This window comes from Topomyia yanbarensis, chromosome 3, assembly GCF_030247195.1.
Source record: "Topomyia yanbarensis strain Yona2022 chromosome 3, ASM3024719v1, whole genome shotgun sequence".
In the NCBI taxonomy this organism is placed as follows: Eukaryota; Metazoa; Arthropoda; class Insecta; order Diptera; family Culicidae; genus Topomyia; species Topomyia yanbarensis.
In genome coordinates, this window is record NC_080672.1 from 214,082,994 (window position 1) to 214,155,082 (window position 72,089).

At 34.2% G+C, this 72,089-nt stretch overlaps 5 protein-coding genes across 10 annotated transcripts; 3 read left to right on the forward strand and 2 right to left on the reverse strand.

The window, feature by feature from the left end:
* Positions 1 to 22,284: 22,284 nt before the first annotated feature.
* Positions 22,285 to 24,043, reverse strand: LOC131692831 (uncharacterized). 2 transcript variants are annotated; one of them, XM_058980143.1, is made up of 3 exons: positions 22,569 to 24,043; positions 22,433 to 22,498; positions 22,285 to 22,378 (listed from the first exon to the last, which is right to left on the reverse strand). In XM_058980143.1, exon 1 carries the CDS (start codon positions 23,929 to 23,931, stop codon positions 22,765 to 22,767), a length of 1,167 nt encoding a protein of 388 aa, XP_058836126.1. In that variant the 5' UTR covers positions 23,932 to 24,043; the 3' UTR covers positions 22,285 to 22,378; positions 22,433 to 22,498; positions 22,569 to 22,764. The 2 variants fall into 2 exon arrangements, with proteins under 2 accessions (XP_058836126.1, XP_058836125.1); XM_058980142.1 differs by having other exon boundaries at positions 22,433 to 24,043.
* A 422-nt stretch (positions 24,044 to 24,465) lies between these two features.
* Positions 24,466 to 27,592, reverse strand: LOC131690858 (uncharacterized). 3 transcript variants are annotated; one of them, XM_058976928.1, is made up of 3 exons: positions 25,702 to 27,592; positions 25,566 to 25,631; positions 24,466 to 25,511 (listed from the first exon to the last, which is right to left on the reverse strand). In XM_058976928.1, the coding sequence occupies exon 1, from the start codon at positions 27,491 to 27,493 to the stop codon at positions 25,898 to 25,900; it is 1,596 nt and encodes a 531-aa protein (XP_058832911.1). In that variant the 5' UTR covers positions 27,494 to 27,592; the 3' UTR covers positions 24,466 to 25,511; positions 25,566 to 25,631; positions 25,702 to 25,897. The 3 variants fall into 3 exon arrangements, with proteins under 3 accessions (XP_058832911.1, XP_058832910.1, XP_058832909.1); XM_058976927.1 differs by having other exon boundaries at positions 24,466 to 25,631; XM_058976926.1 differs by having other exon boundaries at positions 25,566 to 27,592.
* A 114-nt stretch (positions 27,593 to 27,706) lies between these two features.
* LOC131687636 (uncharacterized) lies at positions 27,707 to 29,611 on the forward strand. The gene is made up of 4 exons (XM_058971723.1): positions 27,707 to 28,299; positions 28,370 to 28,435; positions 28,490 to 29,563; positions 29,607 to 29,611. Exons 3-4 carry the CDS (start codon positions 28,630 to 28,632, stop codon positions 29,609 to 29,611), a joined length of 939 nt encoding a protein of 312 aa, XP_058827706.1. The 5' UTR covers positions 27,707 to 28,299; positions 28,370 to 28,435; positions 28,490 to 28,629.
* LOC131690857 (uncharacterized) lies at positions 29,556 to 32,663 on the forward strand. Of its 2 annotated transcripts, XM_058976925.1 has the most exons (3): positions 29,556 to 31,432; positions 31,503 to 31,568; positions 31,623 to 32,663. In XM_058976925.1, the coding sequence occupies exon 1, from the start codon at positions 29,641 to 29,643 to the stop codon at positions 31,234 to 31,236; it is 1,596 nt and encodes a 531-aa protein (XP_058832908.1). In that variant the 5' UTR covers positions 29,556 to 29,640; the 3' UTR covers positions 31,237 to 31,432; positions 31,503 to 31,568; positions 31,623 to 32,663. The 2 variants fall into 2 exon arrangements, with proteins under 2 accessions (XP_058832908.1, XP_058832907.1); XM_058976924.1 differs by having other exon boundaries at positions 29,556 to 31,568.
* A 25-nt stretch (positions 32,664 to 32,688) lies between these two features.
* LOC131690856 (uncharacterized) lies at positions 32,689 to 35,752 on the forward strand. 2 transcript variants are annotated; one of them, XM_058976922.1, is made up of 3 exons: positions 32,689 to 34,567; positions 34,638 to 34,703; positions 34,758 to 35,752. In XM_058976922.1, the coding sequence occupies exon 1, from the start codon at positions 32,774 to 32,776 to the stop codon at positions 34,367 to 34,369; it is 1,596 nt and encodes a 531-aa protein (XP_058832905.1). In that variant the 5' UTR covers positions 32,689 to 32,773; the 3' UTR covers positions 34,370 to 34,567; positions 34,638 to 34,703; positions 34,758 to 35,752. The 2 variants fall into 2 exon arrangements, with proteins under 2 accessions (XP_058832905.1, XP_058832904.1); XM_058976921.1 differs by having other exon boundaries at positions 32,689 to 34,703.
* The last annotated feature ends 36,337 nt before the right edge of the window (positions 35,753 to 72,089 follow it).

Here is a 72,089-nt window from a genome sequence, read left to right on the forward strand (position 1 = left end):
TGGAAGAGTTGGCAAACCTCAGTTGAAGCTGACTAATTGTTCCATTCTGCATGTTATTATTATTAAATTAAAAGCCCTTTTAAGGGCTATAACAATAACAAACAATAAAGAACAATTTGGAATATTTCCAATCATTGACAGCGATAATCCAATTGCGCAGTATATATTAGTTATTTGTTGCTTGCGCGTATATTGACAATCTGAAATTTGCAACAATCTGTTATTTGTTTAAATTTATCCTTCCGAAACTATACAAAAATGTGCAGCTACTTAAAGTACATTTCCAGGAAAACCTGTGATTTATTAAAAAGAATCTTTCGGAAACATAATTAAAATTCTGCAATGTTTCAGAAAATTGGAGGATGTGGCAACACTGCCAGCTAGCGAAAGCCGCACCAAAAAGAATACGCAAATATTTTTTCGTTATTCTGCATGAAGGCAGTCCTTCCATCATCAGTGCGAAAGTGATAAAAGCCGATGTCACGTTTCAAGCTATCAGTATTTCATATTAGATGCTGAAGAGAAAGGTTGTTTCTTTTCATTTCGAAATATTTATCTGATGTTAGTAACGTGCGGCTGGAAGAGATGGCAAACCTTTTTTGCAGCTGACTAATTGTTCCATTCTGCATGTTATTTTTGTTAAACCAAAAGCCCTGAGTTAGTTGAGTATTTCAATTCCATAGCACGCGTGTTTGTGTATCCCACAAATAGTCCTTTTCAGGATTCCACCAATGGTCCTTTTCAGGACCCCACATACAAAACAGTTAATTTGAATGATTCCCTTAAAATCGTTCTTTTTAGGACCCCAAATATAGAACATTTCAGAGTTCGTGTTAATTAAACCACCGAATATTTAAAGATACATATGTTATACTTTCTTCGTTTACGAATAATTTGATTTATGACCAGTTGTTTTTCTATCGTACTTGCAAACATTTAATTTGATAACAAGTATTTAAAGATAGATGTAAGGTTTTGTTTGTGAGCATCATTAATTTATGTCCCCATTTCGGGGATTTGAATAAAACTTCTTTAAAACTTCAATTTGTCAAACTACAGGTTATCGATTTTAATTTAACAATTTAACAATTAGGGTGATGAGCCCATTTTCGCCATGTTTCTATTATCACCCTACCCATTTGAAGCCGTTGGTTAGTGCAGTGTCTGCCATCTTTGTTCAACGCATTGAGTCAAATGGTAGCGCACCAATAGGGGCTTTCGATTCGAGTTTTCGTTGAGCTCAAACACGAGAATTTCACTGTTTTCAGCGCAGCAAAGCTGTTGATGTCAATTTTCACGCATTCCATTGATTGCAGGCCGAGAAATCAATAAATTAGTGAGGCACCCTGCTTAGTATGGTGAAAATAGGCACTTTAGGCCTAGAGATAGGCTAGTGAAGAATAGCATGCCTGTGTGTAGTTCTGAAACAGTCGATGGCATTGAGGGGTTTTAATTTGGCAACGGATAATATTGCGTACTCATAAAATTGGCTGCATTTTTAATGTCATCGTGGTCGTGTCTTGTACACAACTAGGGTTACCGGTAATACCGGTACCGAAAATCCCGGAAATACCGACCCATTTTTGATACCGTAATACCGGTACTGAACAAAAGCCAGTACCGGTATTTTCGGTACTATACAATTTTTTATGACAAATATGTTAACTCTGCAGGGGGATCTGTTTCAAAATATCGGTCTGAAGGACCGAGCGGGCTGCGTATGCTTACTTGTTAACATTCGCAACTGTGTTCGAGAAGCTCCCCATCCACGAGAGTCGACTTAGTTTGGAGAAACAGATACTCATACTAAGCTTTTCAGCACGGTGTGGCGGCTCTGGCACTCACTGGTAGGTGTAGTCGACCATGTACGTCTATCTGCAATAGTACGTATATGTGCTGCGAAGCTTTACCGAGAGAGTAGATTTGGCCTGAGAAGTTAAATACACTTCTTGGCACATCGCTGCGGTTCTGGCTCCCTTTGATAGGTACGATCGACGGCTTACATCTTCTGTTGTGTGCAATAAAAAAGAACTTGATGCGAACAAATTGCTTACATGCTTGTACTGCTACTCAAGTTCACACTTTAAATGTAAAAACATTATTGGCAATGACATCCGCCGCATAAAAGACAACCCATACTTCTGTTCATCAAATTGCGCTGATATTTACAATCGAATTATCGATATGCAAAACAGCAAGTCCATGATGATCACTGCTCTTAGCTCTGAATTGAAAGCCACTGTTTCATCGGAAATGCAAAGTGTGAGAGTAGAAGTGAGATCAATAACAACTGCAATAGAAACATCACAGGAATTTTTATCAACTAAATTCGATTCAATTTTATCTGAATTCAACGATTTGAAAGTTGAAAATGAATCTCTTAAGCAAGAACTAACCAAATTGAAACAATCTCATTCAAACCTCAAAAACAGTACACAAGTTGGAATCCGATATAGATTAAACTCACAAAAATGCAACCCTGAACCATGCCGTCTTTTTAGGGATACCAATGCTCTCGAATGAGAATGTATCAGAACTTATCATTAAAACTATCGAAAAATTGGGGGTTTAAATGCAGCCAGATGCCATTGTAAATGCATCTAGAATGTCTTTCAACAAAAATAATCCATCCAATACCGCGATACCAATCAGAGTTATTTTCAAATCTGCTGAATTAAAAGAAATGGTGATTACAAGGAAGAGAGAGATTAAAAAATGTATGTCTACATCTGTTGACCCAAAATTAATTGTAAATGGAAGACCATCGAACATCGTTATTCGGGATGAATAAACCCCGCTATCTTTGGAGCTACTGAAAGAAATGCGTGAAGCTCAGGAATCGCTCAAGATCAAATATGTTTGGCCTGGTAGAGGGGGGGGGGGGCAGTTCTAGAAGAAAATTCCAAACCAGAAGTAATTCGCAACAGGGAAGAATTAAACTGCCTCATCACACGGTATTTGAATACGTCAGCTATAGCGCACACTTCTTCGTCTCAAAGTGAACCATCTCCTTCGCCCAAACGCAAGAAAAGTTACAAGAACTAAACTCTCGTAAACTTTTTATATTACATGAAAAATTAAAAAAAATGGCCCTCACAATCGAAAATTTTTATCACCATACGATCGATGATTTTAACTCCCAATACAATGATATCTCAGGTAATCTTCGAATCCTACAATGGAACAGAAGGGGAATGAACGAATTGGAAAAGTTCGATATTATATTGGAAACGTTAGACCAATGTAAAGCGCAAATAGATGTGTTAGTAATAGGAGAAACGTGGATCAAACAAAGCAATAGTGCAGTTTATAATATTCCAGGATATAGTAAAACTTTTTCATGCAGAGACAACTCAAGTGGTGGTTTAGCTGTTTTTATTAACCATAGAATAAAGCACAGAATTATTACGAACTTAGCATCTGGCGGGCTCCACCACATCCATGCCGAGTTAACTCTTAATGGCAGCTTCATTGATATCCATAGAGTATATCGTCCACCTTCATATGATATCCATAATTTTTTCGAGTTACTAGAAGAATGGTTAGCTTCAGGATCGACAAATCGCTCGTGTCCTATGAACTTACATAATAACAACGTTGTGGTCAAGTACAAGTATCTCTTGGAGTCTTATGGTTTTGTTTGCGCCAATACTTTTGTAACAAGGCCCAATAGCAATAATATTCTTGACCATTTCGTATCGAAAATAGATGATGCGGCTCGATCACGAAATGATGCAATTTTTTCAGATGTCAGTGATCATCTTCAAGTAATCTCCTCCTATCAGCTCACCCACTTATATAATAAATCCACACTAACGAAAAAACTGATCGATCAACGTAAATTGCAGATTTCATTCAGTAACTATATAAGCAGCAGACTTTTCGGATGTGAATCTTTGTCTATCCAATATTATTTCTAAATATAACTCATTAATGAATCAACACACTAGAACATTTACTAAGAAAGTAACGCTCAAAGGAGATAACTGTCCCTGGATGCATTTGATTTGTGGACCTTAATGAAAATAAAATATAATTACTTAAAGAAAGTTAAAAACAGTCCTAATGATGTTAGACTCAAAGAAATGCTTCTCCACGTGTCGAAAAAAGTAGAAAGACTTAAAAAAGTTAGTAAAAGATTGTACTATGAAAACATATTGAAAAATAGCAGTCATGCTAATGTTTGGAAAAATATCAACTCACTATTCGGACGATCAAAAAAGAATCAACAAATAACATTAAATGTGGACGGGATTAGTACAACCAGTAACGCTGAGGCTAGTGACGTTCTCAATACGTATTTTTCTACGATTGGGCAAAAACTAGCTGACAATATTTCTCCGGTACAGAACTGTCGCCCCTGCAGAAATATTCAACGTGTTGCGAATTCAATATTCCTGCATCCTGCAATGTTGAATGAGGTTTTGTTGCTCATAAAGGAACTGGATCAAGAAAAATCCAGGGCCTGATAATATTCCAGTTGCTGTCCTCAAAAATAACCCGATTCCATTCTCACAAATTTTATGTAATGCATTCATACCCGTAAGTACAAATCCGTACTAACTGTTTTTAAACCGGACTAACTTTTAAACCGGCCTAAAATATTTGGTAAGCTTTAATCAAACGATGCTGTCATTTATATGGCTGCGTTCTGATCTGCGTTACACGTCAATGTTAAAAAATAACAAATTCAAGTTAAAGAAAATGAGTAAATTCATTCAGATATTTTCATGCAGTAAAATAGCTTTTCTTCGCCAAATATCTCGTTCCATAGGGTTTGAGAACAATTTTGTCAACTTGTTGCCGATATGTTTCTGAACATAGAACTTTAACGTGTTGGATAGTTGAAAGTTGGCCGATGATGTACAGTACTTTGTAGTGACATAATATGCACAAAAGAAAATAAAATGATAGACAAATGCATGTTTTTATTCAGTTTGAATAGGCGTTCGTCGAGTTAGAGGTGGCTGAACCATCGGTTGTAATTGGTGCCATGATTGTTATTTCTCGACAAAAATATGATTACTGGTTAAAACCCAACTGTCAAAATTCTCTTTGAAAGGAAATTTCGGACAAATCGTCGCTGGATAAACACAGTTCATAGCAGTTAATGTAAGAGAAAATTTTTCTCTTTTGTTTACTGCCAACATCTGTGATTGGCGAGTAACGGTTTGTCCGGAATTCTCTTTCAAAGAGAATTTTGACAGTTGGCTTTTAAGCCGGAATTATATGTTTGTCGAGATTTCATACTTTGATTAAAAAATTGGTTAAAATATTTCAATTTGAATTTAAAATGAACTGTGAGTGTCATTCTAATTGAACATGATACCTATCGACGTGGGGGAAAACATTTATTTTCGTTTCAAGTGAATTTTCACAAGTTTGGAATAAAGATCAATTATCAATGAAGGTCTGCGAATTAAAATTATACACGTTTTTCAGCGAGGTTTAAATAAAAAGTAAACAAAGATCAAACAGAAAATTAAACTTTGACAGAATGATCATTTATATTCACGAGCGTTATATTTAATTTTTTTTTGCACTGTGGCAGACAGAATATAGATATATTTCTATAATGCATCAATGCAAATTTGAACGATTTATGCCAAAAATCGAAATAAATATATTGATCACCGTTGTGTTCGCAATAAATTTCAAAATATTTTGTATTTAGATGTTTTATGTGATTTTATTCTTATTGGTACATTGCACATTTTTAAAATCAATTATTTAATCTGAGCTTAGGGTATTTGTGGAGCTAATTTCTAAGCTGTTAACATTCTGATTCAGTTTGTTAACCACGAGTGTAAGAAAATTCATAAAACATTGCATTTTACGATCTATATTCAATTATCATTTGTTTGGATCTATCCCCTAAAAACAATAATTTTCTTCCGTTATTTACTTTCTTTGATGTGGAATACGATAGATATATAGGCAATAATTCGTGAAAATATGTTATCGATTTATATTAACGAATTAAATGGTCCCGCTTATTCTCCTAGCTATAAGCAAAAAGAAAAGAATCAGAAAAATTCTTATTGTAGTTCTGTTTCTAATTCACAAAAACAACTTTGATTTGAATTGATCTCAATTTATCCAAACGTGCGCTACTGTAACCCTTTGATGTGCAATTGGAATCAAGCGTGTAGAGAGAAGGAAAGAACGAGGAAATAAAAAAAATGCGGGTAGATAAACACGGTAAAAAATCTTTACCCATTTTATATATTCAAATTGCCCATTTTCGCAAGTTATTCGAGCTGTCAAAAAATGGGTATTTTATTGCTTCTAACAATTGGTGCTTTTTATTCATTTCACAACTACTCGATGAGATAATGTCAATGGATATACTGATCTTAATAATGAGGGAAAAGTCATTAAGAATTATTTTAAGCGAGTTAACCTGCAAACTAAGGTTCGTAGCGGAAGCTGCAAATTACCGGCCTGCATCTGAGTACGTGGCGGAAACGGAACATTTCGGCAATGCTCATAAAAACGGCTGTTTAAACTACTGAGGATGTTGCAAATATGCGGCATTTTTAGAGCAGCTAAAAGATCCAGCCATTAAAAATATACCCAGTTGGCGGTTTTATTTTGTTAAGTAGTTAAGGAGACAATAATGTGAAATGAATATTATTTTGTTTTTTTTAATTCAGAAAAAAATCATTGACAGTATTTTTCATTCTGGCGCGATTTTCATGAATGGATATTTTTCACGAGTTTTGTTGTAACAGTTTTGCGAAAAATAAAGGGTGAAACATATCCAGGTTGACGTACAAAAGCTGTATTCATTTATGGATACGAACTCTTCACCCACTTAAGCTTTGAACCATTTGGCGATTTTTTTAATCTTTAGTTAAAATTTGACGGTTCGAAAGTTCATTTCTCTTGAATGGAAAAATTTAACCGAGAGAGCGAACCATTTCAAAAGTTGACATAAGGATAGTTATTTAGAATTGACAGCTGCGATTAGCACAAGTTGGTAGAGGTGTGAACATTTGTCGATATTTAAAAATAGTTTTTTTTCTTATTACATTAAGTATGACAGTCATACCCTCGAAAAGTAAACATCCACATCCTGAAATAACCCAAACAAATCTTAACACAACACGTTATCGTTTCCATCTTTATCCCTTAATTTTGTATTGAAAAATGTTGACAACCTTAATTAGGTACAGAAAATGTTGTCACCTTTTTATTCTGCACCATGTGCAAAATTTTAACCAACGAGCTGTCAATTTTAACCATGCTCTAGAGTAGGGTTATTTTGCAAATAACTTTCGAAGTGTCAGATTTTAACTAAAAGTTGAGAATTTCACCAAATGGTTCACAGCCTTAATGGGTTATTCCACTTTTATTGAAAATGCGTAGTTTTCTACGCATTAATTGGTATTTTATTTTATTAGTGTAGTTCGACAGTGCTTGTCTTTCCTACCTGATAAACTGGCTTATTTATTGCCATCTTTATTGCGAGCAAAGAGAGCCATATTTATCCAGAAGAAAGCCGAAGAGAGGATTGAAAATAACGAAATGTATGCAAGAGAAGCATGACAAATTTTTGCATATTTTTGTCTTTTTCCGGTAACATGATGCTGCCATTTGCATTGCTGCGTTCTGATCAGCAATACACGGCTATGTTAAAAAACTGTACTTTATTAGTTAATTTAAAATTCACTGTTTATGCCATTTAATAGTCTGATTATTTCGAGAATTTTTTTATTGCTCAATAAAATGGTGAATCGACATCTTGTTGAATGGGATTTATAACATAAGTATTGTATCAAATAAAATAATTTTTTCGAACAATCTATCTCCCGTCAAAAATCTAGCGCCAAAAACTAAAGTTTTTCTGATTCATTATGTCAATAGCGATGTACGTAGGATTTTTTCGATATTTTGATTTTAAGCGAAATGGCGCAGTTTTGAGTGAAAAAACGTAGAGAATGTCATAAAAATCTACACAAAATCGTTAATCAATAAAAGGGTAAGCAATAAAAAATTTAATCCTGCGTACGTGACTAGAAAAATCAATTTTGAATAAACTGTGAAAATTTTAAAGCGACCAAAAATCATTTGCTCGAGTTACATTTCCGGCCAGTGGTTTCGAGAAAAACGCGGTTAAAGTTTGCAGTACACATTGATTATACATAAGAAGCGTTGCGGCAAAATTGAAAATTATATTTTTGAATTGTTTTCGTTCTCCATGTTTTGGGATATAATTTTTTACATCCTAAAGCACATTTTAGACTAATAAATAGAAAATCGATTGTTTTAAAATTCTACAGTGGAGCAACCGCTTAAACAATTTATTATTTAAGATCCATAATTGACTAAAACGTTATTTTGCTAATAATGGTGCATACTATCGAGAACGTTATAGAGTTATATTGTTAGGCGCTAGCCACTCCAAGGGCTTGAATAGCTTCTCTAACATTACACTTAGTAGTTTGTCAGTTCAGTCAAATCTAACTGTTCCAAATGAAATCAAATGCTTATAGAAAAAGAGTGGAAGCTTACATCTTTTGAAAAGTTTGTATCAGTTGCTGTTCTGCAACAGATTAAAAATGCTATAAAAATTATTTATTTGCTTCAGATAATTATGTCGTCCGTGGAATGGAAATCTGAAATTTTAGCCTGGTGGGACTTATTATACCATCCTACACAACTAGTCTACTAACCATGCATATCGAATTTGACAGACCTACTTTGCTGAAAATGAAGTAATTCAAATTATCAGCACGATTATCCAATAATGCCTGAAATACCAAAAGTCCTGTAATTTTAATTAATAAAAATTAAAATTAATTACTTCCTATAGTCTGCCATCTGTCTGATAATGAATTGACAATTATAAATTTACAAATTGAACCTGATACTGGATGCAGACTAAATTTCTTGGACCAATCGTTCTGAATTTTGCACAATTCTTCTTCTTCACATAATTGCCCAGGCAACTACAAGAGCTTCTTGCAAACTGCTAAATATTATTATTTTACAATAACATGTTAATCGTTGTTTTAGCAATAATCGGACTTTGGTTTTAAAGTACTACGAAAAAATCGAAAATCGACCAAAAAATAAAAGCTCCATTAATTACTTGTGAAATGCTGTGAAAAACAACTGTGCAAATGTATCAACGTTTGTCCAGTAGATTTTGAGTTATGGTGTATACCGCAAAACAAGATTTCGATGTGGCGCCTGACTGAAAAGACAAAGAATCTTTGCATCGAAAAAAAATTATAGTATCCAATTTTTTGCCGATAATACCTTACACAACCCCCCTTAAGTTCCGACACGATTTAAGCGATTTTTCCGTATTCAACTTTTTGCATCATTTTGCCAAGTCATCTGTCTAGTCTCAGCTTTCACAGCTCTTTTATAACCTGTGCATATCTGTTTTATCATAAAGAATTAAACGAAATTTTGTACTACCGCGGAAATGCAAATCGTTCAAGATATGCTAGAAAATTATAAATTACGAAACAATACAAGCAAGTTCCGATAACATTTAAATAACGATCAAAATGAGAATATTTGTAACAGTTTGTTTTCCGTCATATTTAAAAGTGTTGCTTAGGCTATATGGCATGGCTTCATTTACAATTTTTTATTCAATCTTAGTTTTGAACTCTTTCAAAAGCAGTAATAATATAAATAAACTTCCACTTGCTTATGGTGTTCTTTGTGAGAAGATACAACTAGAAAAGGGAACAAATTGTGATTATATATTCTTTTCCTTATGTAAAAATAACTAAAAAATTGTGAGCACTTCACTCATTTTGATAGCCATAGGTAAACTAACGAACGAAAACAATTTTCATCTCTGAATCCAATTATAAAATTTCGTTCGCCAGTTTGTTTCAATATGATTCGACTTCTGCTAACCTGCAATATAACTCTCCGATGTGGCGTTTTGAAATGAGCGTGTAGCACCTTCTAGATATAGGACGATAAAGAATATTTAAAAAAAATGCATTTAAAATTCGATTACACCTGTTTATCGTACGGGATAAAACTTGCTTACTTGCCCTCATATGGTTTGTGTGCAACATGGGCCATAATATTGCACATAAAATTCGAAAAGTTGATTCAAATTATTGAGATGCATGCAAGAGGAACATGGCGGCCTTTTACACTGTTTTCATTTGGCTTCGGGATGCAGCCATTTCTGCAATGACAGGTACTAACGTCTTAGGCCGGACTAAACTCAAGCCTAAAATCAAAGATAGTACCGTGTGGCGGTACCAACTAGATTCAAGCTTACCGCTATCAACTTGATAATAGAAACAGGAAAATACCCAGAATGCCTGAAAGTGGCAAAAGTCACACCAATATTCAAATCAGGAGACCCATCGTTACCTTCAAATTATCGTTCTATATCAACGCGATCTGTTTTAAACGAAATCCTGGAAAAAATGTTAGTGAACCGTTTGACGGACTTTCTAATTAAGAACAATGTGCTATACAATCTACAATACGGATTCAGACATGGATGTAGTACTACTACCGCTGTTACGGAACTTGTAGAAGATATTATCAATAACATTGAATCTAAAAATGTTGTAGGTGCAGTCTTTCTAGATTTGAAAAAAGCATTCGATACTCTTGATCACGATGTGTTACTCAATAAATTAGAATGCTATGGTGTTACGAGTATTGCACTTGAAATCATGCGAAGTTATCTTTGAAATAGAAAACAATTCGTCGTTATCGAAAGTGAATACAGCTCATTGCGGCACCTTACTACAGGAGTGCCACAAGGTAGCAACATAGGACCTTTATTTTTTCTGATATATATATATATATATATATATATATATATATATATATATATATATATATATATATATATATATATATATATATATATATATATATATATATATATATATATATATATATATATATATATATATATATATATATATATATATATATATATATATATATATATATATATATATATATATATATATATATATATATATATATATATATATATAGAATTATACCTCATAGAAACTCATAGAATTATACCTATTCGAGGGTTGTGTGAAATGCAAACGATAAACTACATTCATAATCTGATGTTTGATAAAACTAGGCACTATAATCTTACTATAACCATTAATAATCGTCAGAATGCTAGGCAAGCTCATAATCTCTTAAGAACGAGAGCATTAACGAGCCTCGGACAAAAACGTATTTCATACGCAGGCCCAATGAAGTACAATCTTCTACCCAACGAACTGAAATCAACAACAACAACAACAACAACAACATATTTAAGGTTGGACAGAGAAAGGGTGAAATTCGCAAACGAAAAAAGCAGTTTTTTTCCCCACCGTATGTCAGATCCTCATAAAAATCAATCACCAGTACTGTAACAACTTTCTACATACGCTGATTGATTTTTATGAAGATCTGACATACGGTGTGGAAAAAAACTGCTTTTTTCGTTTACGAATTTTGCGCATTCTCTGTCCAACCTTAAAACCAGATTGAAGCGCTATATGAAATCAAAAATGGCTGAGTTTATATAAGAAGAAAGAAGATCAATCACCAAACAACTGTAATCTAGCAACTTGATTTTCCTCCTTGTATATAATTGACTAAATTCAAATCTTTACATTCTGTTCTATATTACTATAATTATTAGCTTTTAACCGTTTTGTTAGTATAATAATTAAATAATTAACTTAAAAAACATTTAATTTTATGTAGTGGGCCCCTTCAAAGGAACATGCTTCCACTGGGCGCCCATTTTTTGTTATTTGTAATTGTCTTATTTGGTATTCTCTATACACATTTCGTAATTTCGTTAATTATTTATTAGACAAAGCCAAGTTATTGCATCGCGCTGTTATTTTTATCTTGATAATAATATTTGTATGGCTTTGTCCAAGGTTTGTCCATGACCAGGGGGCTTTCTACTGTGAGCTTTTTGGTATGGGGGAGTGTGGTGGGAATACAAGGAAAAAAAATTATATGTGACGTCAGGTGCTTGTACAGATAAATTCACCACGGTACGTACTGGTTGTTTCGTTGTGTAAAGGAGATGGTGTTGGCTTATTGGCGATTTGCGGCAAAGCCAAAATTAGTCATGCGACACCTATGATTCAGCTCATGAACTGGCAAAGTGATACAGTTTGCTTTTTTTCACCCGTAAGTGAGTCGTAGCTTACAACAAAATCTTCATTATCTTCTCGGAAAAAGCTTACCACTGCCAAAACATGAATGAAACGAGTAAGAAATTTAGTTTTATTTGCGATTATTCTGAAATTACAGCAATTTGCAACTATTTCACTCATACATTTCTTCGAAATGTAATCGGGGTATTATTGTGGTTATAAAAAATCGTTCCATAAATAAAGTTCCAACTCGAAACCGAGACCCAATCAGCACCAATGTCAAACTCCTTTATATTTTGAACTACGTAGGAGATTCAGTGAAGACTATCGGAGAGAAGGATCGGCTGTGCATGATACAAAGCTGACACTTTCCTATTAGCCGGATATATTCTTTCCTCGCGTGATCTGGAGAGTTTCATGAATTTACACCATCTCATGAAGGTTTAGCTTAACTTAGGACGAACGGGAAATGCTGTTGCGGCGGCTACGGTGCTCAACAAATTACATTTCGAAACAGCGCGCATATAGCTCTGCGAATAATATTAGAAGCCACTATGTTTTACACTCTTTTCGCAAGATGTTTACTCATCATCTGATAAAATGATGATTTTCCTCCATTTTCATAAACAATTATCAACAAATTGATCGGTAATTTGGTGTTTAAAAGTCATTTTTTACCAATGTTTACAGAAAATATATGCACTATGACAGAACAGAATAAAATCAACAACACTTTCCTCCCAGCGCTATCTGCGAGCGGTTTCAACGTAGAATCGCCAATTGGATACTGATAATATCATTTTCTGTTGATGATTTGATACGAGTTGATTCGGAAAGTTTATTTACGAGTTTATAGAGCATTTTTACACTACCAGGGGAAATTTAAAATACTCGGTCCTCGGAGCAAACTGAGAAAAAGTTTTACGTATCATCATGTTATAAACTTAGTTAAATAACGGTCCGTAAAACAGATAAATTGTATCCACATTAAGCCCGCCTTATATTGTGTGCGACTAAATGACACAATGTGCTTTTTACTTATTTTGTTTGCGAATATTGCGGCTACACAAATGAAAAACTCCATTATTGTGAAAACTCCACTATGAGGATAAATATGTTGGAATATTTTAGGTTTCGATGTACGTGTATCGATATTTCGGTATTTCCATTAGAAATAACGAAATGGCTGGTTTTAATATAACCTATCAGCAAGGCCGCATAGAGAAAATACGGGCCCGGGGGGTCCAACGTACGGGCCCCCACCACTGTGTATTGCCTGAGTGCAAAAAAGTCAATGTTTGAAATCCATTGGAGTTCACTGATATTATGTATAGTATACTGAAATTTTATATTTATGTACTATTTTGTTGCTCTAGTTGTTTGTAGTGCCAATGAAGGAAAAACCGATTTAATCCACCTAGCAGTGAGATGCGACATTTCTTACACATTTCACTATTGGATTAGTTTGCAGAACTCACGAGAAGTAGGCACCCAATTAGAGGTGGGATGAAAACAGTTTCTAGTCTTGCACGAATAAAATCTCGAATAAACTGAATAAATTATAGAAATCAACAAAACGACCGAAATAAAAAAGTAAAGCAAAAAATGAAACAATAGGTTTCTAAATTCATAAAATGAGTAGAAAAATTAATGAAAATCATTATAATTTTGATCCAAATACACGAATCAAATTAGATTAGGTTATTACATAAAAATTAAGATTATATTTAGAAATAGTTATAAGATTAATAGAATAAATTGACTCATACTAACAAATTGAATGAAATAAAACGAATGACTGAACATGAAATGCATAAAATTATAGATACGAATAAAATGAATCAGATAAATCAAATGAATCAAATTATTCAAATGAATCATATGAATCAAATGAATCAAATGGATCAAATGAATCAAACGAATCAAATGAATCAAATGAATCAAATGAATCAAAAGAATCAAAAGAATCAAAAGAATCAAATGAATCAAAAGAATCAAATGAATCAAATGAATTAAATTAATCAAATAAATCAAATGAATCAAATGAATAAAATGATTCAAATGATTCAAATGATTCAAATGAATCAAATGAATCAAATGAATCAAATGAATCAAATGAATCAAATGAATCAAATGAATCAGATGAATCAAATGAATCAAATGAATCAAATGAACCAAATGAATCAAATGAATCAAATGAATCAAATGAATCAAATGAATCAAATGAATCAAATGAATCAAATGAATCAAATGAATCAAACGAATTAAATCAATCAAATGAATCAAATAAACCAAATGAATCAAATGAATCAAATGAATCAAATGAATCAAATGAATCAAATGAATCAAATGAATCAAATGAATCAAATGAATCAAATGAATCAAATGAATCAAATGAATCAAATGAATCAAATGAATCAAATGAATCAAATGAATCAAATGAATCAAATGAATTAAATGAATCAAATGAATCAAAAGAATCAAATGAATCAAATGAATCAAAAGAATCAAATGAATCAAATGAATTAAATTAATCAAATAAATCAAATAAATCAAATGAATCAAATGAATAAAATGATTCAAATGATTCAAATGAATCAAATGAATCAAATGAATCAAATGAATCAAATGAATCAAATGAATCAAATGAATCAAATGAATCAAATGAATCAAATGAATCAAATGAATCAAATGAATCAAATGAATCAAATGAATCAAATGAATCAAATGAATCAAATGAATCAAATGAATCAAATGAATCAAATGAATCAAATGAATCAAATGAATCAAATGAATCAAATGAATCAAATGAATCAAATAAATCAAATGAATCAAACGAATTAAATCAATCAAATGAATCAAATAAACCAAATGAATCAAATGAATCAAATGAATCAAATGAATCAAATGAATCAAATGAATCAAATGAATCAAATGAATCAAATGAATCAAACGAATCAAATGAATCAAATGAATCAAATGAATCAAATGAATCAAATGAATCAAATGAATCAAATGAATCAAATGAATCAAATGAATCAAATGAATCAAATGAATCAAATGAATCAAATGAATCAAATGAATCAAATGAATCAAATGAATCAAATGAATCAAATGAATCAAATGAATCAAATGAATCAAATGAATCAAATGAATCAAATGAATCAAATGAATCAAATGAATCAAATGAATCAAATGAATCAAATGAATTAAATGAATCAAATGAATCAAATGAATCAAATGAATTAAATGAATCAAATGATTCAAATGATTCAAATGAATCAAATGAATCAAATGAATCAAAAGATTCAAATGAATCAAATGAATCAAATGAATCAAATGAATCAAATGAATCAAATGAATCAAATGAATCAAATGAATCAAATGAATCAAATGATTCAAATGAATCAAATGAATCAAATGAATCAAATGAATCAAATGAATCAAATGAATCAAATGAATCAAATGAATCAAATGAATCAAATGAATCAAATGAATCAAATAAATCATATGAATCAAATGAATCACATGAATCACATGAATCACATGAATCACACGAATCACATGAATCAAATGAATTAAATGAATCAAATTGATTTAATTCATCCAGTGAATACAATGAATCAAATTAATGAAATGGATCAAATGAATAAAAAGAATGGATGAACAAAATGAATAAAGTAAAAAATAAATGAAATACATAAATAAAACAAACGAATCAAATTAATAAAATGAGCTGGAGTGATAAAATGAATAAAAAGAAGAAAATGAGCAGAATTAAATACATTGATTAAAATGAAAAATTGAACAACAGTGAAAGGTTATAAATTAATATAAAGAAATAAATTGAATCAAATAAATTATTTGGATGAAATGATTAAAACTGAAAAAGTAGTCAGATTATTAAAATGAAGAAACTGAACAAAATGAATAAACTGGAAAAAATTAATAAAATACATACAATGAAAACAATGAACGATATGAGTAAAATGCACAAAAAACTAAACTGATCAGAGTGAATCCAAAGAATGAAACGAATAAAATAAGTAAAATGAACGCAGATGAACAAAACGAATAAAAAGATGCGGAATGAAATTATTAATTAAAGTGAAATCGTCATATATTTGAAGCCAAACACATTTTTGATTTGATAATAAATAATGAATAAACAGGATTGTACGAATTTGAAAACCATTGCATCAGAAAGTTTTGAAATGTTTTTGAAAATCCCATCTTCTGAGAAAAGGCTAATAAATATGCAATGGACTTTCTAGGGCTTCCATCTTTTTTTGGTTTTATTCTTTTTGTTTTCATACTTCTTTACTTGACGAATTCAAAGTTTACTTTTTGGTCACATATTCCCGAAAAAAGATTTATGTGCAGAACAGAATTTACTGGTCCAGTATTTTAACGCGCAATTGAATATAGTAAAGTGAGACAAAGTCACATGTGCTTTCAAGCCCCTTGAACAGAGAACGACAGAGGGAGAATGCGATTCGTGAATGAGACAGGTAGATATTTCAAAGTTTTTATTTGCATTGAAGTAAATAGTGTGAAATGTCTAGGCTATGTCGATTGTATAAAAGCCGTGTTTGTATTGTTTCGTTCGGAATTCTCGTGCAGGAAATATGGATAAATAAGTCCTATACAGACCAATATTGTGAAAAAGAAATGGTTCAAACTACTCAGAATATCCAAATATGGACGACAATAAGTTAGAAGACACATTGTAGTTGCATCCCCCATCGAGAGTGGGTACTTTGGGGACTTCTTTTCCTGGATCTAATTTGTGGATATTTTTGGTCTTTGATCCGTTGTTTTTCATGAAAGTTCGTACCAATACAACGAATGTGCAGCTGATACAACTCATGGTTAATTCGCCTGCGCAACGTTCCGTCTTCCATCTGCACGCCACCATAGATGGTACGCAACACTTTTCGTTCGAAAACTCCAAGGGCGCGTTGGTCCTCCACGAGCATAGTCCAGGTCTCGTGGCCGTAGAGGATCACCGATCTAATCAGTGTCTTGAAGATAATCAACTTCGTGCGGCGGCGAATTTTGTTCGACCGGTTCGTCCTCTGGAGTCCAAAGTAGGCACGATTTCCCGCTATGATCCGTCTCTGAATTTCTCTGCTGTTATCATTGTCGAGCCCAAATACATGAATTCGTCGACCATCTCGATTTCGTCACCGTCAATCCGAACTCGGGTGGGAGGTTCACATTGTCGTCTCTAGAACCTCTTCCTCTCATGTATTTTGTCTTCGAAATCCTGGCTTCAGCTTTCAGTCTTTGAGCATATATTTCATTCAAAATTCAATAGAGATACGAATAGTTTAAATATCGCACGTGGAATGTCTCTTTTGAAAATTTCCATTGTCAAACTTTCATATTACCCAGTTAAGCCAAATATTTTTCTGATATAGCCATGAATTTCCTTAATTATAGAGTAGATACAGGCTTTGAATACAATTGAATTAAAGTTGAGTTGATGTAGCAGCAGACAAAAAATAGTTTTGTTTTCTCAAACCTTCGCAATTACAATTAATAAATATTTCAGATTGGCAGAAGATCTTATCACACAACTTAGAAATGCATACAGAAATAGCTAGATAGATGCGATAGAAGAGAGACAGAGAGAGAAAGAGAGAGAGATAGAGAGAGAGAGAGAGAGAGAGAGAGAGAGAGAGAGAGTGAGAGAGAGATGGGGGGGGGGCGTGTGAGGAATGGCAAATGATGGTTAATGCAGTGACATTATTTTTATAGGTATATTATTATGATATATTGATTCTTACATTCTTATTATAAATAATGTAAGTAGTAATTTTTGCTCCATAACCAGTATAACCTAAATCTTGCAAAAGAGCTAAATTTTCGCTAGATTTTTGGGCTTCAAACATACAGTTGCTTTCGGTGACGCCACAAGTATAATTATATTAGAAATCTTTTATCTCACTACTAGGTGAATTACTTGTTGATCTGTGTATTGATATACCATCCAACATTCACCTCATGATTGAACGCAATGCCTAATCCAAGGAATAAATACTAGAACTCACTGTTTCTTTATCAACACATTGTTTTGTCTTTGAAGTGAACTTATATATTGATTTTTGAGAAATAGTTCATTTATTATAAAGGTAATTCACAAAATGTTCTCATCATCGAATTCCTTGAATCACGTAGATGTGTTTTCATACCACGATATTCAAAATCGGTTTAGTTTTGCCGCTAAAACACCAGTGAAGCAATACTCTGTATGAAACAATCTCATTTTTAATTGGTGGAAATTGGTAAGCGAGGACTAAAAATACAAAATGTCTAATATCTCCGCCGCTCGTGCACGGATTCAGACAATCTATAGCTTGTTAGAAAGGTATTTTTACAAGCTTTCTATTTATGTGCAGTTTGTGGGACAATATTGTATTGTTCGAAAGTTATTTGCAAAAAACCCGCTGTGTTTTGACAAGATCGCCCATATCTCAGAAAGTAAACAACATATCGAAAATCAAAGATAATAGTGTCAAATGGCAACGTTAGGCCTTTCATTTGAAACTAATTTCATTAAGATCGGTTCAACCTTTACTGAGATAATTACATGACATTTTGTACATACATACATACATACACACATACACACACATACAGACATTGTCTCAATTTGTCGAGCTGAGTCGATTGGTATATGAGACTCGGCCCTCCGGACCTCGGAAAAAGTTGTCAAAGTTTGAGCGAATCCTATACATTTTTTTTGTAAGAAATGTAAAAACGTAGAGTTTTGTATACTTTGGGAGTTTTTATTACCTCTTCGGCAGTTTTGGTGACTTTGAAAAGCGCCATTTTTGTAAAAGTATTTATAAAAGTAGGGAAATGACAAGATTAAAAATATATGAAAAAACAATAGGAAAACTAAATATTAAAAGAATGTACAAAAACCGATTTAATCCACCTAGCAGTGAGATGAGACATTTCTTACACATTTCACTATTGGATTAGTTTGCAGAACTCACGAGAAGTAGGCACCCAACTAGAGGTGGGATGAAAATAGTCTCTATTCTTGCACGAATAAAATCTCGAGTAAGCTGAATAAACTATAGAAATCAACAAAACGACCGAAATAAAAAAGTAAAGCAAAAAATGAAACAATAGGTTTTTAAATTCATAAAATGAGTAGAAAAATTAATGGAAATCAAAATTATAATATACACGAATCAAATTAGATTAGGTTATTACATAAAAATTAAGATTCTATTTAGAAATAGTTATAATATTAATAGAATAAATTGACTCATACTAACAAATTGAATGAAATAAAATGAATGACTGAACATGAAATGCATAAAATTAAAGATATGAATAAAATGAATCAGATAAATCATATGAATCAAATAAATCAAATGAATCAAATGAATCAAATGAATCAAATAAATCAAATGAATTAAATGAATCAAATGAATCAAATGAATTAAATGATTCAAATGAATCAAATGAATCAAATGAATCAAATGAATCAAATGAATCAAATGAATCAAATGAATCAAATGAATCAAATGAATCAAATGAATCAAATGAATCAAATGAATCAAATGAATCAAATGAATCAAATGAATCAAATGAATCAAATGAATCAAATGAATCAAATGAATCAAATGAATCAAATGAATCAAATGAATCAAATGAATCAAATGAATCAAATGAATCAAATGAATCAAATGAATCAAATGAATCAAATGAATCAAATGAATCAAATGAATCAAATGAATCAAATGAATCAAATGAATCAAATGAATCAAATGGATCAAATGAATCAAATGAATCGAATGAATCAAATGAATCAAATGAATCAAATGAATCAAATGATTAAAACTGAAAAAGTAGTCAGATTATTAAAATGAAGAAACTGAACAAAATTTATAAACTGAAAAAAAATAATAAAATGCATATAATGAAAACAATGAAGGATATGAGTAAAATGCACAAAAAGAATCAACTGATCAGAGTGAAACGAATAAAATAAGTAAAATGAACGCAGATAAACAAAACGAATAAAAAGATGCGGAATGAAATTATTAATTAAAATGAAATCGTCATATATTTGAATTTTTGAATTAATAATAAATAATGAATAAACCGGATTGTAAGAATTTGAAAACCATTGCATCAGAAAGTTTTGAAATGTTTTTGAAAATCCCATCTTCTGAGAAAAGGCTAATAAATATGCAATGGACTTTCTAGGGCTTCCATCTTTTTTTGGTTTTATTCTTTTTGTTTTCATGCTTCTTTACTTGACGAATTCAAAGTTTACTTTTTGGTCACATATTCCCGAAAAAAGATTTATGTGCAGAACAGAATTTACTGGTCCAGTATTTTAACGCGCAATTGAATATAGTAAAGTGAGACAAAGTCACATGTGCTTTCAAGCCCCTTGAACAGAGAACGACAGAGGGAGAATGCGATTCGTGAATGAGACAGGTAGATATTTCAAAGTTTTTATTTGCATTGAAGTAAATAGTGTGAAATGTCTAGGCTATGTCGATTGCATAAAAGCCGTGTTTGTTTTGTTTCGTTCGGAATTCTCGTGCAGGAAATATGAATAAATAAGTCCTATATAGACCAATATTGTGAAAAAGAAATGGTTCAATGGTATGGACGACGATAAGTTAGAAGACACATTGTAGTTGCATCCCCATCGAGAGTGGGTACTTTGGGAGACTTCTTTTCCTGGATCTAATTTGTGGATATTTTTGGTCTTTGATCCGTTGTTTTTCATGAAAGTTCGTACCAATACAACGAATGTGCAGCTGATACAACTCATGGTTCATTCGCCTGCGCAACGTTCCGTCTTCCATCTGCACGCCACCATAAGTGGTACGCAACACCTTTCGTTCGAAAACTCCAAGGGCGCGTTGGTCCTCCACGAGCATAGTCCAGGTCTCGTGGCCGTAGAGGACCACCGAACTAATCAGCGTCTTGAAGATAATCAACTTCGTGCGACGGCGAGTTTTGTTCGACCGGTGCGTCCTCTGGAGTCCAAAGTAGGCACGATTTCCCGCTATGATCCCTCTGAATTTCTCTGCTGTTATCATTGTCGTCGGTTACCAGTGAGCCCAAATACATGAATTCGTCGACCATCTCGATTTCGTCACCGTCAATCCGAACTCGGGTGGGAGGTTCACATTGTCGTCTCTAGAGCCTCTTCCTCTCATGTATTTTGTCTTCGAAACGTTGGTGGCAATTCCAATCCTGCTGGCTTCAGCTTTCAGTCTTTGAGCATATATTTCATTCAAAATTCAATAGAGATACGAATAGTTTAAATATCGCACGTGGAATGCCTCTTTTGAAAATTTTCATCGTCAAACTTTCATATTACCCAGTTAAGCCAAATATTTTTCTGATATAGCCATGAATTTCCTTAATTATTGTGTAGATACAGGCTTTGAATACAATTGAATTAAAGTTGAGTTGATGCAGCAGCAGACAAAAAATAGTTTTTTTTCAAACCTTCGCAATTACAATTAATAAATATTTCAGATTGGTAGAAGATCTTATCACACAACTTAGGATTGCATACAGAAATAGCTAGATAGATGCGATAGAAGAGAGGCAGAGAGAGAAAGAGAAAGAGAGAGAGATGGGGGGCGTGTGAGGAATGGCAAATGATGGACAATGCAGTGACAGTATTTTTATAGTTATATTATTATGATATATTGATTCTTACATTCTTATCATAAATAATGTAAGTAGTGATTTTTGCGCCATAACCAGTATAACCTAAATCTTGCAAAATTCGCTAGATTTTTGGGCTTCAAACATACAGTTGCTTTCGGTGACGCCACAAGTATAATTATATTAGAAATCTTTTAACTCACTACTAGGTGAATTACTTGTTGATCTCTGTATTGATATACCATCCAACATTTACCTCATGATTGAACGCAATGCCTAATCCAAGGAATAAATACTAGAACTCACTGTTTCTTTATCAACACATTATTTTGTCTTTGAAGTGAACTCATATATTGATTTTTGAGAAATAGCTCATTTATTATAAAGATAATTCACAAAATGTTCTCAACATCGAATTCCTTGAATCACGTAGATGTGTTTTCATACCCCGATATTTGAACTGGAGTCGACTGTTTCCAATTTTTAGGTTAGGTGTATGGCTTTGCAGTCTAATTTTTAAGCAAAAACAAACTATTTTGTCTTCATCCGACGTTTCGGTCCGTTTGGGACCTTTTTCAAGGATTCTAAAAGTTTATTGATGTGAAAATTACTGTATAACATTGTCTTATAAATTTTACCGATAATTGTTGTTTTGTTGTCAGATCTGTTGTTGTACAACAATGGATTGTCATATGGTTTTTCAGCTGTTCAAATAAAAGATAATCACCATATAATTCTTATTTTCGCCAGAACGAATTCTCTCCGTGTACTTACGATCATCTGTTCCGATCGTGTAAAGTTTTATCGGGATCGAAATGCTCGTCTTTTCCTCTGAATTCGGTTCAGTTAATATCTTTCAGCTAACTGCTAACTTTTGTAAATGTCAATTCTTTTTGAGTGTGTTGTGTTTTGCTACATGATGGTGTGTGTGTGATGATACCCTGTGCGTGATTACCTTAGGTTACTTCTCTCAATCCCTCGCTCTCTCTCTCTCGGCAGCAAGACTAGTGTTTGTGTGTCTGGTTTGTTTTGGTTCTCTCTTCGTCTTTCTCGTGTGTATCATGTGTAGTATACCACCATATGCTGTATGTAAATTGTCCGTGTCTGTCCTCTTGTTGACTGCATGATGGGTGTTTTTTATATGGCAACTTTCAATTACAGGCAAATTTGCTGTTTTGAATGTGCGATCAATTATTACTGGACTATCTAGCCTGAAGGTATGTCCCGTGGCAGCTGCGTGGTCAACCAATGCTGTCTTCTCTCTAATACAAGCTATTGCTGTGTCGTTGTTAGTATACCCGGCATCTCGCAGAGTGTTTAGTTTTTTTATGTTTGAACGGTGTCCGCTGAGTCGGTTTTTTAGTTTTGTACTCGTCATACCAACATATGAGCCGGGGCATTCCTCACAGGCTATTTTATATATTATGTTGCTCAGTTCCTCTTTTGGTGTTATGTCTTTAACCGGTGGTAGAAGTGCACCAACGGTTTTAGTGTTTTTGTTGGCTATTTTTGTTCGAGGGAATTCTTTTCGCAATGTTTTAGTTAATCTATGTGTGAGTCCATCGACGTTGGTGAGTGAGCAGTAAAAGTCCGTTTCGACAGTTTTTCTGTTCACTTCCATAGCTGTATCGGCTGCTGGTTTGCTGCATACGTGATTGATGATTCGATTTATTAGAGTTTTTGGATAGTCGTTTAGTCTGAGGTGCCGAAAGATGACATTGTTGATTTTCGCCGAGTTCCAATTCGTGGAAAGACGATACACTCTTTGGGCAAAGTTTATGGCTACATTCATCTTCTGGTGCATTGGATGACATGAATAGTAGTTCAAAAATCTACCCGATGCTATTGGTTTTGTGTACCATTCAGTTTTAATTGTTTGATCGTCTTTCCTTACTAGTACCATATCCAAGAAAGGAAGGCGCTTGTTTTCTTCCACTTCTGTGGTAAACTGGATATGGTGATTTAAACTGTTGAATGTTGTTTTTATTGCTTCAATTTTATCGCGTGGCAAGGATAGGAACAAATCATCCACGTACTTTTTAAGATAGGGGATGGGTATGTTCACGACAGTTAATGCTTCGTTGAGGAGGTCTTCGAGTACCATATCGGCAATGATGGGTGATAGTGGGTTGCCCATAGCTGTACCAAACTTTTGTTTGTAGTAGCCTCCTTGGAAAGCGAAATAACTACAATCAATGCAAAACTCCGTTATTTCCCAGAACAAATCCAAACATATGGAGGTATTTGTTTCAATCTTGGCCCAATGCGTGAAGATGCTCTTTCTCACCAGTTCCTTTGGAATGGACGTGAAAAATGAAACAACATCAAATGAAACGAGAACATGATCGTTAGGGAGATTGATGTTGTTGATGTATTGGCAGAACTCGTAAGAGTTCCGTATGTTGTATTTGCTATGAACAGACTTTTGGAGAATGTTTGCCACATATTTCGACAGGTCATAAGTTGGTGATGTCATGCATGGTACAACCGGCCGTAAGGGTAGTTCTGGTTTGTGTGCCTTGGGTTGGCCATATATCTTCGGACATACAGCTTTGTATGTTCGCATTTTTGTTGCTGTCGCTCGATCAACGAGGCCTAGGCTTTCGAGTCTTCGAACTATGTTGTTGTTTTTTGTCTGAAAACCTGAGGTTGGGTCTCTACCGACTTTTTCGTAAGTTTGTTCGTCTCCAATTAGGATCTTCATCTTCATAGTGTAATCTTCTTTGTCCATTATGACGGTCTTGTTTCCCTTGTCGGACTGTAGCACTAGTACTTCAGGGTGTTGTTTGAAAAAGATCCTGGTTTGTTTTTCAGCTTGGTTATATAGTTTGACTTGTGGGTTGGTTGGTGCGCACGATTGATGTATGAAGTTTTGTATGTTGTTTGCAATTGCGCAACGAGTCCTTTCTTGTACATCCGTGTCTGTGTGTGATTTTATTATACCTTCGACATCTGCGATAATATGGTAGAACGGGATCTCAGAAGGGCTTGTATACGGGAGAGCAAATTTTGCTCCTAAACTGAGTAGCATTTCCACTTTGCTGGGAATTGCAACTGTTGTAGCATTATACAACGCTTTGTTGTTTATCGTTGGTAAAGAACTTTTTATACCTTCTGTGAATTTTGTTAAAAGTCTCTGATATTTTTTGGTAATCGATTTTCTGTTTTTATCTGTCTGCTGTTGGTGAAAACTATGTTGAATATCGAGGAAAGATTTCGAGACAGGTTCTGGTACCACGGCTTTGATGGTTTTCCGCAAGTGCTCGCAATTTGACTGGTATACTTTTATTTTGTAGAAAGTTTGCTTTATCTCGAGATTTAATATAGTCTTTTTGAATTTTGCGACACAATTTTCCATTTTTCGCAGATATGGACTGCGATCTTCCATTAGTTCGAACAAACATTTAAAAGAATTTTGAATATGGTCCGGAAACACTCCGTTTCGACGACACCGTAGAAGAAATTCTTTCCGGACTTCCATGCAGCTTAATTTTCTGTTGTTATCAGCGTATTGTTTAAATTGAATCTTAACTGTACTTCCGAATTCGTTGTCTATAGTTTCGTAGAAACCGGCCATGGTTTTAATCTTTGAACTGGAGTCGACTGTTTCCAATTTTTAGGTTAGGTGTATGGCTTTGCAGTCTAATTTTTAAGCAAAAACAAACTATTTTGTCTTCATCCGACGTTTCGGTCCGTTTGGGACCTTTTTCAAGGATTCTAAAAGTTTATTGATGTGAAAATTACTGTATAACATTGTCTTATAAATTTTACCGATAATTGTTGTTTTGTTGTCAGATCTGTTGTTGTACAACAATGGATTGTCATATGGTTTTTCAGCTGTTCAAATAAAAGATAATCACCATATAATTCTTATTTTCGCCAGAACGAATTCTCTCCGTGTACTTACGATCATCTGTTCCGATCGTGTAAAGTTTTATCGGGATCGAAATGCTCGTCTTTTCCTCTGAATTCGGTTCAGTTAATATCTTTCAGCTAACTGCTAACTTTTGTAAATGTCAATTCTTTTTGAGTGTGTTGTGTTTTGCTACATGATGGTGTGTGTGTGATGATACCCTGTGCGTGATTACCTTAGGTTACTTCTCTCAATCCCTCGCTCTCTCTCTCTCGGCAGCAAGACTAGTGTTTGTGTGTCTGGTTTGTTTTGGTTCTCTCTTCGTCTTTCTCGTGTGTATCATGTGTAGTATACCACCATATGCTGTATGTAAATTGTCCGTGTCTGTCCTCTTGTTGACTGCATGATGGGTGTTTTTTATATGGCAACTTTCAATTACAGGCAAATTTGCTGTTTTGAATGTGCGATCAATTATTACTGGACTATCTAGCCTGAAGGTATGTCCCGTGGCAGCTGCGTGGTCAACCAATGCTGTCTTCTCTCTAATACAAGCTATTGCTGTGTCGTTGTTAGTATACCCGGCATCTCGCAGAGTGTTTAGTTTTTTTATGTTTGAACGGTGTCCGCTGAGTCGGTTTTTTAGTTTTGTACTCGTCATACCAACATATGAGCCGGGGCATTCCTCACAGGCTATTTTATATATTATGTTGCTCAGTTCCTCTTTTGGTGTTATGTCTTTAACCGGTGGTAGAAGTGCACCAACGGTTTTAGTGTTTTTGTTGGCTATTTTTGTTCGAGGGAATTCTTTTCGCAATGTTTTAGTTAATCTATGTGTGAGTCCATCGACGTTGGTGAGTGAGCAGTAAAAGTCCGTTTCGACAGTTTTTCTGTTCACTTCCATAGCTGTATCGGCTGCTGGTTTGCTGCATACGTGATTGATGATTCGATTTATTAGAGTTTTTGGATAGTCGTTTAGTCTGAGGTGCCGAAAGATGACATTGTTGATTTTCGCCGAGTTCCAATTCGTGGAAAGACGATACACTCTTTGGGCAAAGTTTATGGCTACATTCATCTTCTGGTGCATTGGATGACATGAATAGTAGTTCAAAAATCTACCCGATGCTATTGGTTTTGTGTACCATTCAGTTTTAATTGTTTGATCGTCTTTCCTTACTAGTACCATATCCAAGAAAGGAAGGCGCTTGTTTTCTTCCACTTCTGTGGTAAACTGGATATGGTGATTTAAACTGTTGAATGTTGTTTTTATTGCTTCAATTTTATCGCGTGGCAAGGATAGGAACAAATCATCCACGTACTTTTTAAGATAGGGGATGGGTATGTTCACGACAGTTAATGCTTCGTTGAGGAGGTCTTCGAGTACCATATCGGCAATGATGGGTGATAGTGGGTTGCCCATAGCTGTACCAAACTTTTGTTTGTAGTAGCCTCCTTGGAAAGCGAAATAACTACAATCAATGCAAAACTCCGTTATTTCCCAGAACAAATCCAAACATATGGAGGTATTTGTTTCAATCTTGGCCCAATGCGTGAAGATGCTCTTTCTCACCAGTTCCTTTGGAATGGACGTGAAAAGTGAAACAACATCAAATGAAACGAGAACATGATCGTTAGGGAGATTGATGTTGTTGATGTATTGGCAGAACTCGTAAGAGTTCCGTATGTTGTATTTGCTATGAACAGACTTTTGGAGAATGTTTGCCACATATTTCGACAGGTCATAAGTTGGTGATGTCATGCATGGTACAACCGGCCGTAAGGGTAGTTCTGGTTTGTGTGCCTTGGGTTGGCCATATATCTTCGGACATACAGCTTTGTATGTTCGCATTTTTGTTGCTGTCGCTCGATCAACGAGGCCTAGGCTTTCGAGTCTTCGAACTATGTTGTTGTTTTTTGTCTGAAAACCTGAGGTTGGGTCTCTACCGACTTTTTCGTAAGTTTGTTCGTCTCCAATTAGGATCTTCATCTTCATAGTGTAATCTTCTTTGTCCATTATGACGGTCTTGTTTCCCTTGTCGGACTGTAGCACTAGTACTTCAGGGTGTTGTTTGAAAAAGATCCTGGTTTGTTTTTCAAACATAAAAAAACTAAACACTCTGCGAGATGCCGGGTATACTAACAACGACACAGCAATAGCTTGTATTAGAGAGAAGACAGCATTGGTTGACCACGCAGCTGCCACGGGACATACCTTCAGGCTAGATAGTCCAGTAATAATTGATCGCACATTCAAAACAGCAAATTTGCCTGTAATTGAAAGTTGCCATATAAAAAACACCCATCATGCAGTCAACAAGAGGACAGACACGGACAATTTACATACAGCATATGGTGGTATACTACACATGATACACACGAGAAAGACGAAGAGAGAACCAAAACAAACCAGACACACAAACACTAGTCTTGCTGCCGAGAGAGAGAGAGCGAGGGATTGAGAGAAGTAACCTAAGGTAATCACGCACAGGGTATCATCACACACACACCATCATGTAGCAAAACACAACACACTCAAAAAGAATTGACATTTACAAAAGTTAGCAGTTAGCTGAAAGATATTAACTGAACCGAATTCAGAGGAAAAGACGAGCATTTCGATCCCGATAAAACTTTACACGATCGGAACAGATGATCGTAAGTACACGGAGAGAATTCGTTCTGGCGAAAATAAGAATTATATGGTGATTATCTTTTATTTGAACAGCTGAAAAACCATATGACAATCCATTGTTGTACAACAACAGATCTGACAACAAAACAACAATTATCGGTAAAATTTATAAGACAATGTTATACAGTAATTTTCACATCAATAAACTTTTAGAATCCTTGAAAAAGGTCCCAAACGGACCGAAACGTCGGATGAAGACAAAATAGTTTGTTTTTGCTTAAAAATTAGACTGCAAAGCCATACACCTAACCTAAAAATTGGAAACAGTCGACTCCAGTTCAAAGATTAAAACCATGGCCGGTTTCTACGAAACTATAGACAACGAATTCGGAAGTACAGTTAAGATTCAATTTAAACAATACGCTGATAACAACAGAAAATTAAGCTGCATGGAAGTCCGGAAAGAATTTCTTCTACGGTGTCGTCGAAACGGAGTGTTTCCGGACCATATTCAAAATTCTTTTAAATGTTTGTTCGAACTAATGGAAGATCGCAGTCCATATCTGCGAAAAATGGAAAATTGTGTCGCAAAATTCAAAAAGACTATATTAAATCTCGAGATAAAGCAAACTTTCTACAAAATAAAAGTATACCAGTCAAATTGCGAGCACTTGCGGAAAACCATCAAAGCCATGGTACCAGAACCTGTCTCGAAATCTTTCCTCGATATTCAACATAGTTTTCACCAACAGCAGACAGATAAAAACAGAAAATCGATTACCAAAAAATATCAGAGACTTTTAACAAAATTCACAGAAGGTATAAAAAGTTCTTTACCAACGATAAACAACAAAGCGTTGTATAATGCTACAACAGTTGCAATTCCCAGCAAAGTGGAAATGCTACTCAGTTTAGGAGCAAAATTTGCTCTCCCGTATACAAGCCCTTCTGAGATCCCGTTCTACCATATTATCGCAGATGTCGAAGGTATAATAAAATCACACACAGACACGGATGTACAAGAAAGGACTCGTTGCGCAATTGCAAACAACATACAAAACTTCATACATCAATCGTGCGCACCAACCAACCCACAAGTCAAACTATATAACCAAGCTGAAAAACAAACCAGGATCTTTTTCAAACAACACCCTGAAGTACTAGTGCTACAGTCCGACAAGGGAAACAAGACCGTCATAATGGACAAAGAAGATTACACTATGAAGATGAAGATCCTAATTGGAGACGAACAAACTTACGAAAAAGTCGGTAGAGACCCAACCTCAGGTTTTCAGACAAAAAACAACAACATAGTTCGAAGACTCGAAAGCCTAGGCCTCGTTGATCGAGCGACAGCAACAAAAATGCGAACATACAAAGCTGTATGTCCGAAGATATATGGCCAACCCAAGGCACACAAACCAGAACTACCCTTACGGCCGGTTGTACCATGCATGACATCACCAACTTATGACCTGTCGAAATATGTGGCAAACATTCTCCAAAAGTCTGTTCATAGCAAATACAACATACGGAACTCTTACGAGTTCTGCCAATACATCAACAACATCAATCTCCCTAACGATCATGTTCTCGTTTCATTTGATGTTGTTTCACTTTTCACGTCCATTCCAAAGGAACTGGTGAGAAAGAGCATCTTCACGCATTGGGCCAAGATTGAAACAAATACCTCCATATGTTTGGATTTGTTCTGGGAAATAACGGAGTTTTGCATTGATTGTAGTTATTTCGCTTTCCAAGGAGGCTACTACAAACAAAAGTTTGGTACAGCTATGGGCAACCCACTATCACCCATCATTGCCGATATGGTACTCGAAGACCTCCTCAACGAAGCATTAACTGTCGTGAACATACCCATCCCCTATCTTAAAAAGTACGTGGATGATTTGTTCCTATCCTTGCCACGCGATAAAATTGAAGCAATAAAAACAACATTCAACAGTTTAAATCACCATATCCAGTTTACCACAGAAGTGGAAGAAAACAAGCGCCTTCCTTTCTTGGATATGGTACTAGTAAGGAAAGACGATCAAACAATTAAAACTGAATGGTACACAAAACCAATAGCATCGGGTAGATTTTTGAACTACTATTCATGTCATCCAATGCACCAGAAGATGAATGTAGCCATAAACTTTGCCCAAAGAGTGTATCGTCTTTCCACGAATTGGAACTCGGCGAAAATCAACAATGTCATCTTTCGGCACCTCAGACTAAACGACTATCCAAAAACTCTAATAAATCGAATCATCAATCACGTATGCAGCAAACCAGCAGCCGATACAGCTATGGAAGTGAACAGAAAAACTGTCGAAACGGACTTTTACTGCTCACTCACCAACGTCGATGGACTCACACATAGATTAACTAAAACATTGCGAAAAGAATTCCCTCGAACAAAAATAGCCAACAAAAACACTAAAACCGTTGGTGCACTTCTACCACCGGTTAAAGACATAACACCAAAAGAGGAACTGAGCAACATAATATATAAAATAGCCTGTGAGGAATGCCCCGGCTCATATGTTGGTATGACGAGTACAAAACTAAAAAACCGACTCAGCGGACACCGTTCAAACATAAAAAAACTAAACACTCTGCGAGATGCCGGGTATACTAACAACGACACAGCAATAGCTTGTATTAGAGAGAAGACAGCATTGGTTGACCACGCAGCTGCCACGGGACATACCTTCAGGCTAGATAGTCCAGTAATAATTGATCGCACATTCAAAACAGCAAATTTGCCTGTAATTGAAAGTTGCCATATAAAAAACACCCATCATGCAGTCAACAAGAGGACAGACACGGACAATTTACATACAGCATATGGTGGTATACTACACATGATACACACGAGAAAGACGAAGAGAGAACCAAAACAAACCAGACACACAAACACTAGTCTTGCTGCCGAGAGAGAGAGAGCGAGGGATTGAGAGAAGTAACCTAAGGTAATCACGCACAGGGTATCATCACACACACACCATCATGTAGCAAAACACAACACACTCAAAAAGAATTGACATTTACAAAAGTTAGCAGTTAGCTGAAAGATATTAACTGAACCGAATTCAGAGGAAAAGACGAGCATTTCGATCCCGATAAAACTTTACACGATCGGAACAGATGATCGTAAGTACACGGAGAGAATTCGTTCTGGCGAAAATAAGAATTATATGGTGATTATCTTTTATTTGAACAGCTGAAAAACCATATGACAATCCATTGTTGTACAACAACAGATCTGACAACAAAACAACAATTATCGGTAAAATTTATAAGACAATGTTATACAGTAATTTTCACATCAATAAACTTTTAGAATCCTTGAAAAAGGTCCCAAACGGACCGAAACGTCGGATGAAGACAAAATAGTTTGTTTTTGCTTAAAAATTAGACTGCAAAGCCATACACCTAACCTAAAAATTGGAAACAGTCGACTCCAGTTCAAAGATTAAAACCATGGCCGGTTTCTACGAAACTATAGACAACGAATTCGGAAGTACAGTTAAGATTCAATTTAAACAATACGCTGATAACAACAGAAAATTAAGCTGCATGGAAGTCCGGAAAGAATTTCTTCTACGGTGTCGTCGAAACGGAGTGTTTCCGGACCATATTCAAAATTCTTTTAAATGTTTGTTCGAACTAATGGAAGATCGCAGTCCATATCTGCGAAAAATGGAAAATTGTGTCGCAAAATTCAAAAAGACTATATTAAATCTCGAGATAAAGCAAACTTTCTACAAAATAAAAGTATACCAGTCAAATTGCGAGCACTTGCGGAAAACCATCAAAGCCGTGGTACCAGAACCTGTCTCGAAATCTTTCCTCGATATTCAACATAGTTTTCACCAACAGCAGACAGATAAAAACAGAAAATCGATTACCAAAAAATATCAGAGACTTTTAACAAAATTCACAGAAGGTATAAAAAGTTCTTTACCAACGATAAACAACAAAGCGTTGTATAATGCTACAACAGTTGCAATTCCCAGCAAAGTGGAAATGCTACTCAGTTTAGGAGCAAAATTTGCTCTCCCGTATACAAGCCCTTCTGAGATCCCGTTCTACCATATTATCGCAGATGTCGAAGGTATAATAAAATCACACACAGACACGGATGTACAAGAAAGGACTCGTTGCGCAATTGCAAACAACATACAAAACTTCATACATCAATCGTGCGCACCAACCAACCCACAAGTCAAACTATATAACCAAGCTGAAAAACAAACCAGGATCTTTTTCAAACAACACCCTGAAGTACTAGTGCTACAGTCCGACAAGGGAAACAAGACCGTCATAATGGACAAAGAAGATTACACTATGAAGATGAAGATCCTAATTGGAGACGAACAAACTTACGAAAAAGTCGGTAGAGACCCAACCTCAGGTTTTCAGACAAAAAACAACAACATAGTTCGAAGACTCGAAAGCCTAGGCCTCGTTGATCGAGCGACAGCAACAAAAATGCGAACATACAAAGCTGTATGTCCGAAGATATATGGCCAACCCAAGGCACACAAACCAGAACTACCCTTACGGCCGGTTGTACCATGCATGACATCACCAACTTATGACCTGTCGAAATATGTGGCAAACATTCTCCAAAAGTCTGTTCATAGCAAATACAACATACGGAACTCTTACGAGTTCTGCCAATACATCAACAACATCAATCTCCCTAACGATCATGTTCTCGTTTCATTTGATGTTGTTTCACTTTTCACGTCCATTCCAAAGGAACTGGTGAGAAAGAGCATCTTCACGCATTGGGCCAAGATTGAAACAAATACCTCCATATGTTTGGATTTGTTCTGGGAAATAACGGAGTTTTGCATTGATTGTAGTTATTTCGCTTTCCAAGGAGGCTACTACAAACAAAAGTTTGGTACAGCTATAGGCAACCCACTATCACCCATCATTGCCGATATGGTACTCGAAGACCTCCTCAACGAAGCATTAACTGTCGTGAACATACCCATCCCCTATCTTAAAAAGTACGTGGATGATTTGTTCCTATCCTTGCCACGCGATAAAATTGAAGCAATAAAAACAACATTCAACAGTTTAAATCACCATATCCAGTTTACCACAGAAGTGGAAGAAAACAAGCGCCTTCCTTTCTTGGATATGGTACTAGTAAGGAAAGACGATCAAACAATTAAAACTGAATGGTACACAAAACCAATAGCATCGGGTAGATTTTTGAACTACTATTCATGTCATCCAATGCACCAGAAGATGAATGTAGCCATAAACTTTGCCCAAAGAGTGTATCGTCTTTCCACGAATTGGAACTCGGCGAAAATCAACAATGTCATCTTTCGGCACCTCAGACTAAACGACTATCCAAAAACTCTAATAAATCGAATCATCAATCACGTATGCAGCAAACCAGCAGCCGATACAGCTATGGAAGTGAACAGAAAAACTGTCGAAACGGACTTTTACTGCTCACTCACCAACGTCGATGGACTCACACATAGATTAACTAAAACATTGCGAAAAGAATTCCCTCGAACAAAAATAGCCAACAAAAACACTAAAACCGTTGGTGCACTTCTACCACCGGTTAAAGACATAACACCAAAAGAGGAACTGAGCAACATAATATATAAAATAGCCTGTGAGGAATGCCCCGGCTCATATGTTGGTATGACGAGTACAAAACTAAAAAACCGACTCAGCGGACACCGTTCAAACATAAAAAAACTAAACACTCTGCGAGATGCCGGGTATACTAACAACGACACAGCAATAGCTTGTATTAGAGAGAAGACAGCATTGGTTGACCACGCAGCTGCCACGGGACATACCTTCAGGCTAGATAGTCCAGTAATAATTGATCGCACATTCAAAACAGCAAATTTGCCTGTAATTGAAAGTTGCCATATAAAAAACACCCATCATGCAGTCAACAAGAGGACAGACACGGACAATTTACATACAGCATATGGTGGTATACTACACATGATACACACGAGAAAGACGAAGAGAGAACCAAAACAAACCAGACACACAAACACTAGTCTTGCTGCCGAGAGAGAGAGAGCGAGGGATTGAGAGAAGTAACCTAAGGTAATCACGCACAGGGTATCATCACACACACACACCATCATGTAGCAAAACACAACACACTCAAAAAGAATTGACATTTACAAAAGTTAGCAGTTAGCTGAAAGATATTAACTGAACCGAATTCAGAGGAAAAGACGAGCATTTCGATCCCGATAAAACTTTACACGATCGGAACAGATGATCGTAAGTACACGGAGAGAATTCGTTCTGGCGAAAATAAGAATTATATGGTGATTATCTTTTATTTGAACAGCTGAAAAACCATATGACAATCCATTGTTGTACAACAACAGATCTGACAACAAAACAACAATTATCGGTAAAATTTATAAGACAATGTTATGCAGTAATTTTCACATCAATAAACTTTTAGAATCCTTGAAAAAGGTCCCAAACGGACCGAAACGTCGGATGAAGACAAAATAGTTTGTTTTTGCTTAAAAATTAGACTGCAAAGCCATACACCTAACCCATACCCCGATATTCAAAATCGGTTTAGTTTTGCCCCTAAAACACCAGTAAAGCAATATTCTGTATGACACAATCTCATTTTTAATTAGTGGAAATTGGTAAGCGAGGACTAAAAATACAAAATGTCTAATATCTTCGCCGCTCGTGCACGGATTTAGACAATCTGTAGCTTGTTAGAAAGGCATTTTTACAAGCTTTCTATTTATGTGCAGTTTGTGGGACAATATCGTATTCTTCGAAAGTTATTTGCAAAAAACCTGCTGTGTTTTGACAAAATCGCCCATATCTCAGAAAGTAAACAACATATCGAAAATCAAAAATAATAGTGTCAAATGGCAACGTTAGGCCTTTCATTTGAAACTAATTTCATTAAGATCGGTTCAACCTTTACTGAGATAATTACATGACATTTTGTACATACATACATACATACACACATACACACACATACAGACATTGTCTCAATTTGTCGAGCTGAGTCGATTGGTATATGAGACTCAGCCCTCCGGGCCTCGGAAAAAGTTTTCAAAATTTGAGCGAATCCTATACATTTCTTTTGTAAGAAATGTGAAAAGCTAAAAACAACAAAATCAACCACCTAAACAAATGTCAATTGTCAAAAACCGATTTAATCCACCTAGCAGTGAGATGCGACATTTCTTACACATTTCACTATTGGATTAGTTTGCAGAACTCACGAGAAGTAGGCACCCAATTAGAGGTGGGATGAAAACAGTTTCTAGTCTTGCACGAATAAAATCTCGAATAAACTGAATAAATTATAGAAATCAACAAAACGACCGAAATAAAAAAGTAAAGCAAAAAATGAAACAACAGGTTTCTAAATTCATAAAATGAGTAGAAAAATTAATGAAAATCATTATAATTTTCATCCAAATACACGAATCAAATTAGATTAGGTTATTACATAAAAATTAAGATTATATTTAGAAATAGTTATAAGATTAATAGAATAAATTGACTCATACTAACAAATTGAATGAAATAAAACGAATGACTGAACAGGAAATGCATAAAATTAAAGATACGAATAAAATGAATCAGAAAAATCAAATGAATCAAATGAATCAAATGAATCAAATGAATCAAATGAATCAAATGAATCAAATGAATCATATGAATCAAATGAATCAAATGAATCAAATGGATCAAATGAATCAAATGAATCAAATGAATCAAATGAATCAAATGAATCAAATGAATCAAATGAATCAAATGAATCAAATGAATCAAATGAATCAAATGAATCAAATGAATCAAATGAATCAAATGAATCAAATGAATCAAAAGAATCAAAAGAATCAAAAGAATCCAATGAATCAAAAGAATCAAATGAATTAAATCAATCAAATAAATCAAATAAATCAAATGAATCAAATGAATCAAATGATTCAAATGATTCAAATGAATCAAATAAATCAAATGAATCAAATGAATCAAATGAATCAAATGAATCAAATGAATCAAATGAATCAAATAAATCAAATGAATCAAATGAATTAAATCAATCAAATGAATCAAATGAATCAAATGAATCAAATAAATCAAATGAATCAAATGATTCAAATGAATCAAATGAATCAAATGAATCATATGAATCAAATGAATCAAATGAATCAAATGAATCAAATGAATCAAATGAATCAAATGAATCAAATGAATCAAATGAATCAAATGAATCAAATAAATCAAATAAATCAAATAAATCAAATAAATCATTTGAATCAAATGAATCACATGAATCACACGAATCACATGAATCAAATGAATTAAATGAATCAAATTGATTTAATTCATCCAGTGAATACAATGAATCAAATTAATGAAATGGATCAAATGAATAAAAAGAATGGATGAACAAAATGAATAAAGTAAAAAATAAATGAAATACATAAATAAAACAAACGAATCAAATAAATAAAATGAGCTGGAGTGATAAAATGAATAAAAAGAAGAAAATGAGCAGAATTAAATGCATTGATTAAAATGAAAAATTGAACAACAGTGAAAGGTTATAAATTAATATAAAGAAATAAATTGAATCAAATAAATTATTTGGATGAAATGATTAAAACTGAAAAAGTAGTCAGATTATTAAAATGAAGAAACTGAACAAAATGAATAAACTGGAAAAAATTAATAAAATACATACAATGAAAACAATGAATGATATGAGTAAAATGCACAAAAACTAAACTGATCAGAGTGAATCCAAAGAATGAAACGAATAAAATAAGTAAAATGAACGCAGATGAACAAAACGAATAAAAAGATGCGGAATGAAATTATTAATTAAAATGAAATCGTCATATATTTGAAGCCAAACACATTTTTGAATTAATAATAAATAATGAATAAACCGGATTGTACGAATTTGAAAACCATTGCATCAGAAAGTTTTGAAATGTTTTTGAAAATCCCATCTTCTGAGAAAAGGCTAATAAATATGCAATGGACTTTCTAGGGCTTCCATCTTTTTTTGGTTTTATTCTTTTTGTTTTCATGCTTCTTTACTTGACGAATTCAAAGTTTACTTTTTGGTCACATATTCCCGAAAAAAGATTTATGTGCAGAACAGAATTTACTGGTCCAGTATTTTGGATCAAATGAATCAAATGAATCAAATGAATCAAATGAATCAAATGAATCAAATGAATCAAATGAATCAAATGAATCAAATGAATCAAATGAATCAAATGAATCAAATGAATCAAAAGAATCAAAAGAATCAAAAGAATCAAAAGAATCAAATGAATCAAATGAATCAAAAGAATCAACTGAATTAAATCAATCAAATAAATCAAATAAATCAAATGAATCAAATGAATCAAATGAATCAAATGATTCAAATGATTCAAATGAATCAAATGAATCAAATGAATCAAATGAATCAAATGAATCAAATGAATCAAATGAATCAAATGAATCAAATGAATCAAATAAATCAAATGAATTAAATCAATCAAATGAATCAAATAAACCAAATGAATCAAATGAATCAAATGAATCAAATGAATCAAATGAATCAAATGAATCAAATGAATCAAATGAATCAAATGAATCAAATGAATCAAATGAATCAAATGAATCAAATGAATCAAATGAATCAAATGAATCAAATGAATCAAATGAATCAAATGAATTAAATGAATCAAATGATTCAAATGATTCAAATGAATCAAATGAATCAAATGAATCAAATGAATCAAATGAATCAAATGAATCAAATGAATCAAATGAATCAAATGAATCAAATGAATCAAATGAATCAAATGAATCAAATGAATCAAATTAATCAAATGAATCAAATGGATCAAATGAATCAAATGAATCAAATGAATCAAATGAATCAAATGAATCAAATGAATCAAATGAATCAAATGAATCAAATGAATCAAATGAATCAAATGAATCAAATGAATCAAATGAATCAAATGAAACAAATGAATCAAATAAATCAAATAAATCATTTGAATCAAATGAATCACATGAATCACACGAATCACATGAATCAAATGAATTAAATGAATCAAATTGATTTAATTCATCCTGTGAATACAATGAATCAAATTAATGAAATGGATCAAATGAATAAAAAGAATGGATGAACAAAATGAATAAAGTAAAAAATAAATGAAATGCATAAATAAAACAAACGAATCAAATAAATAAAATGAGCTGGAGCGATAAAATGAATAAAAAGAAGAAAATGAGCAGAATTAAATGCATTGATTAAAATGAAAAATTGAACAACAGTGAAAGGTTATAAATTAATATAAAGAAATAAATTGAATCAAATAAATTATTTGGTTAAAAGATTAAAACTGAAAAAGTAGTCAGCTTATTAAAATGAAGAAACTGAACAAAATGAATAAACTGGAAAAAATTAATAAAATACATACAATGAAAACAATGAATGATATGAGTAAAATGCACAAAAACTAAACTGATCAGAGTGAATCCAAAGAATGAAACGAATAAAATAAGTAAAATGAACGCAGATGAACAAAACGAATAAAAAGATGCGGAATGAAATTATTAATTAAAATGAAATCGTCATATATTTGAAGCCAAACACATTTTTGAATTAATAATAAATAATGAATAAACCGGATTGTACGAATTTAAAAACCATTGCATCAGAAAGTTTTGAAATGTTTTTGAAAATCCCATCTTCTGAGAAAAGGCTAATAAATATGCAATGGACTTTCTAGGGCTTCCATCTTTTTTTGGTTTTATTCTTTTTGTTTTCATGCTTCTTTACTTGACGAATTCAAAGTTTACTTTTTGGTCACATATTCCCAAAAAAGATTTATGTGCAGAACAGAATTTACTGGTCCAGTATTTTGGATCAAATGAATCAAATGAATCAAATGAATCAAATGAATCAAATGAATCAAATGAATCAAATGAATCAAATGAATCAAATGAATCAAATGAATCAAATGAATCAAAAGAATCAAAAGAATCAAAAGAATCAAATGAATCAAATGAATCAAAAGAATCAAATGAATCAAATGAATTAAATCAATCAAATAAATCAAATAAATCAAATAAATCAAATGAATCAAATGATTCAAATGAATCAAATGAATCAAATGAATCAAATGAATGAAATGAATCAAATGAATCAAATGAATCAAATAAATCAAATGAATTAAATCAATCAAATGAATCAAATAAACCAAATGAATCAAATGAATCAAATGAATCAAATGAATCAAATGAATCAAATGAATCAAATGAATCAAATGAATCAAATGAATCAAATGAATCAAATGAATCAAATGAATCAAATGAATCAAATGAATCAAATGAATCAAATGAATCAAATGAATCAAATGAATTAAATGAATCAAATGATTCAAATGATTCAAATGAATCAAATGTATCAAATGAATCAAATGAATCAAATGATTCAAATGAATCAAATGAATCAAATGAATCAAATGAATCAAATGAATCAAATGAATCAAATAAATCAAATAAATCATTTGAATCAAATGAATCACATGAATCACATGAATCACACGAATCACATGAATCAAATGAATTAAATGAATCAAATTGATTTAATTCATCCAGTGAATACAATGAATCAAATTAATGAAATGGATCAAATGAATAAAAAGAATGGATGAACAAAATGAATAAAGTAAAAAATAAATGAAATGCATAAATAAAACAAACGAATCAAATAAATAAAATGAGCTGGAGTGATAAAATGAATAAAAAGAAGAAAATGAGCAGAATTAAATGCATTGATTAAAATGAAAAATTGAACAACAGTGAAAGGTTATAAATTAATATAAAGAAATAAATTGAATCAAATAAATTATTTGGATGAAATGATTAAAACTGAAAAAGTAGTCAGATTATTAAAATGAAGAAACTGAACAAAATGAATAAACTGGAAAAAATTTATAAAATACATACAATGAAAACAATGAATGATATGAGTAAAATGCACAAAAACTAAACTGATCAGAGTGAATCCAAAGAATGAAACGAATAAAATAAGTAAAATGAACGCAGATGAACAAAACGAATAAAAAGATGCGGAATGAAATTATTAATTAAAATGAAATCGTCATATATTTGAAGCCAAACACATTTTTGAATTAATAATAAATAATGAATAAACCGGATTGTACGAATTTGAAAACCATTGCATCAGAAAGTTTTGAAATGTTTTTGAAAATCCCATCTTCTGAGAAAAGGCTAATAAATATGCAATGGACTTTCTAGGGCTTCCATCTTTTTTTGGTTTTATTCTTTTTGTTTTCATGCTTCTTTACTTGACGAATTCAAAGTTTACTTTTTGGTCACATATTCCCGAAAAAAGATTTATGTGCAGAACAGAATTTACTGGTCCAGTATTTTGGATCAAATGAATCAAATGAATCAAATGAATCAAATGAATCAAATGAATCAAAAGAATCAAAAGAATCAAATGAATCAAATGAATCAAAAGAATCAAATGAATTAAATCAATCAAATAAATCAAATAAATCAAATGAATCAAATGATTCAAATGAATCAAATGAATCAAATGAATCAAATGAATCAAATGAATCAAATGAATCAAATGAATCAAATGAATCAAATGAATCAAATGAATCAAATGAATCAAATGAATCAAATGAATCAAATGAATCAAATGAATCAAATGAATCAAATGAATCAAATGAATCAAATAAATCAAATGAATCAAATGAATTAAATAAACCAAATGAATCAAATAAACCAAATGAATCAAATGAATCAAATGAATCAAATGAATCAAATGAATCAAATGAATCAAATGAATCAAATGAATCAAATGAATCAAATGAATCAAATGAATCAAATGAATCAAATGAATCAAATGAATCAAATGAATCAAATGAATCAAATGAATCAAATGAATCAAATGAATCAAATGAATCAAATGAATCAAATGAATTAAATGAATCAAATGAATCAAATGAATCAAATGAATCAAATGAATCAAATGAATCAAATGAATCAAATGAATCAAATGAATCAAATGAATCAAATGAATCAAATGAATCAAATGAATAAAATAAATCAAATAAATCATTTGAATCAAATGAATCACATGAATCACATGAATCACATGAATCAAATGAATTAAATGAATCAAATTGATTTAATTCATTCAGTGAATACAATGAATCAAATTAATGAAATGGATCAAATGAATAAAAAGAATGGATGAACAAAATGAATAAAGTAAAAAATAAATGAAATGCATAAATAAAACAAACGAATCAAATAAATAAAATGAGCTGGAGTGATAAAATGAATAAAAAGAAGAAAATGAGCATAATTAAATGCATTGATTAAAATGAAAAATTGAACAACAGTGAAAGGTTATAAATTAATATAAAGAAATAAATTGAATCAAATAAATTATTTGGATGAAATGATTAAAACTGAAAAAGTAGTCAGATTATTAAAATGAAGAAACTGAACAAAATGAATAAACTGGAAAAAATTAATAAAATACATACAATGAAAACAATGAATGATATGAGCAAAATGCACAAAAACTAAACTGATCAGAGTGAATCCAAAGAATGAAATGAATAAAATAAGTAAAATGAACGCAGATGAACAAAACGAATAAAAAGATGCGGAATGAAATTATTAATTAAAATGAAATCGTCATATATTTGAAGCCAAACACATTTTTGAATTAATAATAAATAATGAATAAACCGGATTGTACGAATTTGAAAACCATTGCATCAGAAAGTTTTGAAATGTTTTTGAAAATCCCATCTTCTGAGAAAAGGCTAATAAATATACAATGGACTTTCTAGGGCTTCCATCTTTTTTTGGTTTTATTCTTTTTGTTTTCATGCTTCTTTACTTGACGAATTCAAAGTTTACTTTTTGGTCACATATTCCCGAAAAAAGATTTATGTGCAGAACAGAATTTACTGGTCCAGTATTTTAACGCGCAATTGAATATAGTAAAGTGAGACAAAGTCACATGTGCTTTCAAGCCCCTTGAACAGAGAACGACAGAGGGAGAATGCGATTCGTGAATGAGACAGGTAGATATTTCAAAGTTTTTATTTGCATTGAAGTAAATAGTGTGAAATGTCTAGGCTATGTCGATTGTGTAAAAGCCGTGTTTGTATTGTTTCGTTCGGAATTCTCGTGCAGGAAATATGGATAAAGAAGTCCTATACAGACCAATATTGTGAAAAAGAAATGGTTCAAACTACTCAGTATATCCAAATATGGACGACAATAAGTTAGAAGACACATTGTAGTTGCATCCCCCATCGAGAGTGGGTACTTTGGGGACTTCTTTTCCTGGATCTAATTTGTGGATATTTTTGGTCTTTGATCCGTTATTTTTCATGAAAGTTCGTACCAATACAACGAATGTGCAGCTGATACAACTCATGGTTCATTCGCCTGCGCAACGTTCCGTCTTCCATCTGCACGCCACCATAGATGGTACGCAACACTTTTCGTTCGAAAACTCCAAGGGCGCGTTGGTCCTCCACGAGCATAGTCCAGGTCTCGTGGCCGTAGAAGATCACCGATCTAATCAGCGTCTTGAAGATAATCAACTTCGTGCGGCGGCGAATTTTTTTCGACCGGTGCGTCCTCTGGAGTCCAAAGTAGGCACGATTTCCCGCTATGATCCGTCTCTGAATTTCTCTGCTGTTATCATTGTCGTCGGTTACCAGTGAGCCCAAATACATGAATTCGTCGACCATCTCGATTTCGTCACCGTCAATCCGAACTCGGGTGGGAGGTTCACATTGTCGTCTCTAGAACCTCTTCCTCTCATGTTTTTTGTCTTCGAAATCCTGGCTTCAGCTTTCAGTCTTTGAGCATATATTTCATTCAAAATTCAATAGAGATACGAATAGTTTAAATATCGCACGTGGAATGTCTCTTTTGAAAATTTCCATTGTCAAACTTTCATATTACCCAGTTAAGCCAAATATTTTTCTGATATAGCCATGAATTTCCTTAATTATAGAGTAGATACAGGCTTTGACAGTTGAATTAAAGTTGAGTTGATGTAGCAGCAGACAAAAAATAGTTTTGTTTTCTCAAACCTTCGCAATTACAATTAATAAATATTTCAGATTGGCAGAAGTTCTTATCACACAACTTAGAAATGCATACAGAAATAGCTAGATAGATGCGATAGAAGAGAGACAGAGAGAGAAAGAGAGAGAGAGAGAGAGAGAGAGAGAGAGAGAGAGAGAGAGAGAGAGAGAGAGAGAGAGAGAGAGAGAGAGAGAGAGTGAGAGAGAGATGGGGGGGGGGGGGGCGTGTGAGGAATGGCAAATGATGGTTAATGCAGTGACATTATTTTTATAGGTATATTATTATGATATATTGATTCTTACATTCTTATTATAAATAATGTAAGTAGTAATTTTTGCTCCATAAACAGTATAACCTAAATCTTGCAAAAGAGCTAAATTTTCGCTAGATTTTTGGGCTTCAAACATACAGTTGCTTTCGGTGACGCCACAAGTATAATTATGTTAGAAATCTTTTATCTCACTACTAGGTGAATTACTTGTTGATCTGTGTATTGATATACCATCCAACATTTACCTCATGATTGAACGCAATGCCTAATCCAAGGAATAAATACTAGAACTCACTGTTTCTTTATCAACACATTGTTTTGTCTTTGAAGTGAACTTATATATTGATTTTTGAGAAATAGTTCATTTATTATAAAGATAATTCACAAAATGTTCTCATCATCGAATTCCTTGAATCACGTAGATGTGTTTTCATACCACGATATTCAAAATCGGTTTAGTTTTGCCGCTAAAACACCAGTGAAGCAATACTCTGTATGAAACAATCTCATTTTTAATTGGTGGAAATTGGTAAGCGAGGACTAAAAATACAAAATGTCTAATATCTCCGCCGCTCGTGCACGGATTTAGACAATCTATAGCTTGTTAGAAAGGTATTTTTACAAGCTTATTTATGTGCAGTTTGTGGGACAATATTGTATTATTCGAAAGTTATTTGCAAAAAACCTGCTGTGTTTTGACAAAATCGCCAAAGTAAACAACATATCGAAAATCAAAAATAATAGTGTCAAATGGCAACGTTAGGTCTTTCATTTGAAACTAATTTCATTAAGATCGGTTCAGCCATTGCTGAGATAATTACATGACATTTTGTACATACATACATACACACATACACACACATACAGACATTGTCTCAATTTGTCGAGCTGAGTCGATTGGTATATGAGACTCGGCCCTCCGGGCCTCGGAAAAAGTTGTCAAAGTTTGAGCGAATCCTATACATTTCTTTTGTAAGAAATGTAAAAATGTTTAATCGAGAAAAACCAAAACAAAACCTATAAAAAATTGGTAAAGGTAAACAGGAAACTAGAAAAACATATTACGAAGATCAAAAAGTCGAACATTATTGAATAGATGGTGAAAATATTGAAAAATCAATAGGAAATTAGGAAAAAAATTAGAATCAATGAAAATGAAAAAAAAAAACTACTAAAAACAATACAAAGATTAATATTAAAAATGAATAAAACTGAAAAACTCGATAAATCAAGAATAATAAAATTCATTTAAAATTAAAAACAAAAAATATTTCAAGCAATAGAAAAAATAAAAAAAAACCTGTTTTAATCCACCTAGCGGTGCAATTGTGCCTTTCTCATTTCTCTAAACTATGGCACGGAGGCTTTTTATGCTCAACATATTCGTGGAAATGTCCATTACATTCTTAGTACACTTTGCACTTATACACAATGGCATGCCAGCCACGAAGTTGATGAGCTACGTGTCGACGGTGAAACACTTGAAACAAAAAAATATCATACTCCATTAGCCTAATCAGCATTAGATCAATGTTATCTGCTTGCTAACTCATTTTGTCATGCGGGGCTGGGTATGTGAAGAGGGCGAAAGTCCTATGAACGAACGACTTCCCAGCTTAAATTGGTATGCTTTGTGATATAGTGGTGGTTTAAAGATGATGGGGTTGAAAGGGAGGGGTATGAGGGCTGGATGGGATGGTGGTCTGAAGGGTGATTTAAGGAGATTTTTAAAGGAGGGGCGCGAACAGTAGAGGGGGGGTGTAACCCCTCTCCGTAAACCATCAACTACGCCCCTGTTAAAATCCAGAAACCCTAAACGAGTCGAAAAAAAAATTTGCCGGGATTAGGTTGACGTTTTTCAGAGTGATTGCATAACCTTTCTATATGAGAAAGGCAAAAATGTGCCAAAATCCAAAAAAGTGAATCGTAGTCAAATTTTTTTTTCGAGTTTGCATCAAATCTCGACGTTTCATGCACCTTGAACACATTTAGCATCAAAAATAAAAATTCTATTTTTAATTTTTCCTATAGTTTATATGAGAAATTTCTGTGTGGCCGCACTCTGAAACCCGTAATTCCGGATCCAGTTCCGATCGTTCCAAAATTCAATAGCAGCCGATGGGAAGGTTGCACCTTTCATTTGAGGCTAAGTTTGGGCAAATCGGTCCAGCCATCTCTGCGAAAAATGAGTGACATTATTTGACACATACGCACATACATACACACACATACACACACACATACACACACATACATACATACACACACACATACAGACTTTTTCCGATCTCGACGAACTGAGTCGAATGGGATATGACACTCGGCCCTCTGGGCCGGGATTAGGTTGACGTTTTTCAGAGTGATTGCATAACCTTTCTATATGAGAAAGGCAAAAATGTGCCAAAATCCAAAAAAGTTAATCGTAGTCAAATTTTTTTTTCGAGTCTGCATCAAATCTCGACGTTTCAAGCACCTTGAACACATTTAGCATCAAAATAAAAATTCTATTTTTAATTTTTCCTATAGTTTATATGAGAAATTTCTGTGTGGCCGCACTCTGAAACCCGTAATTCCGGAACCAGAATTCCGATCGATCCAAAATTCAATAGCAGCCGATGGGAAGGTTGCACCTTTCATTTGAGGCTAAGTTTGGGCAAATCGGTCCAGCCATCTCTGAGAAAAATGAGTGACATTATTTGACACATACGCACATACATACACACACACATACACACACACACACATACACACACATACATACATACACACAAACATACAGACTTTTTCCGATCTCGACGAACTGAGTCGAATGGGATATGACACTCGGCCCTCCGGGCCGGGATTAGGTTGACGTTTTTCAGAGTGATTGCATAACCTTTCTATATGAGAAAGGCAAAAACGCTAAGAATGCATAAAACTAGAGGAGTATATATAAAAGGCAAGAATAAAATAACCATAGAAATTAAAAAATGGACGAACCACACAATTTTGAAAAACTGGAAAAGTTTAAATGATGAAAAGACGAAAAAGTAAAGAAAATTGGAAGTATTGAACAAAAACGGAGAAAACAGACAAAATAGAAAAAATAGTGGAAAAAGGCCATACTATAGAAACACAAAAATGAAGATATTAACACAAAAAAAATAATAAAATGGATATTATTTAAAGAATAGAAAAAGCACTACAAATGAAATTTGAAATAAATTCAAACAACGAACTAAATGTAAAATTAAGAAAAAATGCGCATAGTGTCAAGAAAAGATAAATCAAATGTTTTTAGGAAAATAAAAAAATAATGTTAACGTAGAGGAAAAGTATTTTCAAAACAGGTTAAATGGAAAACATGAAGAAATATTAATAACAAATTAAATCTTAAGAAAAAGGTATAAAAAATATATTAAATGAACAATTGGAAAAAATAAAACTACGATAAACGTAAAACTAAAAAGTAGAAAATGAGGAAGAAAATAGGAGAAAGGTAAAAAATTAAACAATAAGACAAATTGGAATGAATTTGAATAAGTAAAATTGCTTTTAGAAATGCAAAAAAATATGAAAAAGAAGGAAATAGAAAAAGGCTATGACAAGTATAAATGTAGTAAATAAACAAATTCTAAAAAGTAGATGGAATGACAAAAGGAACAAATAAAAAAGCAGGGTATTAAAATATGAAACAATATGAAAAAAAAATAAAGAAAGCAGAATTTTTTTGAAAAATTGTGAATAAAATTAAATAACAGAGAAAAAACTATAAATTAAAATAAATGATAGTGATAACAATAGAAAAAAGCAAAAGTAAAGAACGTAAAAATATGGATAAAATTAAAGTATGTAAACAGATAAAAAAGGCAGAATCTTACAATTGTAGAATCCACAATTTGAAAAAAATAGATCAATGAAATTTTAACAAAATAAAAAAATCCACGTAGGAATAAAAAAATGGAAAAAATATGAGAAACATGGATCAAATTTCAAATAAGGGTTTTGGTTGGATTTTACGCTATGCTGGTTTCGAAAACATTCATAATCCTATAAAAACATGAATTATTCTTTTATTTGTGTTGGTCTGTTAGCACACCTTAAAATATTTTACAAGAATGTTGTAACTGATTTCTAGAAAATAGTTCAAAAATAAAAATAAAATCGTTACGTTCAGGAAGCGACGTTCAAAAATCTCACGCTCACTCCTCCAAAACGAAAAGATTTTGTAGGCGGATTTAACTTGCTACATTAGTTAACTAATCTTGCTAACTAGTTGGGTTAGTTTGGAAGCAGAGCTAAATTTTCTCTTCGAAAACAATCAAACAAAATTTAGCAATTTAGTTGCTTTTTAGAATCATTGGCAGCAGCAGGATTGTGAGCTGAGAGATCTTCTCTTCATTCTCCATGACATATAAAATTTAAAACAAAACTATTAACACTATACTTGTCACGAAAAAGGCTTGTTGTGTACGCAATTTGCTGTTATAATAAAAATGTTGACAAAAGGCCGTATTTTAAAGAATTGTAAAACGAATTTATTTTTTTCCATCCCCGGCCTCTTTGCTAGGGGGAATTGGTAGTTGAAAATCGCCGAAAAAGCTGCGTCATTTGAGTATGACCCCTTTACAAAAATGTTTCGGTATCTCGCATCTGAATATGATTTTTTATAGATTTTGTATCAAACCAAATATATTAAATTTCAAATTAAAATTTTAATTAATTTCGAATTCTTTTGGTATATCAAGAGTTTTGATGACTCATTTGACCAATTGAGCTCTCAAATACCGCCTCTAGTGGTACTTTGACCAGCAGAATTTTATTGAGCAGGGGATAGACTCCAAGAGACACATGGGTATGCGTTGAAATCAATTCGAATTTTGAATTAAAGTGATCACTCGACAGAATTTTGGAGCGCTTCCATTGCTTATTATTGTATTAAACGCTTAAAAACAAATAAATATGCGCTGTTTTATTTCTTATGTAGCTCGTAGCACTACGAGGAAAAAATATCTTATTTTCTTCACATTCACCGTAGAGTGTAATGTTTTGGTAAAGCACTCCACCTTTCTGTGACGTTCACATTAAGTTGTATGTTTTTGCATTTGTTAACAGTTTTGTTGATTTAGTTGGATGCAGTGATTCGCTTTCTCGGATATTCACAAAGAATCCAAAAGCACCAACCACTCTCGCTGTGAAGGATAACCCGAGCGAGCTTTGCTCTGCTCCTCAGTAAACAAACACGGGGTGTGAAATCACACTTCAGTTTCTTTTGAGAATCTTTGTGAGGAACATAGGGCCTGCAACCTGAGGATGATGTTTATGAGGGCTGGGTGATTCCTGGTAAAGAAAAGGGCAACGCAGAATTGCAAAATAATCCAATGGATTCTTCCGGGCGAATTCAGATTCATCTGAACGAAGACACGAAATTCGCCTCAAAAACCGGTGTGGCAACCCTAAGCAGGGTTTTTTTTCTTTCAATAATTACTTTCGATACTAATCCAGCGCTTTCGAAGATTGGAAATTCAATAAATCAAAAAAATCGATTTCAAATTGGCGAAATTTGAAGACAACCTCATGACTTCTAATCAAACCATTTAATTGTTTAACCCTTACAAGTCTAATCATATTTTTGTTTCGATTACAGACATTTCAACCTTAAGGTCATTCGCTTCTACATTCAGGTTAGGAATTTTCCTATAACAAATCTCTATTCCTGTGTGCGGGGTTGGGATTCGAATACAGGTGAGCTGCGTACATGACATTCAATGTACAAATTCCGCTATGCCCGCTCGAGTCTGATCTTGTTTCGATGCGAGATTTACGTTAATATAAACATAGTTGATATCAAATATGCAGTAGTTTAGAATTTTCGCCATTCTAGTTACCTCATACACAAGATATTGAATTTTTAATTGTATTCTCAAATAAATTTTTTTCGAAAAAGTATTTGTCAAAATTTTAGTTTCTGTTAAAAATCCGGGCCCCCTTCAAAACTCCGGGCCCGGAGAAAACACCCTCCTCCCTCTCGGCGGCACTGCTTATCAGAATATAGTCAAAATTGTAGCATTCGCATTAACAGCCTAAAGTGTATTCTACTTCACTCCGGTTGTGTCTCTGACATTACCCACCCATCTTTTTTTTGCAGTTTTTTGAAATTCGCTGCCGAAATTGACAACGAGACGTAACATTTTATATATTTTTAGAAAGATTATACAAATACCTTTCGAACGAATAGTTGAATTCAGACTGTAATCAAAAGAGATATTTAACACTAAATGCGGACGAAAGATTTTAATCATTTCCCATAGCCAGAAATATGACCAAAATCATTAAATATATTATTAGCGCCAAAACGGATAATTTTAGGTCAATAGTATCTTCGAAGAATTTAAAGCACACAATATAGCCTTTCTTTTGATATTGTGATTTTACTGATTAATCCCCCTAAGAGTCAGATACTTTCACGAATTTTCTTGGAAGTGATTGTATTGAAATTATGCCTTCAGCAAATTTGTAGCTCTTACTTTTACGAATAACTTTACTGAAGACATCAAATATATATTTCAAATACTTTAAAAGGTATGGCTTATTGTTTGTGGATTTCCCTTTGTCGCCTATTTATTGTTCAACGTAATAACCCATTTAAATTAGCTAAATATTATTTCGATAAAACGAATTTCGTATTTAATTTTTCTGTCCACAACCGCTAGAATAACCACCGAACAATTCAAAGTTATCTAGATGAAACTTGATCACTTATCTGTGCAAAAAATTTCATTTGCGCGAACCTTCTGAGTTATAACTATCGGATCGATCTTAAACATATCTCGGAAAATGAAAAGCGAAATGAATAACTCCTAGCAGTGGTGTAGCCAAGTGGATACTTTGAGGTTTAAACAAACCCCCCTCCCCCCTCACACAAAAAATTGGATTGAATTTAAAAATGTATTGATGTAGACTGATTTAATTCAATATTACAATGATAATTATCTGATCAGTACATTGATAACCTATTGTTTGAAACATCATGAGGACCTTTGAAAAAATGTGGGAATGCGATCCTGATCTGTAACTGATCTATTGGTCTTGATCTCATAGTTGTCTCATAACATCAATATTAAATACTTGCCTAAAAACATTCCAATAGAAACTCATTCCAGAGTTCTTAAATCAATCATAATCATAATTTCCTATCATATTGAGTTCAGTTTTCAAGGGGTGTACTGTAATATGGATTATGGTCTCTTTTGATAGGAAGCGAAACTGAAATTGCTTTAATGTCTATGAAACATCTAGTCATTCACGCTATCATCAATAATTGGAACCATATCAAAGAACAAACTAATATTAATTTGGACCTTTTCCTTGAAATAGTAGAATTTTGCATAGATGGTAGCTATTTCAAATACAACAACCAACACTACCAACAAGTTTTCGGTACAATTATGGGAAATCGTATATCGAAAATCTTCACTGAACTAATTATGCAAAATCTTCTTAATTCAGTCATCCGATTACTAGACTTCAAACCACCATTTCTCAAAAAAATTGTAGACGATCTGGTACTAGCGATTCCACCCGAAAGCTACCACACGTACTCAAAGTTTTCAACACGTACAATGAAAACATCCAGTTCACCTCTGAATTGGAAACAAACAAACGATTACCGTTCTTGAATATGATGCTCGTTCGGCAAGTAGATCAACAAATAAAAACGGAATTGTACCTAAAACCCAGCGGTAGGTTTCTAAATTATCATTCTCATCGTCCACTACATCAAAAGCTGAATATGGCTAAAAGCTATGTTAGCCGTCTAAACCGTTTATCGACCAACCTAAACACATCACAAAAATCTGCAATAATTGAACAACAACTAAACTTTAACGATTACCCTAACAGTCTACGCCGCTGACTCATAAATCGCATGAATAAACACAGCGTTACACCAGCAAACCAACCATCCGATATTCCGCAGCATACCTACCGTTCTATTGCATACATACCACAGCTGACCAGCAAAATCGATAAACACCTGAAAAAGCAATAACCGAACATACGACTAGCAACATACAACATCAATACAGTAGGACATTTATTCTCCAAAATCAAAGACACCATCTGCGAGGAAAACCAATACAACGACATCTATTCTGTTCCAATTGCAACACATGCTACTTAGGAATGACAACAAACAGGTTAAAAATAAGAATCAATGGACACAAAAAACTCTACAATACGTGGGACAAACTTCTTTCTCAATGCACCAGCAACACCGATCCACAAATCATAACAGTAAGAGAGCGGACAGCACTTATGGACCACAGCATAGCATTTGATCACAGGTTCGATTTAAAACGAAGCAAGATTGTAGACAGACACAACAGAAAAAGTCACTAGCATATCTTGAAGTTTTCCACATTATGTCCACCGAAAATAGCATAAACAAACGAACCGACACACAGGGAATAAGTACTATATACGTAGGAATTATACAAACATTAAAAAACTCAAATCAACACGAACACAATCCCGATAGACAAGAAAATGACAACCCGAAAAATGTCATAGTTGCTATAAAGACTTGAAACACAACCACCAATGTGACAAAACTAGCAGAAAGAGATTAGGCAAACAGATAAACAGGATTTTTTTCAAATCTTACCAGCACACTAGCAATTCGATGTAAAAAGAGAAAATACAATCGACCGCAAAAATATCGGCACACTTGCAGATTTTTCAGACGTCATTAAATTTTTACCAAGGCCATTTGATGTTAGAGATACACACACACACTTAACAACAAAACGAAATAGTCACAGTAAACTCTCCCTAACGCAAAATGCAACGAAAGCCGAAAATTATATTAAAATGAAATTAATTTTAGATTCCTCGAAAAAGGTGGAATAAAGCACCGAAACGTCGGTGTTAAAGCGATACATCGTTTTTGTTGCTACTATAGACTGCATAGCAGAAAAAACCCCCATTCATATGTTCCTAATAAGATTATGTAAATTATAAAGTATTTGAATTTTTTAATAGAAGTGACGGAAGGTTATCGAAAAGTTTCGTGAAAAAGAAAATTCCAGTAATGATAATGATTTTCGCTAACGGGTTTCGAGAGATTTTTATTTGTTCTTTGGCATTAGGATTAGGGATAATAATTCAGATCAAAGATACTACTGGGAAGTCATTTTTTAGAAAAAGTCGATAGTAAAGTTTGAACTAAAATTTCAGTGCTTAGTTCTCAGCCGCGTTGGGAATTTGAGTAAACGCTGTTGAGTATGAACTTTAAATCCATTCGAAAATTTGTTTTTCGAATTTTTTGACTCAGCACAACATTTATAACCCATTTAGGAAAATTCAGTTTTCCCTACACAACGCACTCATTGAAAAATTTATATATGTTATTAACGGAGCATTAGCAATAATTCGTTTGTATTTCTGTTTTATGGACCATTTTTTGTTTTTCCATTAAATTGGTTTAACCTTTGAGATTTCTTGCACTGATATTGTCCTATGCTAATTTGAGCGATTCTCTGAGTCCCGCCACCATACCATGTGGTATGTGTTATCAAAAACATCACGAAGCATCAAGTTCTAAATGCTCTCAATCGATATAATACCCGAAGAAAGCGATAAGAGTTATAAGAAATGTATCATCACACTGTTAGGTGGGTTAAAAGCGTTTTACATTTCTTATAAAAGAAATGTATAGAATTCGCTCAAACTTTCAAGATTTTTTCCGAGGCCCGGAGGGCCGAGTCTTATATACCAATCGACTCAGCTCGACGATTTGGGACAATGTCTGTGTGTGTGTGTCTGTGTGTGTATGTAACGGACAAATTCTCATTCGTGTTTCTCAGCAATGGCTGAACCGATCTTATCCAAACCAATTTTAAATGAAAGAACTAAAAAACAGTATGAACGCTATTAATTTGTTTTTGATTCTGATGTTTAGTTTCCAAGATATGAATGTTTGAAAGCGTAAAAATGGCGTTTTTTCAGTTTTTTTTAAATTATCTGCCGAAATTGACAATATAGATTAACACTTTATATATATTTAGACAGCTTCAACGAATACCTTTCGAACAAGCTATAGATTGTTGAAATCGTACTATTATCAAAAGAGATATTTAACATTAAATGCGGACGAAAGATCTTTGTCATTTCCCATTGCCAGAAATATGACCAAAAACATGTAATCTATTTTTAACGCCAAAACGGCTTATTTTAGGTCAATAGTATCTTCGGTGAATTTAATAAAGGCAATATGCCCTTTCCTTTGGTATTGCGCTTTTGCTGATTAATCCCCCTATGAGTGAGATATTTTCACAAATTTTCTTGGAAGTGATTATATCGAAATGATGTCTTCAGCAAATTTGTAGCTCTTACTTTTGCGAATAACTTTACTAAAGACTTAAAATATCTATTTTGAATACTTTAAAAGTTATGGCTTGTTGTTTGTGGATTACTCTTTGTCGCCTATTTATTGTTCAATATAGTAATAATCCATTGATTCCATCCATTCGTTTTATCGAATTTTGTATTTCATTTTACTATCTACAACCACTAGAAATAATCACCGAACACTTACAATTTGTCTAGAAGGAACTTGATAACTTATCAGTGCAAAAATGTTCATTTGTGCGAACCTTCTGACTGCAATTTTTCTAACTTATGACCATCGGATCGATCTGAAACATATCGGAAAATAAAAAGCGAAATAAATAACTCCAAGCAACGGCGTAGCCAATTTTTTTCTTTATAATAAACTGAAGCTGTTAAAATATTCTTCCCGTCCCTTGATGTAGTCTGATAACTATTTTTGATTATGATGAACTTTTTAATTTTGCATATTTCCATCTTCATGATAAGGAAAACATGCTCAAGAAAGGATTTACTCGAATTCAGTCTTGTTAGTCTGCTAGAGCCCATCAAACATATGTTCATATTTGGCTGATAAAATTGGGGTTTCAATGTATTATAATAGATATTCAGCATTCGAAAAAGTTTCTTGTGAACGAGTGTAGAACGACTTTGTTTCTACTGACTAGAAGTCAGCTGCGTAGCCAGAAATTCGGTTTGGTGGGGGTTTGGTGAAAATCGATCTTACTGTCCAAATGGCATAATTCCGAAACCGTAATTTTTGAAGTTTTAAAATTATGCAGAATTATTTTTTTAGAAAATAGTATCAGAGTTCCTGTTTTTAGCGAATTTGTTGAGACTTTATTGTAGTCATGAATATTAACCTGAGAAAATTCACCATAAATACTTCTTGGACGATATACCGTCAAAATAATTTTATCAAATGTTTAACGTTTGTAAAACTCATCGAAGATACTAAACCTCCGAAATTGGCGGTTTCAAAATGATGCTATCTTGACCTTATTACTGTTTTTAAACATTTGATCTATACATATAATTGGTCATACAACCAAAAGCAAATGCTCATCAAAATGGATCAGGGCCTGCTAGAGTCGAATGGAAATCGTCATTTTTCATAAATTTCTCTCTACATTCGGAAAGTGTTATCCTTTATTAATCATATTACGTTTTCGTCTCAACTCGACGCATTCCCAAAATAAAAACCTGTTTTAATCCACCTAGTGGTGCAATTGTGCTTGTCTCATTTGTCCAGACTACGATTCCATGGCTGGATATGTTCAATACAATGGTGGAAATGAATATTACATGTTCAGTATGATTTGCACATACATACAATGGATCGACAGCTACGATCTTGAGATACTATTTGATACTGAAACATCGCTTGAAACCAGCGGCAGATCATGGAGAAAGATCCGGGAGGTCCAGATCCTGCCGAAAATTTTCAACTTGTTAAGAAATTTTAAACTAGTTTTAATTTTAAAGTAGCAACCCCTCACTGCATACTCCCTCCGGGCCGGTTGATTGACGATTTTTAGAGTGATTGCATAACCTTTCTATATGAGAATGGCAAAAATGTACCAAAGTCCAAAGAAGTCAATTTTTGTCAAACATCTCAATGTATCATGCATTTTAAAGTCATTTGGCATCAAAAATACAAATTTGATTTTGAAAATTTTTCATTTCAGTTTATATGGGAATTTGCTGTGTGATTGCACTCTTCAACTCTCAACTCCGAAACCGGAGGTCCAATCAATAAAAAATTCAATAGCAGCCGATGGGAAGGTTGTACCTTTCATTTGAGACTAACTTTGTGCAAATCGGTCCAGCCATCAGAAACAGAGGTCACATTTTTTTCCACATACACACATACACACAGACATTTTCCGATCTCGACGAACTTAGTCGATTGGCATATGACACTCGGCCCTCCAGATTGGGATTAGATTGACGAATTTTAGAGTGAATGAGAAAGGCAAAAACATTTTTAGCAAATGTAAGGTAAGCATTTTTTTGGTAAGCAGTTCTATGTTTCATCAATCAATTTTAACTTCGCTTCCTATTAAATAAAGACCCTTATTACAATACATCTCTACAAAAACGAGCTCAATTTGAAAATAAATCTGAGGATTATGATTGATTACAGAACTCTGGAATTTTCTATTGGAATGTTTTTAGGCAGGAATTTGATATTGATGCTATAAGACAACTGTGAAATTAAGACCAATGGATCAGTTACATATCAGGACCTCATTCCGACAATTTATCAAAAGTCCTCATGATGTTTACAACAACAGGTTATCAATATACGGATCAGATAATTTTTATTGTAATATTGAATTAAATCAGTCTGCATCAATAAATTTTCAACTTCAATCCAATATTTTTCTTTGGGGGTGGGGGGGGGTGTGGTGGGTTGTATGGTGTTAAACCCCAAAAGCTTCTCTTGGCTACGCCGTTGCTTGGAGTTATTTATTTCGCTTTTCATTTTCTGATATGTTTCAGATCGATCCGATGGTCATAAGTTAGAAAAATTGCAGTCAGAAGGTTCGCACAAATGAACATTTTTGTACTGATAAGTTATCAAGTTCCTTCCAGACAACTTGGAAGTGTTCGGTGATTATTTCTAGCGGTTATAAATAGTAAAATGAAATACAAAATTCGTTTTATCGAAATAACGTTTAGCTTATTTCAATGGATTATTACTATATTGAACAATAAATTGGCGACAAAGAGTAATCAACAAACAACAAGCCATAACTTTTAAAGTATTCAAAATAGATATTTAAAGTCTTTAGTAAAGTTATTCGCAAAAGTAAGAGCTATAAATTTGCTGAAGACATCATTTCGATATAATCACTTCCAAGAAAATTTGTGAAAATATCTCACTCATAGGAGGATTAATCAGCAAAATCACAATACCAAAAGAAAGGGAATATTACCTCCATTAAATTCTCCGAAGATACTATTGACCTAAAATAAGCCGTTTTGACGTTAATAATAGATTACATGTTTTTGGTCATATTTCTGACAATGGGAAATGATAAAACGTTTTTAATCCACCTAACAGTGTGATGAGACATTTCTTATAACTCTTATCACTCTCTTCGGATATTATATCGTTTGAGAACATTTAGAACTTGATGTTTCGTGATGTTTTTGATAACACATACTACATGGGATAGTGGCAGGACTCAGAGAATCGCTCAAATCAGCATAGGACAACATCAGTGCTAGAAATCTCAAACCAAATCAATGGGAAAGCGAAAAAATGGCCCATAAAATAGACATACAAACGAATTATTGCTAATGCTGTGTTAATAAAATATCTAAATTGTGGTGGGAAAACTGAATTTTCCTAAAGGGGTTATATATTGTACTGAGCCACAAAAATCGAATTTTTTTTTAATCGATTTGAAGTTTATACTTTACTCAAATTTACAACGCGACTGAGAACTAAGAAATCAACGCTTTTTCTTGAAAAGGGCGATACTAGCAGTGATACCATTCAAAGAAAATCAACAGTGAATATTTCCAGACTTGGTTTTATTTCCTATTTAAGAACTATTGTGTTTTTTTACTTCCTAGATTGCATGATTCAGTGATCGAAACCTAAAACTTCATAGTGTTTGAAATTATTAAATTGAAATTTGTTTTTGCTATTGAAATTGACAAAATGATAGAATCGCCCCTTTGGCGATTGTTTACTTTTTCGGTCCCACCTATCAGCATTGAAGTATCGCCCTAACGTTTTTTTACAATAACTACCGTTCTACACCACCGATTTCGTCCGTGTTTTTTCAATAGAGATCATTGTTACTATTTACAGCTGGTATCAGCTCGATAATCCTAAAAAATAATTTTTTGCTAACAGTTTCGCCTCTAAACTGCTAGCAAAAAAGTATCGCCCTGTTTGTTTGCATGGAGCGTGGAGGGCGAAACTTTAAATAAACAAACAAAAATACAGTTTCGCCCGTTGTATTTTTGCTTTAGTTTAAGAAAGCAATATCGTAGAATCAAAACTTTTAGGTTAATTTGTTGCGTTTCAAAGCCCTTATTCGCATGTATGAAAAAAGCCATATGTTTACATTTGTAAGTATCGCCCTTTTCACAAAAAAGCGTTGAAATGAAATCGCAGCTCCTGATATCACACCACCTCTGAAGTGCATGCGTGCATAGTTCCAAATTTTACTTCGACATCGACTTTTTATAAAGGTGACTTCCCAGTAGTATCCTTGATTTGAATTATTATCGCTAATCCTTATGCCAAAGAACAAACAAAAACCTCTCGAAAACGAACCGTTTGGGAAAATCATCATCATTACTGGAATTTCCATTTTCACGAATCTTTTCGATAACCCTCCGTCACTTGCGTTAGTGCACTGGGTGCACAGTGCTCTGAAAATCTAGCGAAATCGTCTTAGGGCACCAGCGGGTCTGATTCAGAGCCATCTGCGTTAAATGTGTAAAGAACACTAAAAATTAATTTCTATTCCATAATTTTCAGTTCAGCAATTCGAGAGATCGTGCTCACCGCAAGCCATGAAAAATAGATTACGTTGTGAAGCGATGATCACTATTTTTTAAAAAATCACAGTTAAACAAAAAATTAAACTATTAAAAATTTCGAAGAGTTTATAATTTTCACAAACTTATTAGGAAAAATTGTTTAATAAGCTTTCGTACTATTGTGTAGGAAAAAAGCTGAAAATTTCAGTATTTTCTCTATCTGCAACATATAAACCCTTAAGTATACCAATGAATTGGTTTACGAATTGGAATAGGTTCGCCAAATTTTGGAAGAAGTCTATAAAATAACCCCTTGAAAGCTACCTAAAAATTGTTGTAGTTCGATGCAATAAAAAAATTCCAAAAAATGCAATGTACCTATTAATGTGAAACACAGTGAATAATACATACAATAAAGACCCATTTTTATCAGTCTCATGGAGTATTTTAGGCTGACAAAATGGGGACATTGACTAAATCGGGCAATTTTTTTTCTTTATAATAAACTGAAGCTGTTAAAATATTCTTTCCGTCCCTTGATGTAGTCTGATAACTATTTCTGATTATGATGAACTTTTTATTTTTGCATATTTCCATCTTCATGATAAGGAAAACATGCGCAAGAAAGGATTTACTCGAATTCAGTCTTGTTCGTCCGTTAGAGCCCATCAAACATATGTTCATATTTGGCTGATAAAATTGGGGTTTCAATGTATTATAATAGATATTCAGCATTCGAACAAGTTTCTTGTGAACGAGTGTAGAACGACTTTGTTTCTACTGACTAGAAGTCAGCGGCGTAGCCAGAAATTCGGTTTGGTGGGGGTTTGGTGAAAATCGATCATACTGTACAAGCGGCATAATTCCGAAACCGTAATTTTTGAAGTTTTAAAATTATGCAGAATTATTTTTTCAGAAAATAGTAACAGAGTTCGTGTCTTTAGCGAATTTGTTGAGACTTTATTGTAGTCATGAATATTAACCTGAGAAAATTCACCATAAATACTTCTTGGACGATATACCGTCAAAATAATTTTATCAAATGATGCGCTGTTTAACGTTTGTAAAACTCATCGAAGATACTAAACCTCCGAAATTGGCGGTTTCAACATGATGCTATCTTGACCTCAAATTACTGTTTTTAAATATTTGACATTTACATATAATTGGTCATACAACAAAAATCAAATGCTCATCAAAATCGATCAGAACCTGCTAGAGTCGAATGGAAATCGTCATTTTTCATAAATTTCTCTCTGCATTCGGAAAGTGTTAACCTTGTTATTAATCATATTACGTTTTCGTCTCAACTCTACGCATTCCCAAAATAAAAACCTGTTTTAATCCACCTAGTAGTGCAATTGTGCTTGTCTCATTTGTCCAGAATACGATTCCATGCCTAGTTATGTTCAATACAATGGTGGAAATGAATATTACATGTTCAGTACGATTTGCACATACATACAATGGATCGACAGCCACGATCTTGAGATACTATGTGATACTGAAACATCGCTTGAAACCAGCGGCGGATCATGAAGAAAGATCCGGGAGGTCCAGGTCCTGCCGAAAATTTTCAACTTGTTAAGAAATTTTAAACTAATTTTAATTTTAAAGTAGCAACCCCTCACTGCATACTCCCTCCGGGCCGGTATGATTGACGATTTTTAGAGTGATTGCATAACCTTTCTATATGAGAAAGGCAAAAATGTACCAAAGTCCAAAAAAGTCAATTTTTGTCAAACATCTCAATGTTTCATGCATTATAAAGTCATTTGGCATCAAAAATACAAATTTGATTTTGAAAATTTTCCATTTCAGTTTATATGGGAATTTGCTGTGTGATTGCACTCTTCAACTCGTAGCTCCGGAACCGGAAGTCTAATCAATAAAAAAAATTCAATAGCAGCCGATGGGAAGGTTGTACCTTTCATTTGAGACTAACTTTGTGCAAATCGGTCCAGCCATCTCTGAGAAACAGAGGTCATATTTTTTTCCACATACACACATACACACACAGACATTTTCCGATCTCGACTAACTCAGTCGATTGGCATATGACACTCGGCCCTCCGGGTCGGGATTAGATTGACGAATTTTAGAGTGAATGAGAAAGGCAAAAACATTTTTAGCAAATGTTGAAAGTTATGCATTTTATGGGGAGCAGTTCTATGTTTCATAGACATTAAATCAATTTTAACTTCCCTTGCTATTAAATCAAGAATCTTATTACAGTACATCTCTACAAAAACGAGCTCGACTTGAAAATAAATCTGAGGATTATGATTGATTACAGAACTCTGGAATACTTTTCAGGCAGGAATTTGATATTGATGCAATTAGACAACTGTGAAATCAAGACCAATAGATCAGTTACATATCAGGACCCCATTCCGACAATTTATCAAAAGTCCTCATGATGTTTACAACAACAGGTTATCAATCTACGGATCAGATAATTGTTATTATAATATTGAATTAAATCAGTCAGCATCCATAAATGTTCAACTTCAATCCAATTTGTTTTTTTGATGTGGTTGGGGAGGGGGGGGGGGGGGTTATTGTATGGTGTTAAACCTCAAAACCTTCTCTTGGCTACGCCGTTGCTTGGAGTTATTTATTTCGCTTTTCATTTTCCGATATGTTTCAGATCGATCCGATGGTCATAAGTTAGAAAAATTGCAGTCAGAAGGTTCGCACAAATGAACATTTTTGTACTGATAAGTTATCAAGTTCCTTCCAGACAACTTGGAAGTGTTCGGTGATCATTTCTAGCGGTTGTAGATAGTAAAATGAAATGCAAAATTCGTTTTATCGAAATAATGTTTGGCTTATTTCAATGGATTATTACTATATTGAACAATAAATAGGCGACAAAGAGTAATCCACAAACAACAAGCCATAACTTTTGAAGTATTCAAAATAGATATTTAAAGTCTTCAGTAAAGTTATTCGCAAAAATAAGAGCTACAAATTTGCTGAAGTCATTATTTCGATATAATCACCTCTAAGAAAATTTGTGAAAATATCACACTCATAGGGGGATTAATCAGCAAAAGCACAATACCGGAAGAAAGGGCATATTGCCTCCATTAAATTCTCCGAAGATACTGTTGACCTAAAATAAGCCGTTTTGGCGTTAATAATAGATAACCTATTTTGGTCATATTTCTGGCAATGGGAAATGATAAAAATCTTTCGTTCGCATTTAATGTTAAATATCTCTTTTAATAATAGTCCGATTTCAACAATCTATAGCTTGTTTGAAAGGTAAAAGCTGTCTAAAAACATATTAATTGTTAATCTATATCGTCAATTTCGGCAGATAATTCAAAAAAACTGCAAAAAACGCCATTTTTACGCATTAAAACATTCATATCTTGGAAACTAAACATCAGAATCAAAAACAAATTAATAGCGTTCATACTGTTTTTTAGTTCTTTAATTTAAAATTGGTTTGCATAAGATCGGCTCAGCCATTGCTGAGAAACACGAATGAGTACTTGTCCGTTACATACACACACACATACACACACACAGACATTGTCCCAAATCGTCGAGCTGAGTTGATTGGTATATAAGACTCGGCCCTCCGGGCCTCAGAAAAAATCTTGAAACTTTGAGCGAATTCTAAACATTTCTTTTATAAGAAATGTAATATACATTTCTTTTATAAGAAATGTAAAAATCTTTCGTCCGCATTTAACGGACCACTTCAATGTTATCTGTGATAATAGCGCATCTGTATGTTTTCACGTTTTCCTATGCATTGGTAATGTGCATTGCCTCCATTATTCTTTGATACCTAAAATAAAAGTCGAGAAACATTAAGAAACGCTCGGCGAATTAAAATGTTTATCCGTTACGAAGATTTCCTGTCCCAAAAATCTGGGGTGGCATTCCGCATCTCGATTCGAGTGACTCGATTCGAAACGTTTTGAAGTCGTTTCGACTAAATTGTGGCATTACGTATCGCATTCGACCAAGCGTTCGAGCTTGTTAGATTTCGGTACTAGATTTCGACTGCCTGTTCGAGCGCAAACTGTCAAATAAGAGTATACACTGAGAAAAAAATATTTTTAATTCTGCTACGAATAAGTTTCATAAAACCAACTTTGGTAAAATATAGGAATTGTTTTAATTTATTTAGTTTTTAGTTGCTTATTGTCGAAATACATATGGATAAGTTTCGCAAATATAACAATTTTTTCTAGTACACAATAGGGGCGAGCACTTTGAAATAAAATCGATGTTGTCAAACATCGATCCAAAAAGATCCGATGTTATATGGAAATGCGATTTTTTTTCTTTTATGTACGAAAAAAAATCTACCCTTTCTAAAAATATTTATACTATATAAAACAATTGATAAAAGAACGAATCATTTCGTTTCATTGACGAACAATAGTTTAGACATCGACGATAACTTTCATGCACCGTACAGGCCAATCAACGTCAAATTTACAAATAAAATTTTAGTTCATTCCAAATTTTTTCCTGCATTCTTTAGCTAAAAATATTTGACAGGTATTTTTGTTATGGCTGAATATAATATTTACTTCAAGGTATGAGCTTTCAACTTTTGAAGTTAGAAAAATTGAACATTGTTGAATCGCTGATAGCTCGGAAAGTATTTGATGCATGGAAAAAAATAAATATAAAAAGTTGCATTTTCGCATGAGCAATTTTTTAAAAGTTGGATCATTTTTTTGCTTATTTTTTCTTCAAATAATAAAAATCATTTTAGAAATAGTGTAAAAATTTTGCACTGGATCTCAAAATGTTTTGCGAGAAAACATTAAAAAGGGGAATTTTACGTTAAACGCCATGTTATGGGTCAGCTTTAACTGAAATATCTCGTAAAGTAATAAGGTTCTCAATATAATTATAAATGTTTTCATAGAATAAAAAACTTATTAGTCCAAGCTTGTTTTTTCAATATGTTTCTAACATTTGCAGAATTCATAACATAAATAACAATAAAAACTATATCAGATTTTTATTGGTGAGTTCATTCGAAAACGCACTTTTTATTAATAATAAATTTTTTCGCACAACTAAGCGTTATCAGTGGTTGAAAAATGGTTCAATTCATAAAATTCAAAAACTCATAACTTGAAAAAAATCTATCGTATTCAGCCAAAACAAAAAAATAGATGTCAATTATTTTGTGCTAAGAATGCAAGAAAAATTTTTGGTAGGAATTAAAATTGTGGTTGTAAATTTGACGTGGAATAACCCGTTCTTTAAAAAAGTAAAACTACTCAACTTTTCGGTCATCAAGATGCCGTGAATTAGACGACAATGCACGAAAAAGCTTCGTTGCAGAAAACGAGTAATGATCTTGTTCTTCGTATGATAATTTTAATTCCACCGAATAATTTTTTTCAGTGTAAACAAAATTGCAGTTTGTTTTGTTTTTTTCCGATGAGCGTCAAATTCACAGAATAAAAATAGTCATAGTGGTAAATAAATTGACCCAAACACGTTCATAATGTGTTCACGCCACTCACCCTCACCACCTTTTTTCAACGCTTGGGCATTATTTTAGTTTGATATAACTATATTCTTGAAATTCTTACCGCAAAATTTTAATCGCTGTTTAAGTTGAAGCACCGAAACATCGAAATGCCTAGCTGGTAGAGTCTATTATTCGGACCTCAGTCGCATGATGGAATGTATTATCTGCAGAATGGGTTATACACAATTTTTCTTAGATTAAATAACATATTTAATATCTAAATAATTGTTTAAAACAACACAACTTCAAAACCGCTTTTCTCAAATCTTTTGGAAAATAATCATTGCAAGTACTGCCCTTTTCAATAAAAATTGCTAATTTTGCATTAAAATTTTGGTTTTCAGTGTTTTTTTTAGGAAACTGATAGCTTCCAAAAGAAACAATTTTTTTCAGCAATTAATGACGCAAAAATTTAAATACTAGTTCGTTAAAATAGCCATTTTTAGTTCAAATAGTCAAGACAGAAATTTGTTTTCGTGTTTTTGGGGTTTTCCGTGTACTTGTTAGTTAATTATTCTATTATAGCACACAATTAGAGATAGGGAGAACACAATCAAAATGAAGTGTTTCCAGAAAGCAATTGAGGTATAGTTGGGAGCAAATGCATCAATTAGATTATAAAATTGTTTGAATCACCACTTTGAAATCAAGAATGATTGTGATTCTTTACATCTATCAAATAGCGATTAGACAAATCAAGGTGTCTTCAATTTGCTCCATCGATTTGTTTTAACACTTTTTTATAATTACTTGGTGTAAGATAATTTATTATCAATGTTTAGTATTACTTTTTTCAAAAACGTTTGTTCCTGATGGTGAAAATAGATATAACATAAAGTAGTTCAAAGGACGTGGGAGCTTTTTACACATTTTGGTAATTTTATATCCTCTAAGTATTCCGAAATAAAAACACAAATCATAATCTCGAACGACAGTCGACAGCAATACAACTATCGAGCGAATACGTTCGACTCGAGTCGCTTTCGAGTTCGATTGTTATGGTTCCATAATGCCAACACTTCTCGATAATCTAGTACTTTTTCGAGCGAACTCGAACGAAAATTTACTTTCGAGCTTGGTTCGAAATACATAATGCGAAACAAGGTCGAGTCGATAGAATTTTGATCGAATCGAGATGCGTAATGCCACCCCTGCATCTCAGTTCAGATCGCCGCAGTATGGCGCTCTCTGACACTGCAGCACTCTGGGTCATTTATCTCCGTAAGTAAATAATAGAACTTACTCAACATACCTTGATCCCTTTATGATAAGTATTAGAAGCTTTCCTAATTTATAGTTCCCTGAAAAATAGTGCCGAAACAGAAATTTTCTTTCCGTAAGTTTTGTGTAAAAACATGTTTGTTTACATGTCCATCGGCAACACTATAGCATATCAAAAGGCTTTCGAGCACTACGTGAAAATCATTAGATTGTGGTCAAAATTGGATATGTAATCTTGCGAAACACACATATTGCATCATAGTAAAATGTAAACATGAAATAAGTCTTTGAGAGTAAGTTTTATTTCGGAAAAAGTAATACAGGTAAGCGTTTATCTCATTTCTTTGAAATAAAGCTATGAACATTTGCTAGCATAATTGACCATTCATTATCGATCGTTTGTTACAGTGTGAAAGCTTTTTTGATAAAATCATATCTCATGGCCAGCTAGGCACAGTTTCGCTTGTTTGTTGATGCAAATGACTTGACTTGCATTGATGTCAAATTCTAAATCTAGGCCGCAAGTTGAAAAGGGTTTATATTACTTTTGGGGAAAAGTTTTATTTTTCACATGCTACTAAGGGCATTGCTGTACATTGTACCAGTAATGTAACTGTAAAACATATAGATTGTTAATCTATATTGTCAATTTTTTTTTTTTTTTTTTTTTTTATTTCGATTATAGAGGTTTTAACCTTAAGGTCATTCGCCTCTTCGGGTTAGAAAAATCTCTTATGAAAAATTTCTAACCCTATGTGCGGGGTCGGGACACGAACCCAGGTGCGCTGCGTACAAGGCAATCGATTTACCAACTACGCTACGCCCACCCCCTATTGTCAATTTCAGCAGATAATTTAAAAAAAACTGCAAAACAAAAAACGCTATTTTTACGCATTCAAACATTAATATCTTGGAAACTAAACATCAGAATCAAAAACAAATTAATAGCGTTCATACTTTTATTTAAAATTGGTTTGGATAAGATCGGTTCAGCCATTGCTGAGAAACACGAATGAGAATTTGTCCGTTACATACACACATGCACACACACACAGATATTGTCCCAAATCGTCGAGCTGAGTCGATTGGTATATAAGACTCGGCCCTCCGGGTCTCGGAAAAAATCTTGAAAGTTTGAGCGAATTCTATACATTTCTTTTATAAGAAATGTAAAACACAATAGTTCTTAAATAGGAAATAAAACCAAGTCTGGAGATATTCACTGTTGATTTTCTTTAAATGGTATCACTGCTAGTATCGCCCTTTTCAAGAAAAAGCGTTGATTTCTTAGTTCTCAGTCGCGTTGGAAATTTGAGTAAAGTATAAACTTCAAATCGATTCTAAGAAAAAAATCGATTTTTTTGGCTCAGTACAATATATAACCCCTTTAGGAAAATTCAGTTTTCCCACCACAATTTAGATATTTTATTAACAGAGCATTAGCAATAATTCGTTGGTATGTCTATTTTATGGGCCATTTTTTCGCTTTCCTATTGATTTGGTTTGAGATTTCTAGCACTGATGTTGTCCTATGCTGATTTGAGCGATTCTCTGAGTCCTGCCACTATCCCATGTAGTATGTGTTATCAAAAAGATGGGTGGGTAATGTCAGAGACATAACCGGAGTGAAGTAGAATACACTTTAGACCGGTAAATTCTCCTTGGAATAAGCAATTTCTATGCGATTTTGTCGACTTTAGCACATTCATAGTTTATTTGGAGTATGTTTGGAATTATCATGTTGACAATTTGCAAAATTCTTTGAAAATATTGTTGAACTTTTATGAATGAAGGCACGAAAACGAGCGTTTGACCGTCGTTCTACTACCAGCATCAGAGAAGTAGCAGATCAGCATTTTTCGCTACATGGCCTGTACCAAACAAACCGCTTGTAAGTCCACCGGAGGAAAGGCTCCCCGCAAGCAGTTGGCAACGAAGGCCGTGTAAAAGTGCCCCAGTCACGGTTGGGGTTAAGAAGCCTCATCGTCGTCGACACTGCAAATATATTACAATCAACTACTTCAACTTTAGCGGCATTAATTGGGTTCGCAATAATACATCATTTCTGTACCCAGACTCATCACACTCATCAACTTACACGTGTATCACTCAGCTACTCGACGGTTACAGCACCGCGGGGCTAGTTCAACTATGTGACGTCACTAATGACAACAACTGTATTTTGGATCTTTGCTTTGGAAGCCAGGAGCTCTCCGATCACTTTGCCGTTTGTCGTGCTCCAGATCCTCTCGTTAAACTATGCCAACACCACCCTGCTCTTCATTGTTTTCTCCGAAAATGTGTACCTTGTACATTCGAAGATACCACTTTTCTTGTCTCGTATCAATTGGAATGAAATCTTGCCACAATCTGATGCAAACGCAGCGGCTGAAATTGTTTCGAACGTACTGATTTATGCTATCGACCAGTTTACTCCTAAAAAACTCAATCATGGCTGTGAATATCCTCCATGGTCGAATCGTACACTAAAAAAGTTTAAATCGGCCAAAAGGTCAGCTCTAAAAAAGTTTTCGAAATACCGAACCGATATGCTAAGGAATCAGAATCTTCTTAAATCATTGTTACAAGAGACTCAATAAGTCTCTCTTCTATTCCTACCTTCATCGTATTCAGAGCCACCTTCGTAACAATCCAAAAAAGTTTTGGAATTACGTTAATGAACAGAGGCGTGAGTCAGGTTTACCCACTTCTATGTCGCTGGGTGATTTAGAAGCGACTTCATTGCCGGACATCTGTGAGTTATTTCGCCAACAATTCAGCAGTGTTTTTACCAATGATACTCTTAATAATCAACAAGTCTCCGCAGCAGCCGACAACATTCCCCGTAGGACTAGTATTGGACCTCATTTCACGATATCTTCCGATATCTTATTTTTTTATCTTAAAATACGTTTATTTAGGCCCAAATGCTGTAGCTTAACGAGGCCGATAATTCATTTTTTTTTATATTACATGTCACATGTTAGTGGGGGAAGGGAAAGCCGTATTTAGGGGCGGCTTGCTCCCCTCTTATGTAAGTAAAGGAAAAAGGTAGGAAGTAGGATACATATTGTGTAATTGACATCGTCGTTTGCTGATTGATCATTGTGGCGGATATGCACACTTTGTTGTAGTGTTGTAGTTTCCAGCCTGTAATCGCAGGGGCGAGGAGAGGGTCGATATTTCGGATAATTATTGGCACTCTATATCATCTGCATGTGCGGTATGTCATGATGTTCTGGATAGACGGTTATCAAGAAGAGTGTGCACCGAAGACTCGTGAAGCAATGCCATATTGTAGATACAGGGATAGGTTGGTGAGATTCTACTGTGAATGAGAGAGGGTAAAATGTATTAAACTTGGACATCAATGGTTTTCAAAAAGATATAGATAAGAAAAATATAGGGGTGGTCACGGCTTGCCAGGACGTCCCGGACTGGCACATAGGGTGATCTACCTCGGGCCCGAAGGGAATCTATTAGTTGGGACCTGGCAACACAGTACTCTGCGCACAGCCAAACAACATGCTCGATGTCGTGATAGCCGTTCTCACAAACACAATGATTATTTTCAGCAAGCCCTATACGACGGAGATGCGCGTCAAACGAGTAATGGTTGGACATGATCCTTGACATCGTACGAATAAAGTCCCGGTTCACATCCAACCCCTTAAACCAAGCATTCGTTGATACCTTCGGGATAATGGAATGTAGCCACCGTCCCAGATGCCCATTGCTCCATGAGGTTTGCCAACTATCGAGCGTCCTCTGACGAGAGATACTGAAAAATTCGTTGAAGCAAATTGGTCTTTCGTAAGTGTCGCCTTCTAATGCGCCCACCTTGGCTAAAGAGTCCGCCTTCTCATTGCCCGCAATAGAACAATGTGACGGGACCCAAACCAAGGTAATCTGGTAAGATTTTTCAGATAAAGCACTCAGATATTCCCGTATTTTCCCCAGGAAATACGGTGAGTGCTTTCCAGGCTTCGCCGCACGGATGGCCTCAATGGAGCTGAGACTATCCGAAACGATGAAGTAATGGTCTGAGGGCAGGGTGTCAATGATCCCGAGAGTATACTGAATGGCAGCTAATTCTGCGACGTAAATTGAAGCAGGATCATTGAGTTTGAATGAGGCAGCAAGATTTTCGTTGAAGATACCGAAGCCTGTGGACCCGTCGAGAATTGATCCGTCAGTGTAGAACATTTTGGCGCAGTCGACTTGATGGTATTTGTTATAGAAAATATTTGGGACCACTTGTGGGCGAATATGATCCGGAATTCCACAAATCTCTTCCTTCATGGATGTATCGAAAAATACAGTTGGATCAGAAGTATCTAAGAGATGAGCACGGTTGACGTTATATGTAGATGAATTGATGTTCTGTGCCATGTAATCGAAGTACAAGGACATGAATCGGGTCTGAGAATTAAGCTCGACAAGCCTTTCGCAATTTGCAATCACCAATGGGTTCAGAATATCGCATCGAATGAGCAATCGATATGAGAGGTCCCAGAATCGATTTTTCAGCGGTAGAACGCCCGCCAGCACTTCGAGACTCATCGTATGGGTCGAGTGCATGCAACCCAAGGCAATACGCAAGCAACGATACTGGATTCGCTCCAGTTTGATGAAGTGTATGTTCGCAGCGGAGCGAAAGCAGAAACATCCGTACTCCAACACTGATAATATCGTTGTTTGGTACAACCTGATTAGGTCTCCTGGATGGGCACCCCACCATGTTCCAGTTATTGTACGGAAAAAGTTGATCCTTTGTTGGCACTTCTGTTTCAGATACCTAATGTGACATCCCCAGGTACCTTTAGAGTCGAACCATACCCCGAGATATTTGAATGTTGAAGCCTGAGCAATAGTTTGATCCATTAATTGAAGCTGTAGTTGCGCTGGTTCACGCTTTCTAGAAAATACGACTAGCTCAGTTTTCTCCGTGGAGAACTCGATACCCAGTTGGAGAGCCCATGCAGACAAATTGTCCAAGGTATCTTGCAGTGGTCCTTGCAAGTCGACGGCTTTAGGACCTGTAATAGAGACCACACCGTCATCTGCAAGCTGCCTTAGCGTGCAGGAATTGACAAGACATTCGTCAATGTCATTCACGTAAAAATTGTAGAGGAGAGGGCTTAGACATGAGCCCTGGGGAAGGCCCATGTAGCTAAATCGTGATGTCGATAAATCGCCATGCGAGAAATGCATTTGTTTTTCAGACAACAGGTTTAGCAAAAAGTTATTTAAAATTGGCGAAAGACCATGCTGGTGCAACTTCTCATAAAGAATGTTGATCGAAACTGAATCGAAAGCCCCCTTAATATCCAAGAATACTGATGCCATCTGCTCTTTGTTAGCATATGCCATTTGAATTTCTGTTGAGAGCAACGCAAGGCAATCGTTCGTCCCTTTGCCTTTGCGGAAGCCAAATTGTGTATCTGACAGTAAGCCATTTGTTTCGACCCAATTGTCGAGCCGAAACAGGATCATTTTCTCGAACAACTTCCGGATACAGGACAGCATTGCAATCGGACGATACGAATTGTGGTCGGAGGCTGGTTTTCCTGGTTTTTGGATGGCGATGACCCTCACCTGTCTCCAGTCATGTGGGACAATGTTACCCTCAAGAAACCTATTAAATAAACTCAACAAGCGTCTTTTGGCAGAGTCTGGCAGATTCTTCAATAAGTTGAATTTAATTCTATCTGGCCCCGGGGCTTTATTGTTACATGATAAGAGAGCAAGTGAGAACTCCATCATCGTAAACGGTGTTTCGTTCGCGGTATTGTAAGGCGACGCGGCGCGGTAGATTTTCTGTGCCGGGGCGGAATCCGGACAAACCTTCTTGGCGAAATCGAATATCCAACGGTTTGAATATTCCACGCTCTCGTTAGTACTGTTTCGGTTTCGCATACGTCGGGCCGTGCCCCAAAGAGTGCTCATCGATGTTTCTCTTGTTAACCCGTCGACAAACCGGCGCCAGTAACTGCGTTTCTTAGCTTTCATTAAATTTTTCATTCGCTTTTCTAATATCGCGTACACTCGATAACTAGCAACTAACCCGTCGTTCCGGAAGGTTTTATACGCGGCAGCTTTCTCCGCGTACACGTCTGAGCACTCTTTGTCCCACCACGGGTTGGGAGAACGTTTTTGGGTGTTCACGTCGGGTACTCGTTTCGTCTGAGTTTGAATCGCGCTATCGAGAATCGAGTTGGACAAAAACTTATATTCTTCCTCCGGGGGAAGTATCTGTGTTGAATCGATAGTTTTGGATATCTCAGCAGCGTAGCTCTTCCAATCAATGTTTCGTGTGAGGTCATAGGGAACATTGATTGGTGTCGATGGTCTTGAACCAGTGGTGATTGCAATTACAATTGGTAAGTGGTCACTACCGTGGGGATCAGATATTACCTTCCACTTGCAATCTAACCGTAGTGATGTCGAGCATAAAGATATGTCCAGTGCACTTGCTTGCGCAGGTGGTCTAGGAATTCGTGTCATTTCCCCTGTGTTCAGAATTGTCATATTGAAGTTGTCACAAAGGTCTTGAATTGTCGAAGATCGATTATCGTCGTATAGACAGCCCCACCCCGTACCGTGAGAGTTAAAGTCTCCAAGAAGCAGGCGGGGCGAGGGAAGGTGTTCAATCACATTGGAGAATCTTCGATATCCCATCATGGCCCTAGGAGGAATGTAAATAGAAGCAATGCAAAGATCTTTGCCTTTGATTG

Coding starts and splice junctions, on each gene's coding strand:
- LOC131692831 (XM_058980143.1), bottom strand. CDS start 23,931: ATGGGCAACCCACTATCACCCATCATTGCCGATATGGTACTCGAAGAC.
- LOC131690858 (XM_058976928.1), bottom strand. CDS start 27,493: ATGCGAACATACAAAGCTGTATGTCCGAAGATATATGGCCAACCCAAG.
- LOC131687636 (XM_058971723.1), top strand. CDS start 28,630: ATGGCCGGTTTCTACGAAACTATAGACAACGAATTCGGAAGTACAGTT.
- LOC131690857 (XM_058976924.1), top strand. CDS start 29,641: ATGCGAACATACAAAGCTGTATGTCCGAAGATATATGGCCAACCCAAG.
- LOC131690856 (XM_058976921.1), top strand. CDS start 32,774: ATGCGAACATACAAAGCTGTATGTCCGAAGATATATGGCCAACCCAAG.